The sequence below is a fragment of the Notolabrus celidotus genome, chromosome 8 (genome assembly GCF_009762535.1).
Source record: "Notolabrus celidotus isolate fNotCel1 chromosome 8, fNotCel1.pri, whole genome shotgun sequence".
NCBI classification, from domain to species: domain Eukaryota; kingdom Metazoa; phylum Chordata; class Actinopteri; order Labriformes; family Labridae; genus Notolabrus; species Notolabrus celidotus.
In genome coordinates, this window is record NC_048279.1 from 32,279,833 (window position 1) to 32,351,921 (window position 72,089).

The following is a 72,089-nucleotide window of genomic DNA, read 5'->3' on the forward strand; positions in this document are numbered from 1 at the left end:
CTTATGTCTCCTGTTTCTCATTCTTGCCTTCAGAAAAAAAGTTGCAAAAAGTCTCAGCTTAGTCTCCCTTTCAGTTCAAAAGGAGATCTGGTCAAAATCTGAAATGATTCTCAGGTATTTCTCAAGTGTTGTGACTCCTTTTGAGCTCAGGTGGAGAAATCAGGGAGCTGTCTCAATCTAACCTCATCCATTTGTTTTTGTCAGACTCAAGTCTCAAGTTGAGCTCAGATGGAGCAAAGAAAGAGCCTGAGCTCATCTTTTCATGAACATTTATAGTGCCCTGCAAAATTAAGATTTCAATGTAATTGTCCACAAACTTACAATTCTCATTAAAACATTTGAACCACTTGAAAGATCAGCTATTTAGATGTCAAATGATCTCTTCTTTGACCTCACAATCTGGTCATTCCTTTACAAGTCTGTTTGGAGCAAAACAACTTCACAAAGATTTAGTGGATTTGAGAGAAATTGCATAAGATGGAGATTTCATCCCAGGTATGACAGACCATTTATTTAAAATATGGGCCGCAAAAGGGTTGACCAGATTTAGCCAGATTATTACAATTAAAGGAGTGGATTCTTGTGGGCGCTGGTGGCCTAGCGGTCTAAGCGCCCCACATACAGAGGCTACAGTCCTCGTCACAGGGATCATCGGCTCGATTCCCGGCCGGTTGACCATTTCCTGCATGTCTTCCCCCGCTCACTACTCCCCATATTTCCTGTCTCTCTTCAGCTGTCCTGTCAAATAAAGGCAAAAAGGCTAAAAATATATTTAAAAAAAGAGAAGAAAATTAGCCATTAATGAGATCTCTCAGATAAGACTCATGTCATGGTCTCAACTATTTCTCCTAGTGAATTTTAGGAGAAACGAATGAGAACTATTTGAAACTTGAATGAGGCTGAAGTGAGAATCTCAATTTTGTCTCCGGAGACTTAGAAGAGAAAGCCTTGAGCAGTAAAATTTTCCTCTGGGAAGCTCTTTGTCATAGACATATTGTCTGTAGCTTTAGCAACATAATCTCCATCCTTCTCAATTGGATTAAGACAGGGTGTGTTTTCTTCCTCCTGTGCTCATCTTTTCCTTCCTCAGTGAATTTGAACTCTTCTTTCAAAAGTTACATCACCCCACTCTAAAAGCGGCTGCTGGGCACAAACCACGTCAATGTAAAGCAGGATTTTGAAGAGAGCAGGTGTGGTCAGGGAAAGACTTACGCATAGAAGAACTGACTGAAGGAGGGGAATACTCACAGAGCTGATTGACTCTTTACTTTCTAAATCCTGTAAAATGTAGATTTGAATTAATTCAAAGCTCCTCTCAAAGTCAGTACACCTCCAACTTCAACTTCATCCACTCCAAATAAAGTGCAGTCGTTTCCTCTTCTTCTCTGGTCAACATTGAACAATATGCTCCAAAACTAGCAGCTTCATTCGGTCTAATTTGAAACCCGGTATGATGAAAGGCTCCACATGGCTGCACTTGTGTCATTCTAAAGTGGATGGACAGATTTAAATATCACTCTGTATAATGTTTCCATGAGTCAGCAAGTTGGCTGCCTCCTCACAGAGTCACTGCTGGCACTGACCTGCAGATGTTGACTATGTATGCTCTTACAGATGTCAGATTTCCAGAACAGCAATTAACATTTGGAGCTTAAAGAGGAGGTATAATGCTTTCTCATATTTGCAAGTTAAAGTGTTAAATGCCAATGCTAAATGTGGGCACAGTTTCAAATTGTGAGGTATATGTGCGTTGGAGTAATCCAAGGATGAGACTGTGTGCCATTCTGAACATGTTCAACAAATCACATGAGAATTAAGTCAGAGCGAGATTTGCTCAATTTGTGACATCACCAAATAATAATAGTAATCTTTGTTTGTATAGCACTTTTTAAAACAGGGTTACAAAGTGCTTAACAAATAAGTAAGAAACTAAAAGACAGTGAAAGAGAAATGTCAGGAAGACAAATAAAAGGAAACAAAACAATGTTGGAAGGATAAAAACAAAAAAAAATACAGAATGAAACAATCAGAAATCAGAAATCTAAAAATATCTAATCAAATTATAACATCCTGCCAATGATACTGCTTAAAAAAGAGTAAAAACCTCTAGATTAAAACATGCTCAGGTGACATCTCCTGTAAAAGCACATCAATAAAAATGTGTCTTTAAAAGAGATTCAAAAGAGGATGAAGAAGTTGTCAATCTGATCTCCTCAGGGAGGTTGTTCCAGAGGCTGGGGGCTCTGAAAGAAAAGATCCGATCACATTTGGCCCTCAGTAATAGTGACATTTCTTAAAAGAGCATGACAGGCGCAACACTTACCAAACAGAAGCGTCATGCCATGTTCTTTGTTTCTATTGTTTCTCCCTTTCCTAATATCATACCTGGGGTTCAAAACACATGGTCATATTTCATTGAAAGAAAGAAAGGTACTTTATTAATCCCCAGGGGCGAAATTCAATTTTTCACTCTTGCTATTTTGGACATGCTATACATACAGTTTTTTTGGTATATACATCCAAATGCACACACATGCAGTGGTCATGCTTAGGGAGAGATGTCAGAGTGAGGATGCTGCCGTCGACCAGCGCACCCCGAGCAGTTGGGGGTTCGGTGCCTTGCTCAAGGCAAGTGAACCAGCACCTCTCCAGCCACCAGTCCACTTGCCAAACTTCATCCATACTGGGACTCGAACCGGCGACCCTTCGGTTCCCAAGCCAAGTCCCTATGGACTGAGCTACTGCCGCCCCAAACTGCAAATTGCATGTCAATTTAAATAGAGAAACACAACTTTGAAGCATGGCAACAGTGGAGGAGGCTTCCTGAGTGATGGTAGAGGGCCTTAAAGAGACAGTAGCTGAAATGAAGCAGAAATTATACCTTTCAAAGACAAGGATATTTTTTGAGCTGTAAATCATGGAAAGATAATATAGAGGTGTCAGAGGGACATTAAGAAGCCTGAAAATAAGCGTTACACCCCGTGTACCCTTACAGTAAGTATTTATTGTTGGCACGGTAGAATAGGTCACATTTGCAAAGGCATGAACCATTCTTAAATTTTCTGCAAGTTTCATGTAAGTTAGATGATTATAAAGAGTAATATCCAAGATAAAAGCAAAAGGTTAAGTTGTGATTTCAGTTTTGGGACCATGTAAAGGATACATTTTCCCTATTTCCTGAAGCGTGGCATGCTCTCTTAGTTTTTAAAGCTTTGTCAGTGACATTTCCCTTTATTTCAACATTTAGAGTTCTCTTTTCAGTCTTCATCTTCTCATATTCTGTCCCAATGCCTGGCCTTTAAATTCTCCTGTAATAACCTATAATCAGAGGTCAGTGAAAAAAAAATGCTGCTATTAATACAGTAATATCTCCATAGAAACAGGAATTGTGGTGCTCATTTGCTCATTTTGCAGCAACATTGTGCTTTATGCTCATTCATATCACAGCCTCATGGCTGCAGATACATTTGAAACAGCACCTATCATTTCTGGCCAAATATACTTGCATTTTCTGAATTCTCAAAGTCCCCCCTGCCAGAATCTCCATGTCTGAAACTAATTATAGTGCACACAGTCTAATATCTAACATCTGCCATAAGGAGCTATACTGAAACACATCATATTCTCTCAACAGAGAATTGGAACCAAGACATCATGCACAGCCCTGCCAAGCTGCAAAGATATCTTTTCTGTGTTTGCATTCTTAAGTTCCTTCTTGCAAAGGCAGGCTGGGAAAAACATTCCCCACAAGGACACAACAGCATTTTTTGATTTGATAATCACCTTCAGTCAGTTTTGGCCAATGTGTGTGCATAAACAAGCTTCGCAAGCTTGTGCAAAATGAGCTAATCAGAGAAATCTGCTGCCAAAGTGTTTTTCTGGAGTGAAAAGCTGCATGTAAAAGGCTCAGGGAGGTTCATAGACGAAGAGCTTTGAGGATAAAGTTGCGATTGGAACATCTCGGCCACAACTGTCGCCATGTTTTGTATATTGCGTGGGAGCTTGTTAGTGCTGTATCCAAAACAAGGGCATGGGTGGAGAAGAACCAGATGCGGCCACTGGCAGATGCTTCACAGGGAGATCCTCCAAGCTTGGACAGTACATACTACATTACATCAGAACCAGATGGTTTGCTCATTAACACCCACCCTCTCAAAACATGCAGAGAAGACTCAACTCAAAGTCCCCAAATCATACACCGCTTTAGCTGCTCTGGTGAAGTATTTCCATGAGATGTTGGATAATGGCCGGCAATTAAGCCTAATTAGTCTGTGAAACAACTCCGTCCATTCCTCTGTTCTTTGTGCCATAAGCCAAATGTGCCTGATTCAAATGCATTAAAGCATTTCTTTCTTTTTAATTTAAACAACATAACAGATTTGATTCATAATGACAGCTAAGGAACTCAGTTACATTCCTCAACATATTAAGAATGCAATTTTGCAAGTTATCATAAAACGTGTATCAAAAAGTGAACAGTTCCTCAAACCATTACCATCTGTGTATTTGATCTTCCCGGCAGCTCCTGTTTGACTGTGCTGAACTGAGTGAACTGAAGAGAGGGGGGGGGGGGGGGGGGGGGGGGGGTAGCACTTGGCACACTCCTGTGTTCCACTTCAGCTTGATCCATGTGTCGTGCTGCCTGCAGTGTCCTGGTTTGGCCCTCAACCATCAAATAACCAACCGTGAGGTAGGAATTAAATGTATGGCCTGTAGCTCTGCAGACCCAGTACACGGGGAAAGCAGCCCTGCTGTGGATGAAAGGGGGCCTTTGGATAAAAATAGGCATGTGGGGAAAAAATAATCAGTCATTGCAGATTTGTTGGAGGGTTCTGGAAGTTGCATTCACTCTCAATCATCCTATCTCTATCTCTCTCTTCAAAAAGTACCTGAAAGTCATTGGATCTTCAGTGTGAACACAAGCTTTTCTCCTCCAGACAAATCAATCAGTCTGCCTTGGATTCAGGAATATTGGCAGTTCAACTAAAGATGATGTGATAGACTACCTCATTTCATTATAATACCAAACAGACTCATTTTAGGTAGCACTTTAAATTGGTGCAACTTGTCTGCCCTTTTCAATGCATTGGGACAATATCCCTTGTTGTAGCTCAGTATACATCTTTATAGACTTCTTTATTATGCAGGGGCAGGGGCACAAAATAATGGATTAACTAATAATGAACACAGGCATCCTCTATGGACCCCCACCTGCAGAAACAGCCATTACTTTTATTTACATTTTTGTGCAGGCCCCTTTCATATTAAGACCCCTTTTGCAATTTCTTCCATTCTCCATTTGTATGTACTGTAAAATTATGTGTATAAGACTCTCTTGTAATACTGTTAAAATGCAGAGAAAGGTGTTCTATCATGTTACTGTATTAGTGAGGAGGATGGCGCTTGATTAGGAAGCAAACACGCTAATATTCAATGCATATACATAGCAAGGCTTACCATAGCTAGCTGCCCCATATTTTGATCACTTTTCTCCCTCATTAGGTTTTAATCTTGCATTTAAACTAAACAGTAGTATGCTATAAAGGAAGTAAACCTTGTTGAGTGCTGGTTTCATTAAAAAGACTCCTCATCTTAAGACACGTGACCAGCAAAGGGGGATAGCACGAGCCTCTGTGAATTGGTTGCAGGCAGTTGTTCTTTCCATACCTCACAACTATCAACACTAGGCTGAGCTGGACTACTGTACAGGTAGCTGGCAGGGTGGCGATAACAGATGGTACTACAGAGAACTACACATCTGCATAGAAACCACATGATGTTGAGTCCATTGGAAATCTTCATGCTGAACAGTCTAAGACTTTTCCTTCTGGGAGCCCCCCCAAAAAATCAGACTGTCTTGTAGAGCAGTCTTTGAGTATTTACTGAGTGTCTTTGGTTGCTTGTGCCTTTAAGTAGCACTTCTGCCAATGAAAATGTTCCTCTTGGTGACAATGATGTCCATCTTTTCTCACCTTGTATACCATGTCCCTCTGCTTCTTTAATGAGAAGGTCTCATACTAGCATGGGGCTGGTTTATTCCTTATGTCTGTGTTCCTTGTTGAGTGAAGTTTGCAAGAAAGAAAAATCATTTTCAGCAGTAAAGCAAATATGTTTATTAAGCACTTTAATATACATCAGAAAATTCCACTTCATATAATACAGGAATTATTTTTAAATGAAAGTTCAATGTACATGGTAAGCTATTTACAATCCAATCACTGACAGTCAAATCAAAGATGACAGACAAAACACAGTCAAGACAAACAAGAGAACTGTTTCATAAGACTATACAGTATGTTTTCCAACACTGTTTCTAGACCTGATCCTGCCTTGAATCCTTCCATTGACCCTTCATGGCGTATATTTGAGCTACTGTGGCACTGAAGAGCTGAGAGTTTTCACTTGGGCTTATAAGTGTTTGTGCATGCGATAGGTTTCTACTCCCTCTGATCCCAAAATATAGCTCACTGTTGACAATATGAAAAGCCTGCAAAAATATGACACAGCCTTTAAACGCTAACGCAGCGCCACACAGTTCATGAGAAACAGATGTTTCAGTTCCCTCAGCGTCACAGTCCAGCACCTCCTCCCCTCCATCTCCTGCAGGGTTAATCCTGTTGAGCTGATACTCAGCTCCTCACAGGGAGGAGGTGGGACAGAGTAATGTTGTTTCAACTTTGGCTTTACAACTCTGCATTGCCAATAAAAACCCCTCACAGCTTTGAGTTGTCTTAATGGCTGAACCCTTTTTGAGCTGTTTTGTGTCACCCCCTGAAAAATCCAGCAGGAATTACTAGAACCACATGACAAGAAGGAAACAGCTTGGATTTTGTTTCTTGCATTGCATTTGGCTATACAAGTAACTCTGCAGACATATGCAATTCTTCAAATCCCTGCTTTCACTTGAAATCGCTGCATATAGCACCAAACTTTTGCTGATGGTACACAATGAGTTATTTAAATATTTGTATGCACACACAAAATAATAAAACACAAGCAACAGAGAAGTCCCATAGGGACAAAATGAAGTTTTTTGTTTTTTTTTAACATTTTCAATGAACCTCCCTCTCTCCTAGATATCTGTAACAGTACACATACACTCAAAGCCAACAAAACTGGGAGTCCAAAATAACTGCAGGCAACTTCTGAACACAGCACCATGGTAGAGCATACTGCAACACAAAATGTGGCAAAAGTGGCTTTTTTCCAAAAATAAATATGCTTGTATATACTCATGAAGTAATTTGCCGTAGCTATTAACATATTACACACAACGTAAGCACACTGATCAAGGTTAACACAGATTATTTGGGGTCTCTAGAAAGGCAGACTATCAATGCGCTTGATTTCATACCATGGCAACCAGTTACTGTTATGTCTGTGGTTTGTGACAATGCACTCAGTGGCACATTGCTGTCAGGTTGGAAAATAGACAGAGCAAACATAATATAAAAATAATAAAAACAAAAACAAAAGCATTGGTATGTTTGTCTGAAAGTCTTGATAAAACATGGATGGGTTACAAAGTGAAAAGAACAAATGCATGTCTGTCATTTTAATCTTTTAAAAGTGCATACACTGTTTATTAAATAGCATTACATTAAATTAAAATGAAAGTTTGCATGGATACATGAAGAAAGCTGTAACAGATGTAGGCACATTGATGTTTCAGTTTACAGAAGCCTTGGGCAACAAAAGACAATCGTCCCCGGTATTGTTTTGAGGTCTCCCACTGATGAAAACAAATCTGATGTTTAATTTTTTTTTATGCAGATGAAAACGGTTGCTTTGGCACATTCCCTCCAATGTCTGCATGATGAATGGCATTTAAGACATCTGAAATGGCACAGGAAGGATTTGGGTTAATGTTTTGTTCTGCTCATCCAGATTGAAGCATTCTTCATGCAGTTAAATCCAACTAAGTATGTTATGTTGAGTGCAATCCAGTTTCAACTAAGTCAGCCAGTAGCCTCTATATTAGCCACTTTAAATAAACAAACAAGCCACATCTTGTCTCATTGCTGTCACCCTGACCTTAAATTCAACTCTACGCCAAATGCTTGATGTATTTCAACAAGAACAAACACTGAGGGACTATTTTGAAAAGTATCTCTTACCAGCTATAATGGAGTCTCCTTTTTGTAGTTAAATCCAGGGTCTGATCCTTCAATCTGCAGTTTCAGGGCTTGTTTAAGGCTTAGCTCAGTTTCCCCAATGGGATAGTTCTCTAAAACATCTTGGTGGCCTCTGCTCTGTACAGTCCGGGGAACTGATACCCTACTCAGGAAAACCTGATTACCCTGTAGGTGATAATTGGGGTTAGTCATGATACCATTCCGCTTCTTCTCAGCGCAGCTCTGCTGCTGGATAAAGTATGGGTCTTGGCTTTGCCCCCTCTCTGACCGAATTGAACCACCAATCACGATCTTGCAGTGGGGGTCCTTCACTGAAATGTTTGCCACTGATTTGTTGAGGGCAATCCTCTTGTCAAACTGTGTCATTTCGTACTCCAAAACCTGACCTTGGATTGATCCACTGTTTTTAACTTTCTTCTTGTCTCCCAGTGCTCCTTTGCTATTTGATGTATCAGTCTTTGTTCCCTTTGTTGACTTGAGACCTGATTTTAACATAGACCAGTCAAAGTCACTGGATGGAGATGATGGCTGCTGACCAATGGACTTTGTTGTAGAGGAGGGGGATACAATAGACTGTCTGCTCCGACTGCGGGGCAGTGAGTGCTGCTGGATTTGCTCTGTGAATGTCAGTCCATGAAAACTGTCTATGGGCACAGTCTGCGCTGTGGCTGTGGACGATGTGGTTCTCAAGGAGGAGTTCTTAGAACTCTTCAGAGAGTTATTTGAAAGGGAGGATTTCTGTCTATCTACTGTTGAATCAGGTGATTCTGATGGAGAGCTGAATGCATGGACAGGTCCATTGTTTAGACCGCGTCCAGACGACTGCAGATCTCCTGCCCCTGTGCTGCCAGAGCTACTTGATTTAATGGTGAGTGACTGCATTTTACCAGTCACAGCCAATGGTGTTTTTTCTTCCATGGTGTGAACTGGGGAGGGATTGCAGCCATTTAAAATTGAAGCTCCATACTTTTCCAGAAGTTTGATGATCATTGAATGGCCACCTTTTGCCGCAACTCTCATTGCTGTGCGTCCAAATTGATCGGCGTGGTTGGGGTCTGCACCATTTTCAAGAAGTATTTGCACAACATCAATGTGACCCTCCTGTGCAGCAATGCCCAGTGCTGTTGCTCCCTGGTTGCATGTATGATCCACATGGGTGCCGTTCTCTATCAAAAACTGCACAACTTTAGTGTGTCCTTGCCATGCAGCCGACTGGAGGGCAGATCGCTTCTCATTGTCACAGGCATTCACATCAGCATGATAGTTTATCAGCAGCCTCACCATTTCTACATGCCCTTGCCAGCAGGACACATGGAGGGCTGTTCTTCCCTCCGTGTCACAAGCTTCCACATTTGCCCCATTTTCAAGGAAATACTCTGTCATGGCCAGCTGGTTTTCAAGTGCCAAAATGTAGAGTGTAGGACGTCCATCTGCATCTTTGTGGTCTATGTCAGCACCATGGCTCAGCAGCAGTTCAACAATGTCCCTGTGACCTTCTAGTGCAGCTACCCTGAGAGCATTCCTCCCATCATATCCTCTGTCATCAATACACGACTTGTTTTCCAGAAGAATTTGCACACAGTCATAATGTCCCTCTTGTGCAGCCAGTATCAGCTGTATCCTACCGTCATTGTCAACCTCTGTGCAACGAGCACCTTGCTCAATGAGGGCATCGCACACTTGGCGGTGGCCCTCGAATGAGGCCATGTGTAGCGGGGTCCAGCCTGCATCGTCCCTGTGATTCTCGTCCAGACCTCTGTCCAGCAGAGTTCTCACCACCTCCACATTACCCTGAGCAGAAGCGATGCTCAGCACAGTCCTTCCTTCACTGTCAATGCTATCCACAGCGGCCCCCCAGAAAAGTAGTGTGTTGACAACAGAAGCGTGGCCCATTGATGCAGCAGCAAGAAGTGGAGTTCGACCATTGTTGTCGGTGTGATCGACATCAGCCCCACCTTCTAGAAGCAGATCTACTACATCAACATGTCCTTCATAGCCAGCCACAAGGAGGGGGGTCATGCAGTCTTTATCACAGTGGTCAACCTCTGCTCCCCTGTCAATCAGAAGGCTCACGACAGATGCATGGCCTTTACTCGCAGGAACACAGAGAGCAGCGACTGACAGGGCAGTCCTCCCATCTACGTCTTCGTGATTCACTTCTGCCCCGTGGTCCAAGAGGTGTTCGACAATCTCTCTGTGTCCCATGTATGCTGCAGCAATGAGAGCTGTTCTTCCTTCATTGTCTGCCTTGTTCACCTCAGCCCCATGCTGAAGAAGGTTCAGCACAATGTCTTCATGGCCTCCCCAAGCAGCTGCTCTCAAAGCAGTTCTACCATCAGCGTCTGCACAGTCCACTTTGGCACCAGCATAAAGCAGAGCCGACACAACCTCTGAATGTCCACCCCAAGCAGCTGAGCGCAAGGCAGTCCATCCATCATGATCTGTGTGGTTTATGTTGGCCTCACAACCAATTAGGCAGTTAACCACTTTGGTATGGCCCTGCCTTGCAGCGAGAGTAAGTGCTGTCTGCCCGTGGTTGTCTTCTAGCTCCATATTTGCCCCTCTAGATATGAGCAGGTTAACCACATCAAGGTTTCCACTGTATGCAGCGTTGGCCAGCAGAGTTCTCCCACTGGAGTCACACTGGTTCACAGATGCCCCGTTGTCCAGTAATGTTCGTATGGAATCCTCTCTTTCCAGGGCTTGTTGCACAATACACGAGGCATGGTCATCCTCATTGTTTACATGAGCCCCAGCTTTCACCAGAAGTTGCAGGACCTCCTGTTCTCTAGGTATCGAGGTGGTCAGAGAGTCTTTAGCAGGAGTTCCGTTCCAAACCATCCAAAGAGCCAGATTAAATGGCTCAATCTGCAGATTGGAATTAACAAGGTGCAGTGCAAATTCCTGCACTTCAAGTGGCTTGAGCTGCTTTGCCCGACAAGTGTAACTCATTGCCAACATCCTGTGTCCCTCTGCTGCATTGCATAGGTACTTCTGGGTGCAATGCTTAACATCCAGAAGCCATTCTGCAAAACTGTAGTGGAAAAGGATTTTCGTACTCCCAAGGCCATCAACCAACAACTTGGAGAGAATGTCCATCTTCTTTTGAAACTCTTCCATAGTCAATGTCATGTTTTTGGTCCAGACTGCATGGTACAGTTCCTTGACCGTGAGTGGCCTGCAAGTTGCCAGGATCACATTGAGGATGGGCTGGACTTTTGCAAACTGTTTTCTGACAAAGAGTCTCTGGCAGAGCCACAGGTAGAGGCCATTGAGAGTCCCAGGGATGTCGCGGATCTCCCGGAGCATGATGAAACTTTCCACGACACCGTCCAGCACACGTTCCAGGTATAAGAAGCAGCCACTGCTTTTGATGTGGAGTTGGTTGAGCATCTCGGCTGTCTCTTTGGTCAGGTGCTGCCTCAGGGCCTCTTCCTGGTCCAGTCGGTGGAGGATGTACTGCTGCACATCCTTGACGATATAGGCCTTTCGGAGATCATCCAGGCTGATTTTGCGGAATCCTGAAAGAAAAGAAAGGGACATTAGGCGATTGCATTAACACGTCAAACTTGTAGAGGATTAAATAAAGGCATTTTATGAGCACCATGGCGAGTATATGAGTACAATACTATCAGGGGCTATGAGTAATCACTATCACCTCTCTCTCTTACTCCCCTCTATCCGCCTTTCCAGACCCAACTTGGTCGAGGCATGATGGCTGTCTAACATGACTCTGGTTCTGCCTGAGGTTTCTGCCTGTTAAAGGAAGTTTGTCCTCACCACTGTAACTAGCTAAATACTGCGATGTGCAATGCTCATGATGGATTAAGGTGGGGTCAGACTGAGTATTATCCTGTCTTGGTGTTGGGTCTCTGTTCATAATTTGACATAGAGTGGTCTAGACCTCCTATGTTTGTAAAAGCGTCTTGAGATAACGTTTGTTGTGATTTGGCGCGATACAAATAAAGGTTGATTGATGATTGATCGATTGACAACACGTGAGGAATAAATGCACTGTAAGAGGCGGTGGTTGTACAAATCAGTTAATGTGCTAGTCTTCTCACAGAACCCCTTGGGTCATCATCTGACATATGACCTTGGGATAATACCCAGCATTTATCCCATGATCTTTCATCTTTAGAAAATTAGGTTAAGTCAACCTTTAAGAAAGCATATGATAATTAACAGTAAAGCCATGGTGTAAAAAACCTTTCAGAGGAATTGAGATCACAACCCCTCTGGCTGCTGGAAGCAGACATGATCAGCGGGGGTTCACTATCAGTTCAGTCCATGAAGAGGTAAGGAAAACAAAATCATGGTAATTAGAGCACTTTGTGTCTTATGTAGAAGCAATACCAGTTTTAATAATTCAGAGTGTGCCTGTGAGGCGAAACATCTTATGTAGATGCATTACAGGATTAAAAAAGGGGATCAAGTAAAATATTGCTTAAAAATGTACAGCAACAACAATATATGTAAAAGTCATCAAGAGGAAATGTAAAAATGTAGAATCTAAGCAGAACTAAAGTGATAGCACATGAAGTAAAAGCTGTCAAAACAGAGCCAATTTACATGTAATTTTTCTGACTAAACTCAGATTGATTGCTCCATCAGTCCAACCATTGACTGTAGAGGTTATTAGTACTTAAACAGCAGGAATAAATCTGTAGTAGGCCTCAGGATGTTAAAGAATTCAATAGATGGGGGCAGGGGAGACATCATTTTCATGCCTGTAGCACATCAACGCTCTGTAAAACGTCCCTCCAGTGCCTCACTTATTATCATGCTACATGCTCCCATGCCCTCAGCGCAGACCTTTACAAATCCTTCCGGGAAAAAAGGGAATTATCACAGTGGGTCTTAATGAAAGATCTTTAATGGGAATTCTCTCAGAGATGTGGAAAATGGCTCCATAATGGCCTCGGCTAATGGGCATTAAGTGAACTTTCCCTCCATGTTAAAACAATCTGTTCATGGTCTGTGTGGCCATCAGCCTCGGGGCAGGAAGAACATTTTTGCATACTTATACTTACAGTTCCCATGGTTCCCAGGGTTACTGGGACAGGGAAAATGTCACCAGAGGCTCTCTTGGGGTTATTGACATACTGTATTTCACTGTGACTATAACTATGGGAAAGTAGTTGCATTTTTCTTCCTTAACATTGCACTTGCATTCCAGGATGGATGAAGGATCGTGAACACAGACCTTTTTTTAAAGTAAGGTAATTAAATTTTCAGTTTCAGGACATTTCATGTACTGACACAAAACTACACTTTGAAGATTTTTTGAAAAATTGAGCACTGGTACTTTTGTCTCCAATCATTAACTCTGGCTGCTTTGATTATATAACACAACTTTTTCCGCTGCACATAGTATGAATCAGACTCTGTCACGGAGCCTGAGGCAGAGCTCTGTTCATCTGACTGCTATTGTGTGGGCAGACTGTGAAATCTTACTCCACACAGGGCTGTTGCTGACCACACCTGGATGTCAGATAACAAACCTGGCTTGTTTAATGAGAGTTCCCAAGCAGACACTGACAGTTTGGACGTCAGATCCTGGTAAACAGAAGGAGCGATGGGCTTTCTTTATCATCTGCTTCTGAGTTTGTTTAAGATAAGCTTCCTCATTCGAACAGTGCCTCACAATTATCTCGTTTTGTTTTGTCCTTGAGACCTTGGTTGTATTTCAGACTGTGATAAAAGCTAATCACACCTCAGATACTATGTTTGATTATATCCTTACATAATCAGCGGAGCACAGGTTTTCATTCTAATAAATCACTCTCTTGGGTTGGACTTGGTTGTTGGCACAAATTACCTACCATAAAGGTTTTTATGAGAACTTTTTAAGCTCCAGACAAGTAGGGGGTACGTTTGGGGGGTGTGGAACTTCATTGTTAAAGTGATCATAAAGACAAACGGTTCAGAATTAACTGGATAAATGTAAAAACAAAACTTTCATTCCCTCCAAAAAACAAAACAAGAGCCAGAGATAAATGGAAGTTCTGGACTTGATACTTATCCCAGTGGTAGATGGGAAAATCACCAGTTGCAGGTATTGTTAGTCCATCAATATGATATATCTATTCAAAGATTACTTAGTCAAATGCATCTTTAAAAATACATATATGATTAGAGTCACCGTATTGGGCTCTTCAAACTGGAATAATAGAAAACAGTGAGCTATTGTTGGGTTTTGGCCGTTCCTTTACATGGAGACAACATGTTGGGTGTTTGACACCATTCATTCTGTTGACAGATAAACTGGCAATATGCAAAATGTGATGAAATCAGCAATGTCCCACTGTTGAAGAAGGCCAACAAAGCTGAACCACCAACTGATCTTGCATGGCCATTTCAGCATTTTCAGTCATTTCTGCAGATTTCTTTGTACGGGCATCGTTTTCATAAGTAATTAAGTAAGTAAACTTTATTTGGTATAGCGCCTTTCACAGAGCATAGTCACAAAGTGCTTTACAGAGAATCATTGTCTTGACAAGACAATACAATGAGCAATAAATAAGATAATTAAGAAAGCAGACAAAATCACATAAAATTACGATAGGGTCGAAAGCCATAACAAACAAATGTGCCTTAAGCTGCTTTTTAAAAGTCTCAGTCCAATCAGCACAGTGCACTTGGGGCTAAAGACTGTTCCAGAGAGATGGAGCCACATGCTTAAAGGCACGGTCACCCTTAGTTTTAAGCCTGATACGAGGCACAGCAAGCAGACCCTGATCTGAGGATCTGAGGGGTCTACTGGGGATGTAAGGGTGGAGCAGGTCGGAGATATAAGAGGGTGCTTGATGATGGGTTGCCTTGTATGTTCATATGAGGATCTTAAACTGTACTTTGAATTTGATTGGCAGCCAGTGTAAGAAGAATAGGATTGGAGTGATGTGGGATTCTTTACAGGACCTGGTGAAGAGTCTTGTGTTATCATATAACGTTGTCAAATGAACACAGATTCTATTTTTAGGGAAAGGAAAGACTTTCTTGTTTCAAATGGGACAGTTCTCGTCTAAACAAGACCTTAAACTCACAAACAATGACATGACACCATCCATTTATCTCCCCAATCATTATCTACTGCCTTTTTAATCCTGTGGAGTTCAAGTTTGTACTTCCACACATAGAAACAAGGCTCAGGTTTAAAAATAAACATACATATTTTACCAATTCTTAGTATTCATGTCAGTATGTCACTTAAAGAATCACCCTCCAGTCTTAAACTGTGTAAGTGCACAGTCATTGCAAAAACTCAGTGACCCTAACCCACTTTCGGTCTCTCATTGTATTCACTGACTGACTGCATTTTCCACCCTCCCTTCAACCTCCTTTCTCTGACCCCCTTTACCAGCTCCCCTTCCAGCTCTGGAAAAGTCACCGACATTCCAACAGAGGCAGATCCACAGTGAGCATGTATGGTAGCAACAGGAAAGTCAACCACTCTTACATTAAAGTGCCAAAAACAACAACAACAGACGTATTGAAGTGTGCATCCAAAAACCTTTGTTTCCTTTACATATTTCTCTGCAGCATGGAAAAAGAATAAGAGTGGGTCATTTTAAGTCTGGCAATGGGCTTCTTGTAGGAATAAATCAAAGAAAGAGAGACGCTTGGAGGTACCCAATGATCCCGTTGTGCATTTCTGTTCTCAGTGCGCTCAAAAGTCCTCTGGCTACAACGTAAGCATTTAAGCTTGAACTTCAGCCTCATCATCATAACATTTCTAACTCCTCTTCTTATTTCCTCTAGTCTTTTGTTTCCTCTAAGTTTTTTTCTTTAGCTTCAAGGCCAAACCCATGCCCATGCCTTCATTCCCTCTTATTATCTTTTTTATCTCTCCCTTTTCAGTCTAACTCACGATGCAGGATGGCCCGCAGCATCAAATTTGCTTAAAACAGTTTAAGCTGACAGAAAGATAACGGATGCCTGTCGTGATTTAGTCTACGAGTGCCACTCTCTGATTTTCTGACGTCTATAACTGGTCCTCCTACTCCTTCTGGACCCAGTCCTTCTTTGGCCATTCTGGGTTTGCTCCAGTAGAGACAGGAAACTCACTCGCTCCGAGGGGGGAAGAGGCCATTGAAGGGGGGGAAAACAAGGACAAAAAAAGGATTCAGAGAACCGAAAGAGAAAAAATGTATATTTCACTCCAACAGGGACCTGAGCAGAGTGTGACGTTTCATTCTTTTCCTCGTCTTTGATTTGTTTTATTCACATTGTGACTGAGAAAACACTGAGTGTGCATTACAGCCCAGTTCTGGGGATGTTACTCTATCATGAGTATTTTCTCTGGGGAACAAAAAAAGAATAATGCTGCTGTGCTGTGCTTTGCTGTACTTTATGTTACACATTTTCTCCTACATTCCCAGACTGCTGACACCAATTATGAGGATTCGGTGACTTGTAAATCTGGAGGAGGGATTGACTGCAGACACCCTGAAGAGAAAGAATCTACTGTAACATGCAAGGAACAAAGAAAAGACCATAAATTAAACAACCAAAAATAAAAGATTCCTCAGTTTCTGGACTTGAGGGGAAAACGACCTACAATTTCCACTTCAGTCATCAGTGCACATCACTCCATGAGGCTTGGATATCAACTATGAAGTCATGGCACTATTACAGCTCGACTCCTGCAGATAAAGCACAAGAACAACCACAGGGGGGGACGTCATCCAACCTGTATTTGATGACTGTGGTGTAACAGGAACTGCTATTAAGTACTACATAAGAATTCGAGGACTTTCATTGGCAAAAAATCCTCAAATACTTTCCAAGAGCCATTTTCTGTCTTTCCACAACCAGAGCAGAGATGACGGCCTAGATTTTTACACCCATTAAAAAGTGGGCTACACAAACTGAGGCCGAGTCTTGTATAAGTTCTGGCTATTAATGTGTGAGAGATAGAGGATGGTCGGAGTCTGAACAAAAGCGACTGCTAAACAAGCAACAAATGACACATTCATCAGGGTAAGGGATGCGGCTCCCGAGTACAGGCCTCTGAGCCAGCTGCTGCTCGTTACAGAACTGGATACCAGCCACAGGAGACAGAGCCCCTCGTACAAAAGAGGGACTGTTTGCCTTCTAGATTAATTTTTTCAGATGACAAACGAGGCAGCGTGCGTGCATGTGAGAACTAAGAGGTCCTAGCTGAGAATTTTTCTGAGCGACAGCCTCTCTGATTCGGCACGTTCTTTTCTTTTGTGAGACACCATCTTCGGTCATCTGATCCATAAAGAAAACAGAAACCCAAGCCCTGCTGCCCTGTCCTCAGGCCCTCCAGTAAAACCCAGTTCGACAAACGTCTGTTCGACAGCTGCAGCGTTCCCGGCTCCAAAATACACGAGAGCGCCAACCTCCTAAAGACAAGTATGTGGATGAGAGTCGGCTCCAGCAGCCTGCAAACAACAGGCCTTTGAAAGAGTGCTGCTATATAATCTTTGAAAAACACTGTTACGTTCCTTGTTTGATTATACACACTGTCTAATTTCTACTCCAACAGACACGAGGACAGCACTCTCTATTTCATCACGTGGCTTATTCACAAGTGTGAGAAAACAAAGCCAGGCACAGAGAGAGAGCTCTGACTCTAATGGGGCTCTAACTCAACTGTGCAAAGATAACTGCTGCAGGAGAAAATCATTTGAAACGCAGAGCTTACCCTTTGGTGCTCTGTATACATTTCCTGCCATGCTAAACGACCACCAGGCGAGACACTGAAATGATTACACTTTTAACAATTAATTTATGTAACGCCAGAGGCAGAGCACATGAAAACACTCCTGTCCAAACATGCCTTGCACGGCGAATTTCAAACGTGAGGTGAGAGGGGTTTCCAGTCAAACCTGTTGTGGTGCAACTGAACCGAGCTGTGGAGGTGAGGGGCGGAGCTAACAGGAACACATTTAACTCAGTGAAACACTTCACAGAGGAGAGAGGAGAGACAGACGGGGCGAGGGAGAGAGAGAGAGAGAGAGAGAGAGAGGGAGGGCAGTGAGTTAAACAGTTATCAAGGTGAGGGTGTTTTCCCTCTCTCACAATCTGAACCAACAACAGAGTTTAAACTTATTCTCCACTGAGACCAACATTATTTCTAAATAATTCTAAAGCTTAAAGTTAGAGCTGGATCAGGCTTGGACGAGCTCTTAGTTATGCTGCTATAGGCCTAGACTGCTGGGGGAACTGGTGCACTGACACACTGGGATCCTATCTCACCCCCTTCCACCCTAACCTCTTCATCACTTACTTTAACTCTGCCTGTCTCATTAAAGTTACTAACCATAGACCTTTCTGGAGTCCCTGAGCTCCATTGTCTCGTAGGTTCCTCTGAGCTGCCCTAGACATCCTCCTGATATGGACATGCTGGACTCCAGCGGCAACAGCTTCTACTACTCGTCTCATCACTATCACCTCTCTCTCATACTCCCCTCTATCTGTCTTTCCAGACCCAACTGGGTCTCAGCAGATGTGTGTCTAACATGAGTCTGGTTCTGCCTGAGGTTTCTGCCTGTTAAAAGGAAGTTTTTCCTCGCCTCTGCAACTGGCTAAATACTGCAATGTGCAATGCTCATGGTGGATTAAGGTGGGGTCAGACTGAGTCTTACTGTGTCTTGGTGTTGGGTCTCTGTTCATAATTTGACATAGAGTGGTCTAGACCTCCTATGTTTGTAAAAGCGTGTTGAGATAACGTTTGTCGTGATTTGGTACTACACAAATGAAGATCGATTGATTGATTGATTTCTACTATGGGCATGAGGGACACTTTCCATTGCTTCTAACACGAGACTTCCACACGATCCGCTGCGGTCTGGCTGGAGTCGTGTGACCAAGGTTTTCCCGCGGTAATCACTGAATCAAGGATTCTCCTCCTCCTCTCCTCATCCATGTTGTCTTTCTGGTCCTCTGAAAACCTCTGACTTGTTGACTCCAGGCCTGGCTGCACTCAAAATGACATTTTGTTGTCATAGTTAAGTTAGAAACGATCCTACGATGACCCAGAGTGTTTTATTCTGAAAATTAACCGCATGTTTTCATTTTGTTTTGGTGCCTGACTTCCTGTGCTGCTCCATCTGCTGTGCAGATTGATGCGGCGTGCTCCGGCATCCGGCAAAAATTGACGTCTTGCAAATCTGATCCGGAGGGCTCCGGCATTCCAGATCAGAGATGCAGCTGGAAGGCAACGGAGCAGATCCAGTGGAAGTTAACACATTGACTAGAATAGCAACCTATTAGATCAGATCAAATCTAGTGCCGTGACGGATCAGAGACAGACCTGACAGGGATATGGTGGAATTTGGCCTCAAGGTGGCATTGACAGTTGTGAGGTAAAGACTCACTGCAGAAACTTGTGCCACACCCCCTCTGCTGGTCACTTGTTGTCTTAAATTGAAGTGTTTTCAATCAAACCAGCACTCCACAAGGTTTGATTACTCAATAGTATACCACCATTTTCTTTAAATGTATGATTATGATCTGATGAGGGAGGTAGTTTTATTCTGAAATGAACCGGATGTTTTCATTTTGTTTTGGTGCTTGACTTCCTGTGCCGCTCCATCTGCCCTGTTGAGATTGATGCGTCATGTTCAAGCGACAAACCTCCGGTCTTAAAATATGAAGCCTATGTGGAAGTGTTAAAAACTGCAGTTCATGGTGAGTCCACATGAGGCCTGCTGCAGAAACACCAGAAACCACATACACACCCATTCCGCAGCAGCAGTAATAAACATGTTTACAGCAAGTTCAAAAAACAGCTTGGCTCTACGTAGCTACTTTTTCTACCGGCACACACTGTAGGGTTGGTGAATTTTTTTCTAACGCAACGGTTCAGAAGATATTAAGATTATGAGTTTTTGCCCAAATAAGGACATGACTGACTTGATTGACAGGTGAGAACACATAGCTGTTGGCTAGGAGGCTCAAACCCCGCCTCTTTACCTCACACCAAGTTTGGTTCAGCATTTCCAATATGGCTCCCGCCGACGATTGGCTTCAAAGCAGCTCTCAGGAACAGATGTGTGATGTCACGGATACTACGTCCATTATTTATACAGTCTATATTTCTACCATGAGCATGAGGGACACTTTCCATTGCTTCTAACAGTAACAAAGACTGAAATGATGCAATGATGCTGAAAGTGAAATCTGCTCCTTTTTAACCGTTGGACAGTGCTCATGAAATAAACGACAGGGCAATGATTTTGGACTCTCATATAATTTATGATTCATACAGCAACATTGAAAACACTTGGAGTAGAGTGAGTTATTGTCAGAGAGTTTTTGAAACCCCAGTTGCAACACTAATGCAGGCACTAGCGGACCATTCCAGCTGCAGAGCTCAAAGGGTTGCTCGGATTTGTTCACAAGGGATGATAAATTTATCGCAGTGATCTGGCAGACAGTACGAGACACGCATTTAATCTCTCTGTCCCTCTGCACGGTTTTCCCTTCTCCTTGTATGTTTTTCCTCGAGCTGCTGCTGCTGCTGCTGCTGGAGCGTTTGCATTAATCTAACAGCATTCAATGCACACTTGTCAGGTGTTGAAAGTGATGAAGAAATGTTACTGTGTCCTAACTCTCATGTGATTAGAGTGCTTATTCTGAAACAAGACAAACATTAAGTGCACTCAGATTCATTTAAAGAGCTCCATGGTAAAACCTGTTAAAACTTTAAACAACGTGCACAAAGAGAGAGACATCAGTCATCAATCAAGACTCACAAAACAAGCTGATGTTTTCCAAAGAAACAAAATCACTGTATCTATGGTTTGAATGACAGGAGCTCATTACGGTGGTGACAAGAGACTGATTCATACCGCTGTGCACCTGGCCACATGTGTATGGAATCACTCACTGCAGCCCATAATGGATCGCTCCTCTAAGAGACTTGTCACTGTATATCCTTGAGCCTCTCGCAGCTGCACAGATGACTGGAAATTTCACCCACGGGAGAGAAATTTCAAAAGAGGACGTGGAATAATTGATTGTTAAGCTCTGGACACGAAGATCAAACTACAACAGCAGCACACAAATAGCAGAAACATTCAAACTGCCTATTTACCAATTCATGTAATTCTGAAATAAAGAAGGGTTTGTGCTGCCAATGGCTCTTATGGTCCTTTCTTGCTTTGACCCTAATTTAAAAGTAATGCATTTTTATGTGCTAACTAGGCTCCGTGAAACCCCAAAATATGCTGCCTTGTCCCGTTATAACTCATTTCTCTCTGAAGATCTATGTTTTTCAGTCTTCATGGTGGCAGTAAGCTCTTGTGGTGCTGGGAGCTCCCTGCCCCACACAGGATCAAATTTCCCAAAGTCCCTGCCCGTGTTTTGGTTCATCATTACACCGACTGACCTCCTGCTGACCTCATTTAGCCCCACTAGCATATGTTTCCATTCACCTGCGCAAGAAACTACTCAGCCTAGCATGTCAGTCTGGGTTTTATTAGCCATCAAGTCAAATAAGGCATTATCTGCTATCAACGCGCCGTGCCAGGAGACGCCTGGAACCATTTTATGAGAGATTTCACAGGGAAACGTCTTGACAACAGTTCCCGCATGAGGTTGAATCTGTGATAGCTTGCTGTGGAATCAGGTACTTGCAAAGTCATCCTTGGCATGCAGGTCAAGAGGCGGTGAGGTATGAAAAAGCCCACCTTTACTTAAAAGGCCTTCAAACCCTGCAGCAAAACCAGCCCCAAAAAACATGCCAAGAATTCCACTGCGTTCATTCCAACGAACTTACATTAAACTTCAATCAAATACCCTTCAATTAGAGCAAAAGCTAACAAGTCGAGTTGTGCTTATAAGCTTTTAAAAGATTGAGAAAAGTCACTTTTTATGGAGACTTGGCAGGGGCATGCCACATACCAAAGGGCATCACCTCAGGAGGAGGGAGGCCAGCCAGCCAGCCAGCCAGCCAGCAAGCCAGCCAGCTCGTTGGCCATGTTCAGAATCATGTTTCTGCAGTGTAGCTCCAAAGGTGTTACAGATTCAGACACGGTAGACCTGTAATTTGCCCGGCTGTCAGACTGCACGGTGGTAAATTACTGTATTCAGCGAGGATTATGGTCTTCAGTGCATCCAAAGTGAGGCTCGACATGCAGCCTCACAGACGACGACTCGAACATGAATACGGACATAAATCAGCTTGTCTGTGTAAGCCAATTTCAAGAAAGCGGGGGGGAGTGGGGGGGGTGGTGAGCTAATTAAATACGTCGTCCTTGCTCTTGTGACCTGGGCGTCGAGGCACGGAGGTACAATCAATACTGGAAACTCTAAGTAGAGAGGGCTTTTATTGTGTTCTGGTAGCAAAAAGTATTTGTCGATTGTGCTCTTTGGTTAAGTGCTGTGCTATTAAGTCTCTCTGATGAAGGCAGCAGCATGGCCAAAATATGTTGGATTTGGTTTTAGACTTCTTTTAAGTATTAAATAAAGACTTAATTTTAAGGCCTTGGCACTCCTTCCCTCCCATGCAGGACTGAAAATCGTTCTTGGCATCTGATCTCTCATAAAACGTACATTTCATGTCATAGTTAAGTCTCAGATTAATCTTTTGTTTTCATAAAGCTGCACATCCAATCGTCTAAATGATGCCACAGACTGTCATTTACAGGGGAGCCGGCAAGCAGGGCACATCTTTGTCTGTCTTCGGGGTGCATTCCTCCGGCCCTGATGAAATAAACCATCCTCGCTGCTTTACGACTGTGTTTGTGTTGTCAGTCGGCCAGAGGATCTTGAGGTCCCTCCAGTGAGGTCTCGTTTGACCGAATAGAAAGTATAGACAAAAGAAGAAACACATCCAGGGAGATGTTAAGAGTTTTGTTGACCTTTCAGTCGAGGAACGATCATGCCTTGTGTCGGATTCACCCGCCGGCCTTGGGGGACAAAGGGGCCTGCTCAGAGAGGTGGAGGAGGGCGGGTACTTTGAACAGGGCTGCTCTTTTCAGTCATGATCATTGGTGGTAAATCAGTTCTGTCTGCGAAGAAAGCTCCTTTCACAGCAGGCCGGCGGAGTGGAGGTGGGAGATGTGGTTCAAGTCCTTGCCAGGGTGGGCTACCACTCTTGCAAATACAGGAAACAAAAACACAGGCCCACCCTGGAGCCGCATAATTTCCCGAGAGTGCGGCTCCTTCTCTACAATAGCGAAGGAATTTTGTAATGACTTATGTGCGCACTGCAGGGTTTGGAAGACGACCTGCTGGGTGAAAAACTCAAAGCATGCTCGAATGTGTCATCTCTTGAAGGAAATGAGTAAACCCCTCTATCGAAATTCCTCACAGGATGAGTGTCTTCTTAGAAGTGGCCACACGCTCCTGTAACATTCCTCAGACTGAGCCAGGAATATATCCCTCTTAATTACAGCTGTGATTCATAACTAAGAGGGGCTTTATGTGAGGTTTTCGTGGCCCCTTTCCAAGTTTCTTCCTGGTCCATCTCCCAAGAACTGCCAAGTGCCCCCTCTGACCAGCTGGAAGTCAAATTTAGAGAAGACTGGAAATAATAACGCATTTTATGATGGTGGGAATCAATCTAATTAGAGCTGCTGTAACACTACAGAGCAGGAATATGGTTGTTTAAGGGGAGCTATTATCTTTCAGCAGTGCAGCAGCACACTCTTAGTATATTATTAGAACTCCTGGCACTGCATATGACAAATCTTTCCTTATTCTCCATTCTTACACGTCCCTCGCTCTTGTTGGCTTTGCTCTCAGAATCCTAACTACAGCCTGCACGAGGTGTTGTTTTGTGTTCACATGGACTGGGCTTTATCGTTGTCATCTACCTCCTTCTATAGTCACAGATTAGTCACAACATGCTACCACACGTGAGGAGAGATTGGAGCGGCGATTCGCTTCTCATTCTGGTTATCGCAGATCTTAAAACAAGCCTTTTTACCTCCACAGGGCTGAGCTCTGATAGCTTGGGATGCAGCCAGGTTTGATAAGAGCTACAGAATCAGACAGAGTCATTTATAAAATCCTTCTTTTAACCTACAAAGCCCTTAAAAATCAGGCACCCTTGTATCTTAAAGAGCTCATAGTCCCCTGTTACCCCTCTAGAACTCTACGCTCCCAACATGCAGGCTTGCTAGTTGTACCTAAAATCTCTAAAAGTAGTATGGGAGGTAGAACCTTCAGTTATCAGGCCCCTCTCCTTTGGAATCATCTACCAGTCAGGGTCAAGGAGGCAGACACCCTCTCCACTTTTAAGAGTAGGCTTCAAACTTTCCTTTTTGACAAAGCTTATAGTTAGAGCTGGATCAGGCTTGGACCAGCTTTTGTTATGCTGCTATAGGCCTAGACTGTCGGGGGAACTGGCACACTGACACACTGGGATCCTAGCTCACCCCCTTCCCCCCGACCCCCTCATCACTTACTTTAACTCTGCCTGTCCCATTAAAGTTACTAACCATAGACCTTTCTGGAGTCCCTGAGCTCCATTGTCTCGTAGATTCCTCTGAGCTGCCGTAGACGTCCTCCTGCTGCGGACGATCTGGACTCCAGCTGATCCGGACATGCTGGACTCCAGCGGCAACAGCTTCTACGACTTGTCTCATCACTATCACTTCTCTCTCTTACTCCCCTCTATCTGTCTTTCCTGACCCAACTCGGTCGAGGCAGATGGCTGTCTAACATGAGTCTGGTTCTGCTCGAGGTTTCTGCCTGTTAAAAGGAAGTTTTTCCTCACCACTGTAACTAGCTAAATACTGCGATGTGCAATGCTCATGATGGATTAAGGTGGGGTCAGACTGAGTCTTACCCTGTCTTGGTGCTGGGTCTCTGTTCATAATTTGACATAGAGTGGTCTAGACCTCCTATGTTTGTAAAAGCGTCTTGAGATAACGTTTGTTGTGATTTGGCGCTATACAAATAAAGATTGATGATGATGATGATTTATTTTAAGTTAGCTATTAACATTATGTAGTTTGGATAGAAATGACTTTTCCTGCCAGGTTCTTTGTTTTGGATCTCGAAGTATATCTATCTTTGAGTTTTAGTTCTGATATCAATGTTTATTCTTCATAGGGATGTAACTGTAACAGAATAATGATGCAACCTACAACCAAAAAAAGGTCTCCTATAATAAAAGATTCTAAAATAAATCATGCAAACTATATATTATTTACAGAACTGAACTTTTCTTTCAAAGCGCTGCAATAGGCACTGAAAACTTTGAGTTTATTAAGCTAACACCTTTTCTTGAATGCCATAAAAACACATCAATACCTCTTAAAGTCCATCCATCAGTCGTGAGTTCAAGTCTTGCACTGCAGCCACTTTGCTTCTTTATAAAAGGCTGGTATGACTGTATTTCTGAAAAGAGGTTTTATATCTCAGCTGAATCACCCTTAAGATGTCTTTAAATCCAATGTTCTGTACAAATGTCGTAGATCTGCTGCTTTAAAAATGACAATGACATTTGTTACTACTCTAACCCACTCAGAGTTTATCTGTAAAAGGCTGTTTTAATGTCAAAGTGAGCTGCGTTTGCTCTGCAGTGTTATTCACGTTTGTGTGATGCCGTTTCAAATCTGTTAACAAGTTTGTCGTGTTACCAGAAATGTATCCAATAGCGTCTGGACAATGTTGACGCATCACGCCTGTCTTGTTCCACTTTTTTTGTCCGCTGTTGTCTTTCACCAGGAAATCAATAACAGGAGACCTCAGTGAGGGAGGGGGGATCTTCTTCTGTGGTGTGCTCCTGTCTTTCAATCCTATGGAAACTCAGATTAAAAGTACTTTTTGTTATGCGTGGATTCAGATTGCCTCACATCTGCACCGTACCAGAAGTCCTGTACTGAAAAGATCTGGTGCGAATATGTGTGCGTCTAAAGTGAGTGATTGTTTGAGGTTCAGTTTAAAGATAATTTTGTTTGTTAACCTCATTTGTTTGATTACTGTCTCCTATGTTTATGATGATAAAGAATATTAAGTTGACTAATTCTGTCATGCTTTTGTGCTTTGTATTAATTAAACCTTAAAGCTGGGGTTGGTAATCAGATTTAGATACACTTTTTGTTATACTGCTTAAAATGATTTTTATGTCCTGATGGCAATCATTACATGATGTGTTCTTAAAAAAGAACCAAAAAAGGCTGCTATCTACAGCCGGAGTAAACCTGGGAAAACACCAGCCAATTACCATTTTTTGGGTGACAAAATTTTAAACCATTCAAATCCCGTCCTGCTCGTACATTTCCCCGGCGTGCACTCTGAGTCTCCGTCTCCTGCCTCTGCTTCCCCTGACTCTACTGACTGCCCCTCTCGCTTGACCTCGGGCCTGTCCACTCTGACCTGATGAGGTGCTTTGCTCAGGACTGTAGTCCGGATCAGAGTCTAAAAAGCTCTCACCACGGGGGCTCTGACAAGCAGAAGAATGAATGACATTCAGTAAGTCCTACAGAAAATTAGACGGAGTCCTGAGGAAATGCCACATTCAAATTCATGCTGGTTTTCCGAGACTACCAACCCCAGCTTTAAGAAACACCACTTGATGAACAAAGGAATAGCAAGCTGTAAATTAAAAGTCTTCAAACTGGAGTCTGCCATCTCGCTGCCACTCATTCCACTCCTTACTGAATGCCTCTGAGCTCCAGCGGTTCGCATTGGTCGAACAGAGGTATCAGTCTGGTTAAAGCCACTGGAAATTTGTGGAGTACACCTTGGACAGGTCATCTGTCTACAACAGGGCTAACATGTAGAGACAAACAACCATCCATGCACACAGCAACACCTACGTGAAATTTAGAGTCACCAAGTAACCTAACAAGTGTGTTTTTTGACTGTGGGATGAAGCTGGAGAACCTACGCATGCACGAGGAGAACATGCAAACTCCTCACAGAAAGGCTCCTGCTTGTAATAGAGGATATAAGATTTCAAAGCAGAGTCTCTGAAAGCACCCACAAAAATCTAAATGACAATAAATCCTCAGAGCTATTACTGCACCTTGTTTAGAAACGTCGCTTAGTTTGCTGTTCAGACTGTTTCTAAGACTGAGTGGGCGCAGCCAATCATGTCCTGATTTACATCTCCCGCTCACATCAATGTGGATGTGCAGTCCTAAACAGTTTCAGGAGTGGATGCACAAGCCCCACTATCTGCAAACTTTTAATTCCACTTAGTTTGTGAATGGTCATTTTCAAAATGACACACTAGATGAGATGCCCCACTTTTTCCCAAAGCTATGAATGCAAGACTAAATGATGGTTCTGTCACATCAACAAGAGGCATTTCTGTCATAGTTAATGCATTGTGTCTGTATGTCTTCATAGCTTCATTTCACAGCAGCACAGAGAGAAGGCAGGATATGTCTGCTGCTGAAATGCTGCACTAGAAACAAGCTTCAGTAAAAAAAAGAAGGCTGGAATATGAAGTGGAAGCATAAAGATATATGTTAATGCAGCTTTTGAAGCACATGGGTTATCATGAATAATAAATACCATTAATTTCAGGGTGGAGGATGGTCAGTGTGGACATCGTCAGCAGTTTTGTGTGGATCCTCGATGAACTGCAGTTTTATAGCACTTCCACATCGGGCTCATATTTTTAGACTGGAGGTTGCCGCTTTGCTTCAACCAGCTTCCACCACTCCTCTCCGAGAGAATTAATAAACATAAGCTAAAGCTCTTATCGCTTCATACCAAGACCCTCAAGTGCTCCACGCTCTACTCCGTGATACCCCCTAGGACGGTGACTTCCCATTCTTACTCCTTGAGAAACAGTGACTTTGACAGGCATGCAGCACAAACAATATCGGGCAGATGGTAGCCATTACAGTTCAGTGATGCCTCCACACGATAAAAAGATCACACACTAGGCTGGATCAAACGCTATGAGGGGATTATGTTTCAAATGAGTCTGTAATTATTTTAATGAGACCATAAGTGAGGAGATATTTTTGAGACGCGATGCTATGGATGCAAAGAGTGTCCTCGAATACCCCCTCTCTCTAAATAAAGTCCCTAATTTAAATATTGAATAAGGCTTGTTTGGAATTTGTAGAGGCACTTCTGCAACATTCTGAGACATGGTAAGAAAGTAATGAGAGGTTGAGGAATAAGCTGTTGGAGAAATACATGTCTGAGAGGCTGTTTCTATTTAAAAGCCCAACCCCCTGTCTCCCACCTCCACCCCGCCCTGTCTTTCCCCTTTCCCTTGCTCTCCCTTCTGCCGGAGGCCTTGTTAAATTGGCACAGATTCTACCCCGCTCCCAACCAAAATCGCTGCCTAAGTGTTTCCACTCCGCTACCCCTATCATGGCCTTACAGTAGCACAGCAGACAGAGGGGGTATGAAGCTCGCCTCTCTCCATAGGTTTGCTGCCACCGGGGACAAAAAAGAAGCAGCACAGCTACAGGCTGACTCAGATTTCCAGGATAACCTCTACTTGTGTTTACTTTCCATCTCAAGGCTCAATTTTCAGAGATTATACACAAAGAATGAGTCTTAATCAAAGCCGAGTGATCGTGTAATGTGGGTCAGCCAGAGGGATACGCTGCAAACATTTTTGTACTCCTCCTCACACACAGAACGGTCTTTGTTTGTGAGGCTGTTAGCCGAGCGGATGCGAGCGAGTCATTCTGCAGCAGAAGTCAGAATGCCTCCTTCTTCCTGCTCGGTCTCAGAGGTGTTGAAAACTTCCCAAAGCACATTCCACTACAAGACAGACACGAGGAAAAACAGTTAGAGCAAGGAAAGAGGAATTCAGACATTTAGCTCCTGGGGGAAAACCGGGTCTGTGATACCAACGGTATGTGTCAGGAGTGAGGGAATTAAATCCAACTCAAAGACGAAGGAGAGAAACGGATCCTAAATGCAGACAAATTGAAAGAACCTAAAAATACTTGCAGCAGTCTTTGGTCCAGCAGCTTCTGACCTTCTGGTTGAAGGTCACTCTTCAAATTTTATCGACACTATATTCACACGACCACAATGTTCCCATCGCCGCAGACCAGAGTATACAGGGAAACCCACACAACCTCCACCCCAGACAAAATAGGCCGCTCGTATAAAACAGGAGTTGGCTCTGCACTGAGCATGAAAGTGGAGTCTTTTGGCAGGTCACCGTCATCTCTGACTTTGTAAACAATATGGAGGGTATTTTTAGGGGACACTTGGCCTCAATTTCATACTCTGAAGTCCTTTTGGTCTGTTTACAGTGCAGTGCTGCAAAAATAAAGGCTATTAACATTCCTTTATCCATAATACGGGCTAATAGAGGTCGAGGTAAGAGGGTGGATGTATTTGAGTGCTTGTCTACATCTGTTTATATGTGAAGGGGTAAAAAAAAAAAAAGGTCAGTGTGGCAGAAGAGTTTCCAGTGTGGAGCTAAAAGCGGAAGATTGAATGTAGACAAAACAAAGCCGCTTCTAAAAGCATCCACAAAGGAGAGAGGCTGAGGCGTGCTGTGGGTCTGGGAGAGCATCTCAATGCACAAGCTCAATAAGATCCAGATAATAAAAGCAAGAGCATGGAAAAAAAACAAATCACATATGTCCTTCACTGCGTTCAAATGAGGGGCATCACATCTGATGTGCGAGTTTGCCTCTGTTCCTCAGTTCAAAAAGAGGAATCGTTTACTAAAAGCCGTCGCTGGCCAATCGGAATAAAAGCTCCACAAAAGCTTGGCCGTCGTCAAAGGCGCAGTAAAAAAAAAGGGAAAGAGATGAGAGCCGGTTTCAGAAAAAATGAAAGACTGACAGAAAAGAAAGAAGATAACTGCCGTTTATTAGATTGGTTCAAGATGCAATTCTCTTCAAACTGTATCAAAAACAAAGAGAACAGACAGCTCAACATGAGAGGAGGAAAGGAAAACATGCAATCAGAGGACTCTCCGAAATACTCTGAAGCAAGTTACAGATAAAAAAATCCCCCATTACCATTTCCATCCATGGCAAACACAGCGATATATTCCCCCGGTGACTCTGCTGTCAACTTTATGTGCAACTGCAAATAAAATCTGACAATTTAAATCTACAGTTCGGGCCAGACACAGCAGACAGCTCACTCACACACGCAGGAGAAAGCAGAAAATACGATTTAATGCAAATTGCTGCTGAAAGGAAATCAAATCTAAAACTTTTTCTCCGTCTGTGTTGTCTGTGGGCTCAAAAGTTTGGAGAATGCTGTGAGGAGGCTTTATACTAAACTGGGATACCAATCCAGAATCTAATCTACCATGGGCACCTACGTGCAAGCTTTGATGTTAGAGGAAAGTGTGGGTGGGCATGTCTTTGTGATTACAAAGTGGGCAGCTTGCAACACAGTTGGTTTGTTTGAATTAAATGCATGACGCCCACAAAAGACTCAAAGTGAGTTCTGGTATCCTGAAACCCAGCAAACCCCCCACCCCCCCCCCCCCCCCCCCCCCCCCCCCCCCCTCCCCTTACTGCCACTGTCAACACTGATCAGATCTGCACACATCTAAAGCCTCTGTGAGACGCCTACACCTACAGTCTCACCTAATCCCAAACACTGCACCCAGTCATGTTCAAACTTTAGACGACACTGAGATGAGACTTAAACACATTAGTCACTCGAATGAGAGGAAATGACACTGAACTACATCATGAAATCCCGCCCAATCAAAACACAGCAAGTGCATACTTTGTAAATTACCCTAAATACTTGAACCCCTTCCAACTGTATGAACCTTTATACTTCATTTGACACTTTTCTGTACTTAACTTGGATGGAACAAGAAACTATAAAACTACCTAATACTTCTTGGTGAGACTTTTTTTTGAGATGTTAGCAAGGATGGAGAATATTGCTGAGGGATTCAAGTGCTGTGGGATAAAAACCCCAAAACACTGTAACATGGGTAGCACCAAACACCTGCTGCTAACCTACCATCCAACAGTGCATTCCTTAGTGCTGGATTCACTTTAAAATGCAAACGAAGAGCCCTACAGACAAGTCTGAAGGGTCACCTGGAAACTGGGTCTAAAGTAAATTGCACAAGCGTTTTAGTTCATTTAAAGTGGGCTCATTATCGATGCATTACTGGTATAGATGAATCCAAGGAACTGTCTTTGACATCAGTCAGATCGGCAAGCTCCGGTCTTAAAATATGAAGCCTATGCAGAAGTGTTAAAACTGCAGTTCATGTTGCATCCACTTGAGGCTTGCTGCAGAAACACCAGAAACCCCATACACACCCATTCAAAGAAGACGTACTTTACAGCAGAAATAAACATGTTTACAGCCTGGTTCAATAAAAGGCTTCGGTCTGCATAGCTAATATCTTTATCGGCACACACTGTACGGGGGTGATTTTATAACGCCACAGTTCTGTAGATATTAAGTTTACAAGTTTTGCCCAAATAAGGACATGACTGACTTGACTGACACACATAGCTGTTAGCGAGGAGGCTCAAACCCCGCCTCTTTACGTCACACTAAGTTTTGTTGAGTGCAGTATTTCCAATATGGCATCCGCCGACTATTGGCTTCAAAACAACACTCAGGAACACATGGGTGACGTCATTGATACTACATCCATTAATTATACAGTCTATGGTCAGATCTAAGGCGTTAGATGGCCGCTGATGAAGGTACCATGATAAGGCTATCATGACATTACTTAGATTTACATATTTGTGATAAAGGACTGTGTAATATAACTTTTCTTCAACAATTCTTGTTACATTTATCAATCAACAGTTACCTTTAATCATCACAGACTAGTTTCGCCCATATTTCCTGTTGTTTGCAAACAGAACTCGGCTGCAACAATTACATGCAGCTCTCACTTGATTAGCTTGCTAGCTAGGGGAATGTTAAACAAAAGATTAATTGGTTTATTGCTTGGAGATGAAGAACAAACACCATCTACAAGTCACTAGTGGCTCGTTTCCACCAAGCGGTCTGGTATGGATCAGTACAGTTTGGTAAGGGTCGGATAAGTAACGCCTGACCCTGTTTTCGTTTCCACAGCCAACCGTGCCTTACTTGGTGGGCGGCGTTTAAGCCAGATGCCTATAGCCGCGTCAGCTATGTAATAGCGTGACGTCATGGCAGCTCGACACAGAGTACCCCGCTAATAAATGCAACAAAGAAGAAAAACCAGAGGAAAGTCTGCACCTCCACGGTCGATCATGGAACGCTGTCTCTTCACGCCATTTTCCACTGGAGATTTAAACATGGCGGGTTTATGTGTTGTTCTTTATTACCGCTGTCGCACGGGAAGTGACGATTCTTCCAACCAATCAACGGACTGCAGTGTTTCTAGCTCCACCTTCTGGGGTCGGATCGGTATGTCTGGCACCCCAACAGAAGGGTACCAAAAAGTGGGACGGTACGGCTCGGTAATTTGGGGACCTGTCCCGGTTTTAGTCAATGGAAACGCCACAAAATGCTCGCCGTACCGAGATGAACCGAACTGAACCACTTGGTGGAAACAGGGCTTAGGAGAGGGACAAATTATAAGTAGGTGATCTATACAAAGCGTCCTCTCCACTGGCTCATCCCTAATCTCCTTTACACCTTTATCAGGAGTACAGTTACATCATAAGTGTGTAAAAGAAGAAAATCTTACACCTTCTTTGACAACATGCATTATAGTGTAGAAGGGAGACGCCACCGCAGTAAGGGCGGCTCGTTAATCTCCAGTAATCCGTTGGATTCGTCTATTGTTTCCCTTCACACCTGCACTAACTGCTCCACAATGTGCCTGAACACCTTACATCTCACTTCCTATACCTTCAAAACATCATGGTGTCTTTGTGAACAAATGCCAGAGACTAGAAGTAGAATCCACAAGATGCTGAATGATGTCAGATGTTCTGTTGGTACTGAATATGTGCAGGTTTCCTCCACTTCAACACCAAACTGATGTATCTTTGATGTCTTTTTCCATGAATCAGCTGCTCTCAGTTCTCTCCCTCATAGGGATAAATAAAAGACACAATAATACAGTTGCTCTATTTACTGCGAATGTATACAACAAAGCTGCTTCTTTACTTTTAGACATTTTGGATCCTTTTTACTCGATGACACAGCATGAAATATGCAACCACGCAGCCAAGTCTCTCTTTCTCATGTAATACATAAAATATCACAGTAAATGTGCAAAGTGACAGATTACCTTCCAGAATTCGAACGTTATAATTTATGCAGTGAAAGACGTAAAATATGTAGCACATTGATTCATCTCTCGAGTGGGGAGTAGCACAAAAACCATCGCTGAGGCTGCTGGGAGATTGCGTAATGTTTTAAGAGGTGAGCCGGGGCTCGAGAAGCTCCCACGTTTAGTGGTTTTGGAAAGGTAGAAGAGGGTACACACAGTGGGTACACACAGCAGTGTGAGTCTGCGGAGGAGACTTCCTCCCACACAGGCAGGTTCTTGATTAATGTTATGCCAGCTCATCACCACAGAGTAGGCTGCTGGCCTGACAAGGAGATAATAGCAGCTGGTGTGGTACAGTGTCACAGTGACATCAAGGGAGAGCTGCAACCCTTCCAGAGGTCTGCCACAGGGACCCTAATCTCTTTAGGCGTGTTGTGATGTTAGAGCAGGCTTCTGCATCCTTACTGTTGGAGCCGCCATGACAGAAAAGAAAACCGCCACAGGCCGTTCTTGTAACCACATTATCAGGTGAAATGTATCATCTTAACACAGAGGAATCGCTTCCATTGAGCAGAAACAAGCATGGAGCGGTACTGACAAGTGCAAATACAGTCTCATCAATCAAACTGTCTCTCCACATCAGTTCAGCTCAGCTGTTATGAAGGTATCACAATTACTTTGACAATGATGCACTGATTTTAAAAATGCCACTCATGACACAGTGAAAAGAAGTACATATTTTTAAACTTGGGCCCTGTTTTCCTTTTTTTTTTTTACATATTCGAGGTCTATGACTGAGGTAATTTCATTTCTTTTGGTTCGCTCCAGTAGATTGCTTCAGATGGCGGCCACGGAAAGTGATTTAATGGCTGAATTGTAATCCTAGGTAGCAGGTTTCCCCCTATTATGGTGCATCAAACAAAAAGTGCTTGTTTTGGCTGCAAACACACTCATGCTGATATTCTCAGTGTCTAAAAACACTACGGAGGAGATCTCTACAAAAACAGACCTCTTCCTTAAGACAGGATGTTTTCTCTTAACCAGAAACAGCAGCTTCACTCCTCTCTTCAGTGTCCCCAGAATACAGATCTAAGTACCAGGTTAAGAAATGACTTAAATTGGCCAACAGAAAAGCAGATCAGTTTACCTGTGAAGAGTTTAGTGATGGCCTTGTTCTGTCGCCGTGCAGAGCAGATGAGTAGAAGCCAAGGAGGCAGGAACTCATGGTGACTGGCCAGGAGCTCTGCGATGGTCCTGGGAGAGCCAGGAGAGGACCTCTGCTCCCCCTCCCCCAGCTGACAGCCTTCATCGATGGAGTCCACCAGCAGAAAGAGAGACTGCTGAGGAGGTTTCACACTGAGGAGAGGCAGGAGGACACACCTGAGGACAGAGAGATGAGGGAAAGAGAGAAGTGTTAAAGGCCTGAATGATTCCTGCAATAACTCAAGTAGCTCGATGATTAAAAAGGTTTGAGGCGGCTTCTTTAAATCCTGAATACAGGTTCTGAAGCGCTGTTTTGAAGCCATCGTCGGTGGGTGCTATATTGGAAATGCTGCTGAACTCAACCTAACGTCTGTCAAGCTAGTGTGAGGCAAAGAGGCAGGCTTTGAGCCTCCTAGCCAACAGCTACAGTGTTCCCGTCTGTCAACCAAGTCAGCGGTGCCTCTCTTAATGGAAAACTCTTAATCGTAATATCTTTGAAATTGCAGTGTTATGAAAAAATGTCACCCCCGTACAGTGTGTGCTGATTGAGACATTAGCTATTCAGACTTAATTAATTTTTTGTACCAGGCTGTCAACATGTTTATTCCTGCTGTAAAGATTGTCTTCTTTGAATTGGTGTGTATGTGGTTTCCTGTACTTCTGGAGCCAGCCTCAAGCGGACACTCATTGAACTGCAGTTTTTAACACTTCTGCATTGACTTCAATTCTCCAGCCTGAGGTTGCCGTTTGGTGTTTTCCATGTGTGGTTGTTTCTGTGGCATAATGTGCTTTCTTCCTCTGTTACTGTAACATAGATGCGAGGCGTGGACTCCATAATCATGGCGAAAAGAAAGAAGAAAATACTGAGAGGCAACAAGAACTTCACAACCCAGAGGAATCAACAGAAAATGTCCAAAATGTGGGATCACTAAAAGTTGGAACCAAAAAAAGAAAACACCAAAATGTCAATTGGTCAATGCTGCAACACCTCAACCTGAAGAATCCAGCCCACAAAACGGACTGAACACAACATGTGTTTTCAAGTTGAGATTGAGGTCTTTAAAGCTGGGGTTGGTAATCAGATTTAGATACACTTTTTGTCATACTGGTTAAAATGATCTTTATGTCCTGATGGCAATCAATACATAATGTGTTCTTAAAAAAGAGTGAAAAAGAGCTGCTATTTACAGCCGGAGTAAACCTGGGAAAACACCAACCAATCACCGTTTTTTGGGTGACAAAATTTTAAACCATTCAAATCCCATCCTGCCGTTCTGCCCGCCTCCTGCGCGTACATTTCCCCCACGTGCACTCTGAGTCCCGTCTCCCGCCTCTGCTTCCCCTGACTCTACTGACTGCCCCTCTCGCTCGACCTCGGGCTTGTCCCCTCTGACCCGATGAGGTGCTTTGCTCAGGACTGTAGTCCGGATCAGAGTCTAAAAAGCTCTCACCACGGGGGCTCTGACAAGCAGAAGAATTAATGACATTCAGTAAGTCCTACAGAAAATGTAGATGTACTGTAGCGTCCGTCCGGATGCTGTAGGGATGACGAGCCGATTCGTGAACACGTTGAGTTTTAATAACCGGTCACTGTCGGTCATGATCACGCCAACCAACAAAGCAACAATCAATGTTTGAATGAATGAAGAACTTCTCCTCTTGTCTCTCCTCTCTCCCGCTCCCACACTCTACACCTCTCCTGATGCCTTCACTGACCGTCAACACTGTAGGAATTAAGAAAATCTACACTGAACACGTTTAACAAACAGTAGAGCTGTTACAGTGTTATATATGTGTTGTAACTTTTCTCCTGATATCGTGTCACTGGTACAACTGGATAATGCTAGCATGACAGTTGTGAGTACTAACAGCAGCCATGTTTGTTTGTGTTTTTAACTTTCACTATGATAATGTTTTGGTGAGGACCGGTTTTGAATCAGTCACCATCATATGGTCGCAAGTCAGCGGCGCTCGTGCATGTGAGCGGGGGGGCGTCGTTTTGGAGGAGCTCTGAGGGAGGAGGGGAGGGGTTAGACGGAGTCATGAGGACATGCTACATTCAAATTCATGCTAGTTTTCCGAGACTACCAACCCCAGCTTTAAAGGGTGAGAGTTACTTATGGTAAGATCTAATAGCTGGTCAAGAATAGGGCCTTCACAGGAAAACCAGAATTTACAATAACCATCTTTTTGCATCTTTGTTTGCTTCTACATACTGTCTGCATATATGTTCCATGTTGTTGAGTTGTGCCATTTATTCTGACGTGTGCTGCTGACCTCTTGGCCAGGTCGCCCTTGAAAATGAGGTCTTGATTTAAATGGGACTTATCTGGTTAAATAAAGGTTAAATAAAATAAAATAAAAAAATCTTTTAAAAACAAGTTCATACTGATATAGTGTGATAAAAATAAACACACAGTAATACCAGGGAACTAACTGGTTCATAGCTAGGGGTTAGGGTGAGGCAGTTGTGGTACTTAAAGTTGCCAGCTGCCATAAAATGGAGAGCAGAAGAAGACTCAGGATTAACTTGAAAATGTGATGAGAGAGCTGCGTTTAAAGGAAGGTATGACTTCTCAGCAAAACTTGGTAGCAGCACTTTTCTGTCAATAATTTGACTCAAAGCTTTTCATTCAGTTCATCAAGTTTTTTTATGCTTTCAAGGAAATGACTTCCTCTCAGAAAAACATCCAACACAAATAGTCTTTTTATTCAACTACAAGAATGTACCTGAGAGCTAAATGTTCAACTTTGAGAGCGGAGATAAAAAAGGAGGATCATCCCATGTGAACATGCAAGTCAAACCGGGTCAAATAAATGAAACTCCAAGCAACATAAATATAGATGTTTGAATATAAATACTAATTAAAAGTATCCCTTTGGCATCTTGTTTCACAGCTAACGTGATGTAAAGCATTCTGCGTGAAGCACCACATCGATACTCAGCTGAGCGAGGATTAAATGCTGCATTATCCCTCCATCAGCTGCAGACTTGCTCCATTACATTTGTGTTTACTAAAGCAAGGCGGCCAACAAATGCCTTTTCTGTTCTGCAGAATTCTGTTTGTCCTGGCAGACCTCCGCTCCACTGCGACTGCCACCAACACTGTGAAGCCAGCCGTAAGAAGTCCGTTTGGGAGAATGTCACTTCCCAAGACTCGTAAAATTACTTCCAGTTGAACCAGGTTGTGATAACGGATCTGAGGATTTCACATCAGTGACTTTTTAATCTGGGTGTAGGTTAATTAAACATCTCAGAAAGGGTGAAACAAATCAATCCATTGACATGAAAACCTGATTCAAGAGTGTACACGCCTTCAGGGTATCAGAGGCTCTTTCATGAAGAAGCTGTTGTGCAGATTAAATTGGTCACCTTCCTCATGATGGGACTCTTCAGCTTCCACTCTTTCTTAATGGATGTGACATCGGTTGTAAGCTTCGTCATAAAACACTAAAATACTGTTTTAATGAGACTTCCTCTGGATTGCTCGACAGCCTGTCACAAAGCCTGTGGCTCCGAAGCTATTCCCTTTTAAGCATCTACCATTTTAGCCCAGGTTCATTATCCTTAAGCACATGGGGGCACAAATGACTGCGGTGAAGGTCTGTGTGCCGTCAGTGCAGAGTACTAGGACATTCAGAAGAGGCCATTTTCACCATGACTTCTCCTTGGTTACTGCAGTGCAAGTGTTGACACAGTTCTACTGTCTGACCCAATTCCCCAAAGTGAAGGCATGTGATGTCAGAGTCTGACAATATCCCACATTTCAAGCAGCTGAAGTCAGGCTGGAAAACTTTTCTGGTTTGTAAAAGTTTACTCTGACATTTTTTACTCAGAAACAGTGCCTGTCATGCATATTTAAATTCTAATTTTCAGCTGACCCTTAGGACTCCTGAGGTCTTTACCAGCAGCTAATATCAAACCAACAGGCAGCACTGAAAATTCGTTCACTTAAAGCAGGGGTTCCCAAACTTTTCAGCCCACAACCCCTAAAATATAGGTGCGAAAGACTTGCGACCCCCACTGTCACTCAGAGTGATTTAATGTGGCTTCATTTAGCTGGCCTGCAGAAAATGTGCCTACCTATGTGAGCATGTGTCTGTTTCCTGTGCCGTTATGAATTAACCTACTGCTACTGATGCTTTTGATAATTAACTGTTCACTAACACTAAACTTAGGAGTCATCAGGCAACAAAGAAAGGCAGAAAACTCATTACATTTTCTATTTTCAAGGTTTTATTTTTGTCAATATTTTTTACTATAATGGTTAAAATGTACTATTTTTAGATAACTTAAAAAAAAAAAAAAAATACTGGAAGACATCTCATGACCCCCAGTTTGGGAACCCCTGACCTAAAGAAATGACTGAAACCCCTTTTCCAAAATGAGTAACAATCTGAGACAAAATCAGACACACTACCAGTCAAAAGTTTAGAAACACCTTCTCATTCAAGGGTTTGTATTTATTTTAATTATTTGAAACACTGTAGATTAATACTGAAGACATCAAAACTAGGGATGCACCGATCCCATCCTGGTATCGGATATCGGCCAGATCGGACTCAAAAAGCTAGATCGGATATCGGTGGTACAGGTCATTCTGTGGGAAACACTATGGAAACACTGCGTTGATATACGTTTTATGTCTCATTTGAAGCAGTTTTTCTATACAGAATATTTAATTTCTCTTATCCACTGCTGAGGTTTCACAGTTGAATTGTAATATCTGTTGGTTATGAAGATTAACTCACCAAACTGCTGGTACACATTTATAATCTCTTGAATAATGACACTGTCAGTTTAAAAATGTTTATTTTATTTTGGTTTTCAAAGTCAGAAAAGCCTGAAGTTGCCAAAACATGATTCTATCCTCACATTAAGGAATGGAGATTGTTGAATCAATACCGGGATCGGATCGGTCCAGTATCGGTATCAGCAGATACCAAAGCCCAGGTATCGGCATCGGTATCGGGACCTAAAAAGTATGATCGGTGCATCCCTAATCAAAACTATGAAAGAGCTTATATGGAATTATTTAATTCACAAAAAAGTGTTAAACAAAGCAGAATATGTTTTATATTTTAGATTCTGTAAAGTAGCCCCCTTTTTCCTTCATGACAGCTTTGCACACTCTTGGTATTCTCTCAGTCTGCTTCATGAAGTTGTCTCCTGGAATGGTTTCTAATTAACATGAGCCTTGTCAAGAGTTCATTTGTAGAATGACTTGCCTTCTTAATGTGTTTGAGACCATCAGTTGTGTTGTTCAGAGGTAGGGTTAGCACACAATGGATAACTATTTGACTACTGTTGTAATCCAGATTATGGCAAAACCAGATTATTTCATAGTTTTGATGTCTTCAGTATTAATCTACAATGTTGAAAATAATTGAAATAGATAAAAATGAATGAGAAGGTGTGTCCAAACTTTTGACTGGTAGTCATCAAACAAAGTTTTGTTAGGGATGATAACTCTCTAGATACATTTGACATCACAATGTTAGCCTGTTGATTCTTAATACTGATTGATTCAGCATGACAGCAGTCCTTCAAAAAGTATCCCTCAATCAGCAGAAACCCAACAGTAAGACCGGTTCTGTAGCTCCTCACAAACTTCATCCAGCTAAGTTTTTCCAAGTGTGTGACACTCAGCAGGAGAGAAAGCAGTGCAAATGATCTCCAACCTTTCCGCTCCGTCAGGGTGTTGCTCGGCCTTTCACAAACACTTAATCACTCCATCAGATGACTGCAGCACGCAGAGGACCTGCAGCGCCATCTGGGAGCCTTGCCAAAAGGAATGTCCATCCACAGGGGTGACTGTGTGAGTGCGTGTGAATGGCTGTGTCCGAGGCCATGTTGCCTACTGAGACAATCAAATCCACAGTGACAGCAAGTGGCACAAACAAAGAGTCATTCTTCTCTCTCAATCCAGCTACTTTTCGGGGCTGTCAAAGAGTCAAAAGACAAGGACGGCAGACAAAGAGGACTCCACTGGATACCGGAGCTGGAGAGAAAACAGGCCCGGGAAAAAAGCTGATTGAGTTTGCCAGACCAACCTGCAGCATACCTGAGCCAAAAACTGACGAGTAACTCAGCCACACGCAGTGGTCTTGGACATTAGTACCAACTATTTTGTTTCTCGCTCAGGCTCTCAACAGATGCCCGGGTTCATGCCAATTTCTATTTGAGACACGAAGAAAGAGAAAGAAGGGGGATGTGAAATGCATCTAATGCACTCACCATCTGTCGTGTTTGGGGCAGCAGCGGCCTCCACTCCCACAGCAATGTGCAAAGTGAAGCTTTCAGTGTGACGTTTAGTGAAGATGTCGGGGCTGACGGGGCAGCACCGGGCACAGGGCCAGCACCTTACAAATTTACACAGCCCATTTTATAGAGCCGGAGTGGAGCCTGAAATCCATGCCACATACCCAAACACAGAACACACTCACACACTCATAAACACCGACCAGGACGCAGCAGAAGATGCAGCAAACACACAGGGTGAAATATGCCATCCATGTGTGGCCTTGATGCTGCTCTATTAATGGAAGAAAGGCCGACTGGTGAGGAGAGCTCTTAGCTCTAGACAGATTGCCACAAAGAGCAACCCTGACAACACTTTCCACTAGGATCAGGAGAAAATCAGAGAGGCCATTTCTTTGGAAGAACCAGCATCTCTTCATTCAGTATCGACTCAATTTGGAGGAAGCCTGTTCAGCGTCTTTGCAAAGTCAGGAGAGCTAAGTGCCACGGAGCTGAACAGCAACAGCTGACTCATGCACCAGCTCACCCAAAGTGAAAGAGACAACTATCTTGCAGATGCTTCCGTCGCACTTTCTTGTTCGATTCTTACATTATGCATGGAGTTACTGCAATCATCTTGTTCAAAGTAATCACACTGATGAGGACAATAAGAGCGACTGGTTGTGAGAGCAAATGTTCGGGCTCAGACAGTTAAGCTTTCTGTTACATCGGCCATATGCTCTCACTTCCCCCCTCAGTCTGTTAGTGTGTTATCATCTGACTCTAGTTTTATCTGATTGAACATGAACTCCACATTCAAGGCTTTGCAACACTTCCTGTAAATAGATGGTCATTGAATAACACTTGTTTTTATAGCTCTTAACAAATCAAGAAGTGGTTACACTGAAGCACCAACACAGGTATATTTGCTGCGGACAGACACAGTCACATTAATTTGTGAGGAGAGCCTTTTATTAGATGAATAACCCTCTGAGAAAGTCAACCTTGCAGAATTAAATTAGGCATATTTCACATGGACAGAAATGGCTTTTATATTCATTTGTTTGAAAGGACTGAGTGGAGAATTGGGTGACATGGAAAATCCCCAATAAGCTCAAAAAACTGTATCCTGTCTAGACACAAATGGGCTTCAAACCACACTGACGTCTTTTCAGCATGAAATATAAATATGTGCTCTGATATGAAGCTGACCTGCTGAGTTTGTATCTCACTGAGGAGGGTTTGCTACATCTTTGGTGTTTGACTATGGAGTCTGATGTAGCTTCAAAAAGGCATTTTAGTCAGCCATCTTCAGCTTAATTTGCAGCATCAGTCTGCTGGTATGTCTAATGCCTCAAAAACTATCACATGGGTGTCTTTGTGATTGTTTTACAGACATTGATGGAACCCAGCATATTAACCCCACTTACTCTGATCATCCCCTGACTTTTATTTAGAGCTTACTAACAAAAGTTGTCATGCTAAGATGATGAACTGCAAAGGTGGATATCATAGACTGTATGAAAAATGGACGTAGTCTGTGACGACACCCATCTGTTCCTGAGCGCTGTTTTGAAGCCAATTGTCAGCGGTGTCATATTGGAAATGCTGAACACAACCTAACTTCGTCCAAGCTAATGTGAGGTAAAGAGGCGGGTCTTTAGCCTTTTCGCTAACAGTTACTGGGTGCCCGCCTGTCAATCAAGTCTAATATCTTCGAAAATAACAGCATCTGCAAAGAGAGAAATGAGCTATTCAGATCTAAACCGTTTTTTGAACCAGGCTGTAAACATGTTTATTTCATGATGCAAACATCGTCTTCTTTGAATGGGTGTGTATGTGGTTTCTGCTGTTTCTGCAGCCTGCCTCAAGTGGACGCTCCATGAACTGCAGTTTTTAACACTTCAGCATAGGCTTCATATTTTAAGACCGGAGATTGCTGCTTGGATCTGACTGATGTCAAAGACAGTTCCTCGTATTCATCTATACCAGTAATGCATCGATAATGAGCCCACTTTGAATGAAATAGAACGCTTGTGCAATTTACTTTAGACCCAGTTACCAGGTGACTCTTCAGACGTGTCTGTAGAGCTCTTGGTTTGCATTTTAAAGTGAATCCAGCACTAAGGTATGCACTGTTTGATGGTAGGTTAGCAGCAGGTGTTTGGTGCTACCCATGTTACACAGTGTTTTGGGGTTTTTATCCCACAGCACTTGAATCCTTCAGCAATTTTCTCCATCCTCGCTAACATCTCAAAACATGTCTCATCACGAAGTATATGGTAGTTTTATGTGTCTGTAGGGCTCTTGATTTGTATTTTGAAATTAATCCAGAACCAGTTTTTAGCACTTCCACTTGGGCTTCAGATATTAAGAACAGAGGTTGCCGCTTGTACCTCTTTTCGACCAACGTGAACCGGGTTGTATTTCCGGGCTGGTGCTCACGTTGGTTCGGAGCTGGAGCCAACACGGCACCCGTTTGTTTTCCCACCCACTCGAGCCCGTGGAAGAGGAACGTCATGATGTCAGATTTAAGTGACCGCTTTTCCCAGCAGTGCTAGCATGAACTCTCCCTCACAAAAACAACGAGGGTGGACAAAGACAGCTTGTCTCCTCGGCCGAACCGGCCCTGAAACTGCCTCGGTCGAAAAGGGGTATTGGTGGACATACAAAAAAAGAAGTAATGTCAGCCTTTTCAGTGTCATCATGCTCCAGAAGTATTGTGCTCAGAGAATTTATGCAGCTTGATTGGCTACAGACTTTAAATGTGTTGCAGTAATTGTAAGCACATCATGCACAACAGTCAGATATGGGAGGCTGAACATCAGGGACTTAGTTTTAACAGAGATTCACTGCTCGATGAAAAGAAAAGACCACGTCAAAATCTCATGGACGGTTTAATAATTCTAAAAGTAATCAGATTAGATAAGATAAAGAGTTCTCTGTTGGAGCAGGGTTTAAAATATCAATACTTTATGAGTTAAGAGTCTTCAAGTACTTAATCACAAAGTTTGTTCAGCCTTGTTCATTAATCTTTAAAAATATATTGCCACATTTAAGAAAGGATTTATTCATCTTAGAGTTTATCTATTCTTTTATTTAGTTCTCAGTCAGCTGTTTGTGTCAGGGAAACATTAAGAACGCTGATTCATGGGAGGGTCAAACTTATTTTGTTACACAAGAGGAAAGAAAAAAACATGAATTTCAAGAGAAACACATTTTAAAAACTCTCACGCTTGTTCCACTCGAGGCCACACCTCCACAGTGATGTCAAAACAGGTGTTTTCCACAAGCTGTCAACAGAAGAGCTCCTCATAAATCTGCAGCAAACTCAAAGCACCTCTGAACTCCAAATGACTCTCCCGAACGCTCCTGCAAGTATTTAAAAAAAGTGGTTCTTTCTGCTGATCTTTAAAACATGCTGGACAATGCAAGAATCTGATCTCAGCTTAATGGGTTTGCACAATCGATTGTGTGCTGGATCCCGGGCAGACAATTGCCTCCCGCTGTCTGAGAAACAAAGTCCTGAAGACTGCTTGGTCAGGGGGGGGGAAGAGAGGAGCGTGTGAGGAACGAATCAGGGTGACTTGCATAAGCACAAAAAAACACAAAACAGTGTCTTTTAAAAAACGGACCCAAAATGGGTTCATGTAGCCTCCCAAGAGTCCTTAAGAAGTGATCTTAAGATGATATCAGATGGTCTTTCAGATGGAGTCTTATGATGTTTTTGAGTCTTAACACCAGGATCATGGGACTGGTCACACACAGTGATCACATTGTGAAACCTAGCCCCTTCTACACCCTAAGTTACATCATTTGATTTTTTCTGTTAAACACTTCTTTTATTACTTGTTATTCAACATCAACTCATCTAATAAGTTTTGTTGGAATGCAAAAACTACAACTTCTAATTAAAATACAGAAAGCAACTCTCTTAAATCAGCACTCCGGCTTCTTTCCCCCTAATAATGCAGCCTGATAATGATTTGCCAGAGTGTAAACACACTGCACACTTCTTTTCTTGGCCAGCACACAAACCCACTATTCCAAATCCCTGAGCTCTTCCCAACCCAGACGAGGTGTGCATTCCTGGCCAGCTATCCAATACCGTCAGAGGAATCTGAAATTTCATCCCCTTCAACCCCCCCGCCTCACTTTCCTCCCTCCACTGACACTCCTGCAACAGTTTGGCTGTGAAACCCTCTCTGCTCTCCTCACACAGGAAAAACCCAAAGCTCAGTCCACTTGGGTAAAAACCTTCCAACACATGAGCACACAGTAGGTAACACAGGCAGGTGAAACTGTAGTGCCAGCAAGGACATGATTTTTCTGGAGGGCTCTGCCTCTGTTTCACACATTTCTGGGACCTGGAGGCAGTGGTGTGAGCTAACGGATCAAATTAATACCCTGGTGCTGAAAAACAGTCCACCGCCAGAGAACGATCTTTAATATTTGATTAAAAGCCTTGAACACATATTTTCTCAACCAGCCTCTCGAGGCTCCTGTCTTTGTCCTCGCTTGTCTGGTTTGCAGTGGGTGGACTCAGTCAGGAAAAAAGGTGATGTCACACATGCACGTCGTCCAATCATAGTTAAGGCAGTATTTGAATCAAAATGTGATGACAGCTGCGGGGTTGTTTGCTTAAGATGCCAAACCACTGTCAGTCATACGTGAGCCAACCACACCCACACAGGCAGACTGGCTGAATGTTAAACCCTGCTCACATAATGCCTTCCATTAAGCTGTTAAAGTTGCTTATTTAGCAATAATAAGCAAGGATTCAGGCTCAGGAGTGAATCAAGTAATGATGCCAAACATGAACTCAGTCTGTAGAAAGTTTTAATTTGCTTCTTGCTTTTGGCTCATGTGGTTCTAAACTGCATGCTGTTCTGTTTGATTAGTCTTACCGGGTAGGTATTTTAAAGACTTGACTTTACAGTGCAATGAAACAATGGTCCACTAGTGCCATCACTGTGTTTTGCTTGATATGACACCAGTTCTTCAAGTATTCTCAAAAGCTTCACAATCATTTTAATATTTACAAACTAAGCTAAAGGTAATGTTGGTCAATAAACCAGAAGAATCAATGGAAGTGTTAACATTTTGTCCTCATGAAAGATCTGCAACAGAGATCCAGTTCCAGCCTCCAGGCTCAGTTAGTAGAGTCAGAGTGCCCCCCCATGTGCAGAGACTACAGTCCTTGTCCCACTTGTTGCAGGACTGAATCCTGGTCCCAACCAAGCAGCAACCTCCGGTCTCAAAATATGAAGCCCATGCAGAAGTGTTATAAACTGTAATTCATTGAGCGTCCACTTGAGGCTGGCTGCAGAAACACTAGAAACCACATACACACCAATTCAAAAAAGACGATGTTTGCAGCAGAAATAAACATGTTTACAGCCTGGTTCAAAAAAACAGCTTGGGCCTAAGGAGCTAATTTCTCTATCGACACACACTGTAGGGGGGTGAATTTTTTCTAATGCGATGGTCTCCATCCATCCATCCATCTCCATCTTCTTCCGCTTATCCGGGTCCGGGTCGCGGGGGCAGCAGTCTCAGCAGGGAAGCCCAGACACTCCTCTCCCCGGCCACTTCCAGCAGCTCTTCTGGGAGGATACCGAGGCGCTATTATGATTACAAGTTTCTGCCCAAATAAGGACATGAACACAAAGCTGTTGGGAAGGAGGCTCAAACCCCGCCTCTTTACCTCACACTAAGCTTGGTTGAGTTCACCCTTTCCAATATGGCTACCACCGGATACTACGTCCATTATTTATACAGTCTATGGTGCCAACATGATCTGGTGCATGTCATTCCCCACTCTCATCCCACATAGTGTGTCTCCCTCCCAAGTCGTCCTTTCCTAACTAAAAATATATTTGTAAAAGAAAGAAAAAGACATAAAATACCAAGTTTAAACTTTATAAGAAGTGGGCTTGTATTTGAGACAGGCCTCTATATCAAAGTCTCTCTGTCTTAGAGGTATAACTGCTCATATTCTAGTTCAAATTGAGGGCCTGATTCACTAAAGGATGGCACTGCTTTTGCACCCGCTTAACCTGTGCAAACAAGCCAAAAAGACTGGTTCATGAAGCATGCACAAAAGGTTAAATGCTCCACAAACTGCACTAGTGGGCAGTAAGCGTCACTAGATGATTGCATCCATTTAAATGAGCCATAATGCATTCATTTAGAACAAGATATGCCCCTTCCTATGCACAATTCTACCTATTAATAATATTTCTGTACATTGTCTTTTAATATCAATTTGACATCATAATTTGTATAATAATGAAGGGGTTAATAACAGGCTGGGGTTGGGTGGTTCAAACCTATACTGTGCCATTATGCACGATGGACCATTCGCTTTCCATCCATCTCATCATATGTGTGGATAGAACAGCACAGCCCCAGCCAATAATTAGAAGCCGGTTTTTATCCACTCGTAAAGGATGTGATCCCCGCCGTAATAAAGGGCCTGGCCGCAAATTAAACGGCGGTCTTTATTTGAGGGTTTACTCTAACTCAATACAACCTAAAGGTTATGGAAGTTTTGGAAGTTGTGCTCTAGCTTTTACGGTTTTCGTTAAAGTCAAACAGGAGTGGGCAAACCGCAGTCTCTGGCGACCAGATGGTGAAAACCTCCTTCACAATGCATAATCACCATGTTTTACAGGCACGTAACATTACATAATGATGTAATCAAACATCACCATGACGGGATAGACCCAGCCTGAGGTAATTATGCAGCTTTAACTGTTAGGTTGTTTTTTATTTTAGATCACATTAAGTAACATTATAGGTTACAACATTCACCATCAACCGCCAGTTAAAGCTGGGCGAGCTTTGTCGCCCTGTTTTACCCTGAACAGATCATGACACGATTATTGAACCATCGTGATGTGGAGCATGGAAGCCCGAGCTTCAGGTCACCAAAAGGATAACGGATCTTTCTATTAAGGTTTTATTTTGGATGAACAGGAGTGTGCAACAAATAATCACCAGCCAAGAGAGATGAATTTGTTAAAGGTAACATATTATGCTCTTTTTCATCTAAATATATTGGTCTAAGAGGTCCCCAACACATGTCTTTAAAGTTTATGCTCAAAAAAACACTTTGAAATCAGATTTTAGTCTGCCTGTAAAACCCTCTTTTTCAGCCCTGCTCAGAACAGGCTGTTTTCTGTGTCTGTGCCTTTAAATGAGAATGAGCTCTCTGAACACGCCCCCTCAGGAAGTGGGTGTGGCCTCTGCTCTCCAGCACATTGATCTAATGTTTACATGTTGGCTGAATATACATGACTGCTCACAGATAGCGTTACTTCAACCCTCTGAATCTGATCCAGAATCTGATCCTGATGGAGAGGCGCCTGCAGCAGGACCTTTCTGAACCATTGGTCACAGATTTAGTGTTTCTTGTTGTTTTATTTGTCAGTATGCTGAAGTGTGTCTTGGTACACAGCTACCGACATGTAGCTATGTGGCTATGCTAACTAGCGCTTGCACTTTTCCATGACAAATAAAAATCATCCACTAGATCTTCAAATCTGCAGACGTGGGGAGTAAAACCGACCTTTGTGTTTATTAGGACAGCCGTGCATATTCAACCAACATGTAAACATTAGATCAACGTGCTGGAGAGCCGAGGCCACATCCACTTCCTGAGGGGGCGTGGTCAGAGAGCTCATTCTCATTTAAAGGCACAGACACAGAAAACAGCCTGTTCTGAGCAGGGCTGAAAAAGAGGGGTTTACAGGCAGACCAAAATCTGATTTCAAAGTGTTTTTTTTAAGCATAAACTTTAAAGACATGTTTTGGGGACCTGTTAGACCAATATATTTTGATGATGCGTAATATGTCACCTTTCAAATAATTATGTACCATTTACAAAAAAAAAAAATATTCAAAGCAACAAGTATCCACTGACAAATATTCATCTTTCAGACAGCTCAGGATCTGAAAGAATGGCTTCACAGCCTTCACTAGACAGGGTTACAAAAATGAATGTGTCCTTAGTGTCCAAACAAATCCTTTTGTTTTGAGGATATAACTCTAGTCCTACGTGCTTTCCCAGTTAAGATGAGCTTGGAAGCATCTATAGACAAACCCATGAGCCAACATCCTCCAAATATCCTCTTAAAATAATCTGACCAACAGCCTCTCCCATGTGTTCAGTGGTCATGCTCAGACTCCCTGTGCTGCTAACACGCAGCTTCAAAGAGTTATCTTGGTTTATAGAAAATGTGTTTTGGTATTTTCCCGCTGCTTTCTCATCTTTCACAAAGTAAATGAATATTCTTAAGTTACAAAATCAAGTCATTACAAGTCACTCTTTCTCCTTTATGAAGGAGTCTAAACTTGCATGAACTCATTCTTTATGAGCTTCTATTATAGCCATTACACAAGCTTGAGCACTATCATGTATGAGATTTATTTATTGTGTGGGATAACAATAATATGAATGAGTTATGTTTGCCCACACAGGCATGTAGGCACAGTCACAGACACACACACACACACTATCCGTCGGTGGTGTGGAGACAGAGGCAAGCCTCAGATTGCTGAGTCATCATTGCCGCCGCACCAGTGCTGCTGTTTCTCCTCATCTGCTCAACTGGGGTTGATGCGTCACACTGGGAGCCTTCTCTTTTTTCGGTTTCTCAAACGTGGCCCTAATCTGAAGTGAGTTTTCCACGACCATGCACCACATGAAAGGCACGGGGGGACCACTTTCATTTAGCGTCCTTTAACCCCATTAAGCAGGGGCGCCCTATGTGCAACAGTCAGAAAGTCAACACAAAAGGAAGAAACCCACAAAGCTCCCCGAGCAACTTCATAAAAATGTCTCGGCTGGTTTAACTTGAAGCTGAAGTGTGTTCAAAATGAGACACAGACAGACAGCTTTATTGTTTTCCACTAATTGTGTATTATTCAAAGATTATTTTACTTTGGCAACTCTGACGTCTTTCTTTTTATTTGTATATCCCCGTCTTTGAATTTAACAACATTGTACATTTCTATTAACCAATAAGAAAACCCACGCTTCAAATTAAAGTGAAAACGTTTGTTTTAAGTCTGTTATGTCATGCATTTTAGCAACACTTTTTGAAAGCCACAAGAAGAGATCCAACAATACATCTGTTTGGTTAAATATCACTTCTGTTCTCTATTAACCACAGTTATTTGAAATAAAGCAACAGGCAACCTTTTAAAAAGAAATGCTCTATTAAGCTGCCAAAAAGAAATCAATGTCTCTTTAACTGGTCTCGCATAAAAAAAAAAAAAAATCTGAAACTGAAGCTTCAATTTCTCCGCGGACACGCCGAGGGAATAAAACCTCTGCCCAGAAACTTCATGTCTTGTTCACAAATTTTGAACCAGCTCATTCATCATTTCTGAAGTCTCTGCCCTTTAAAGAGAAGTCGAAACTTGTCCAGCTGCAATTGAAGCTGAACTCATGCTCTGTGGTGAACAGCCTGACAACAGAACCACATAAGGTCACACCTAAACTAAAGGGGGCGGCTTTGTCCCATCAGCCGAAAACAAAAACCTGCTGCCTTTAGTTTGACCCACATGCCTGGGTTAACTCAGCCTTTTTGAAAGCTGGGGGGAAAAGTGAGGCATGTTGGACGGCAGGATGCTGACTGGTCGCTCAAAACTCACAAATTCATTGGAACCAGGGGAACTCCAGTCACAACATGGCAGTGTCCTTTGATAAAGCAAAGAGACAGAGACTGATGATGAGGCAGAGGAATGTGCTTCGGCTCCGTCTGGAATTAAAACCCTTGATGATAAACTTTAACTCCCAGTGTCAAAGCCTTCAGACACAACGACAGGCGCTGGATTTATCCCAGCCGAGCAGACGATGTTCCACAAGTATCAAGTTTATTGTCTGGACAGCTTGTGCTGGTTGACTGGAGGCAGAAGAAAAGCAAACTGAAAGGTGAAACTGTCTTTTATCAGGAGGATGGTGGCTCTGACCTTTGCTGGCAGACAGCTGCCAACAGCTAATGCATCACGTTACTTCAGTGATACAGACAATTAAAATCCATTCCAGTATCAAACTCAATAAAACACTTTCATATTAAATGTTGATACACAGCTGCAGCTGACAATTATTTCAATATGCCATTTAACTATAGAACAGAATCTCTCAGAGCCTGATCGATTGAGTGGTCTATTAAGTCTCAACTAATTATGAAAGATGTTCAGAACGTTTCCATCGTCCATTATTGAGCTGTCATGTTCGAACCAACCAACAATCAAACATCGAACAATCTTCAATTAACGCCTGAAAAAAGAAAGTATCTTCATTCAGAGACTATTAAGACCTGTTCCTCACAGTAGAGCAAAGACAGACAAATCAAGAATTAATAATATAGACTGATCTGATGCTTAAAGTAAGTGTGCGTCACTTTTAATGTTTAAAACTGTTAGATTAATCACTTATACCAACATAAAGTCATTAAGCACTACTAATGACCTTTTTTTTTTAATTATTTAATACATTTTTGGGGTTTTATGCCTTATTAGATAGGGCAGTTGAGTAGAGACATGAAACGTGGGGAGTAGAGAGTGGAGAGTGGGGGAAGACATGCAGGAAATGGACTATAGCCTCTGTACATGGGGCGCTTAGACCGCAAGGCCACCAGCGCCCCACTAATGTCCATTCTAAGCTTTATTTCTTTAACATTCTACTGACATTTTGTAATGGTTGAGGGCAAAATCATAATCTGCTGTAACATTAGCAAAGAGTAGCATCATGCTAACAGAGCTAACACCGGATATGAACGCCACATTGGAAGGATTTCACCTGCTGTGTCCGGTCAGGATACAGGAGAGCAAGACTGAACACACTGGTGAAGAAGGCCAGCTCAGTCCTGGACCCTGTGGAAGTGGTGGCTGACAGGAGAATTATGGCCAAGCTGTCGTCTCTGATGGACATTTCTTTTCTATATATATTCTTGTTGAAATTCTTATTTTTGTTGGCTGCTGTAACTCCATGAATTTCCCCGTTGTAGGACGAATAAAGGAGTATCTTATCTTATCTTATAAAGCAAGCTTAAATACTTGGGTCAGTGACACTTGCTTCAAACACTGAACAACAACCAGCTGATTTTGCAAAACATGGCTTCTTCTTCAACTTCTGCTACTATTGAATTTCTGAGGGTGAAAATTAGCCATACAGTGATCAGAAACCTGTACTCAGGGTCTGAGCTAGCAATGATGATACTGACGCCTGGGATTGATGACATGAAGTGACACAAAGAAGTCATGTTAGGCTCTTTTTCAGGTCAATGATGATACTTCTTTGAGTAGTATACCCCCAACTAGAGTCATACACCTGTTAACCAGTGTTGACATATTCCAGAGATATGTGTTGGCAAAGTTTACATGAACGCACTACAATGGAGCATTAATATTTAACAATCAGCTTCTTAAAAAAAAGCTATGTCATGGGTTAAAGTGCACAGAAACATATACAGTAAAAGCAATTAGCTGTTGCTGAATGCACTACTCATATTTACCATGCACTATGTAATAAATGGACGCAGTATCTGTGAGTTCACCTATCTTGTTTTGAAGCCAATCGTTGGCAGGTGCCATATTGGAAATGCTGAACTCAACCTAACTTTGTCCAAACTAGTGTGAGGTAAAGAGGCGGGCCTTTAGCCTCTTTGCTAACAGCTACAGTGTGCCCACCTGTCAATCAAGTCAGTTATGTCCTTATTTGGGCAAAACTTGTAAGTTTGATATCTTAAAAAATACAGAGTTGCATACAGTGTGTGCTGATAGAGAAATTAGCTACTGAGAGCTAAACTGTTTTTTGAACCAGGCTGTAAACATGTTTACTTGAATGGGTGTGTATGGGGTTTCCGGTGTTTCTGCAGCCAGCCTCAAGTGGACCCTCAATGAACTGCAGTTTTTAACACTTCTGCCTAGGCTTCATATTTCAAGACAAAGGGTTACTGTTGGTATTTACAAGTAAGTTGTTGGTATTTACAAATAAGTTTTCATGATGCTTCCCTACATCATGAAATCAACACTCATACACAAGTACATTTCTGAAAGTCGAATCTGAACTTTTGCTTTTACACAATGGAATGAAGTGACCACTATTTGACTCATGTGGTTTGGCTGTTTTGTTCCCATACTTTCAGAAAGATACTTCTGCAATTCGAGAAAAGAAAATGTGCAAAGTGTTACAAAAACTAGAAGGGGTGTGGTTGTTTCAGAATTACAAAACTTAACTTTAAAGACACCCAAAGACTGACTGGCTGTGGTCGCAGATGTCTAGCTGGGAAAAGCGATGATGTCACTGCCCGGAGTGGACGTAAACCCGTGTCTGAACCAGTTTCAATGCTCTGACACAGGACTGGTGATTACTATCAACAAACAGACTTGTTTGTCTTTGACTAGCCCAAAGAATTTGACGGGCCTCTTACATTTACTCACAAGCCAACCTTTAAATTGGCAGCAGGAGAGGTATTTGTGAGGAACAGGACCCCTAAGTTTATGAAACTTGTACACCAATAAGAGGAACACAAGCCTGATTTTGTTCAATCACATTGAAGAGTGCACCTCACTGTGAGGTTTCATGCCTGAAACAGTGGTCATTTAGTCGGACTGATACACTTTACACGCTCTGTTTAGATTCTTCAGGCCGCAGTCGGATACAGTCGACAATTCTGTCTTCCTGAAGCCAGAGAGCATCTAAAACTGCAGGGGAGCCGTTCAGATTATTTGTGTACAACAGAGCCTGGAACGCTTTTACACCTGAGATGGTGATAAGGCATTCACCCAAGTGCTTATTTGGCTCACAAACAAAACAGCCAGAGATGACTCGCCTTGTGTCTTTGTTGTCCACAGATTTAGGGCCTGAGGTTTCATGTGCTGTGGAATATTTGCTCCATGAAGCGAGGAAGAGCAAATGTGAAACTCTACAGGGGGGGGGGGTAAAAAAAAAAAAAGGGTCCCGGTTTATCCAGCGAGACAGAGAGCAGAGCCAAAGTGACAAGTCCGTCCCTGCTGGGTTCAGCCTCTGTTTATGTCCCCACGATAACCTGCCTTTTATTTGAGAGGGTCAAACTGAAGTCAGAGACGTCTGCAGAGGCCGCATGATTACGAGCAGATGACGAGGCGTGTGCTCGCTCACTGAGGAGCGAGCGAGCGTGTTGAGAAAAAAGGAAAGCGTGGGTTGAGCTGTTGACTCTGGTGAGCATTTGAAAAATGATTTACCTTGCTGAACGTTTGACCTACTTTTCCGCCCTGTGTGTGATGTCGAGATGGTGCAATAAGCATCACCAGATGGCCAGACAAGAGGTTTGCATGTGTGTGAGTGTGAGTGTGTGTGTTCAACAGCACATTTCTGCCTGTTACATACACTGCGCTGTCCTATACTGTGTAGGCAAGTCGCGTGAGTAACCCACATGCACACATGCTCACGCGCAGCTCCCTTTAAAGCCTCAGCCTACAACAACAGTCCATCTTGATCGTGTTACATGCCCGGGCACGGCGCTGGAAGCCGACAAGCCTACTGTACTTCAGTTTCACGTGTGCACTTCATCTTTTTCTGCTGCACACTCACTCAGGCCAGTCAGTCAGTCAGTCGGTCGGTGAGTCAGGGAGTCAGTCTCAGTTCAAAGCTCCTTCCCTCCTGGAGTCTCCGGCCACCTGAGCACGGCTGCGACTTAAAAATATCTGACCTTTTCTTGAATCACAAGCCAAGCAGGGACAGTCCCACCCAGCATGCCACACCAGGGGGGAAAACCAACAAACCCATGACATCAAATAAGTGGAGAGGCTGCTGAGGCGGAGCTATGCGGTGAGTGTGAGCAGTCAAAAAAAAGAGGGAGGGAGGGGGAGGGGTGCAGCAGGGTCAGGAGGTGGAGAGGGGAGGGGGAGGGGTTTGCATTTTTCAATTTGCAGCACAGCCCATTCCTGGATTACAAGCATTACCTGGACCTGCAACAACAGAGCTGAAGTGAGCTACATCTGAGCTTTCATTTCAGGGGACACAAATACTATTCATTAAAAAGGTAAAAACAAAGGTAAAGAAAGAATAAGAGTGAGAATAAGCCATCAGTCCTATTCCTAATAAATATACTGTAGCTGATTTAGTGCAGGGATGAAACTATCTGTTCTTATTAGCAGTAACAAGACACGCTTTGTTTAAGCAAAGTATTCAAAATGAGAGTTTGCAGAAGAATAAAGTCCAGAATTCAAAAGCTGGATCGGAGCTTTGATTATGTTGGTGATTAATTAATGTGCAGGTTCTTTTTATAGTTTATCAACACTAATTCTATGATGACGATGCTCACTGCCATTTCCCAAGCTCAAAACAGTGGCTGTTTTCAAAACAGCCTGCTACAAACTACCTACAAATGTAGTGTGCCGTAGGTACTGCCTATTACATACTGAATTTGCATTTAGTAGTTAGTATGACTGTTCTGCTGGATCTGTTCTGCAGCATGCTGGGAAAGATCTCACTTGATTTACGGTTTCAGAAAGCGGAAGTAAACAACGGCCAAGCTGATAGAGAAACTGCTTCTTTATCACTTATGATTTAAAAAGTTAAGAAGTGGTTTATATGGAATGATTTTCACAGCACCAAAAAACCGAGTGCCTCCTTAAAAAAAAGAAGAAAAAAGAAAAAGCAGAATGAGCGCTGTGCATTGTTGGAAACAGTACACGAGGAAGACTGGTCTGATGCATACTGAGAAATTTTCCTGAATCGGTACGACATCCTGGAAGATTTGGCGTCCTGCAGATTTTGCTCTTGTTCACATACTACATAACCAAACTAGACAAACACAAATTGCAACAGACTATAAGGACTGCAGAAAAATCATCAGTGTCGACCTGCCCCCCATCCAGGACTTGTACCGGTCCCGGGCCAGGACACAGGCAGGTAGCATCACCGCTGACCCCTCACATCCTGGACACAAATTCTTCAAACTCCCCCCCTCCAGCAGGCGCTACAGATCACTGTGCGCCAAAACAACCCGCCATAAGAACAGCTTCTTCCCCCAGGCTGTCACTCTGATGAACACTAAACCATAACAGTGTCATACCTGTTGGATCAATACTCTGTGTACATACACATGTAGATATACAATGCAACAATTCTCCAAGCAGAATTCCATATTTCTATTTTTTGTATTATTTAACTACTTTTTTTTTTAATGTAAAAACTACCTCTGCTACTCACCACTGCACTATTATCATATTATTTTAGCCTGTACATATTAGTCATGCCTATTTGTTGTTCTTTTGTATTTATAGTTGATGTTATTGTTATTAGATTTGGGTTTTTTTGTATGTCTTATTCTTATGCCTTGTACAAAGAGAGCACAGTTTACCAAAGTCAAATTCCTTGTGTGTTCAAGCATACCTGGCCAATTAAGCTGATTCTGATTCTGATTCTGAATTTTGGCCAATCAAACCAAAACACCAACACCTAAAGACTTATCATCCACAAAACACAAACGTCAATAAATCCTGCCTTTAAGAAGCTTTTAAAAGTCAGCAAAATGATTCACTTACTATCAAAACACAAGTGATTAACTTCCTGACCATCATTACATCACTCCAGCTCTGAATGCTGAGTGATATAAAGCTCAGTAAAGCAGCTTCTCTGTAATACTTCCCCAAACCTTTGATTGATAAAACTGTGCTCAGTTATCCGTCCTTTCATCACCCTCTCATCAGAAACAACCTCATTGATCCGTTCATGTCTGTCAGATATTTTTAACATCACTGACCTCATCAGGCTCCAGTTGTGACTAAGGAAGAGAGAGGGGGTGTGTTTGTGTGCATGCATGCTTGTTCATGCGTACCTCTTAAAAGCCTCCGTGGGGTTCCTCTCACACTCTCCTGGCTGCAAAGTGCTCTGCACAGCTGGGTCGCGCACCTTCTCCTCGTACCCCGGTACCATCCCGCTCCGGCAGATCTGAGCCACCAGACCCCGGATGAACCCGCCGACACACAGCGTGTCCGAGTCGTCCGCCCTGCAGAAGTGATACGCCAGACTCTGCTGCTGAAGACCCCGCTGTGTTCCCTGCACTGATGTGGGCCATAACAGCTCCGTGCACAGTGCTGTTTTACCGCTTCCTGGACCCCCTACCAACAAAACCCCCCAAGAGCTACCTGACTTTGAGGATCCTGTTGTCAAGGTGCCAGGGTTGGACGCACCCCCACCGGGCGCCAGTGGGGGCTGCTTACAGGGAGTGCTGGCCACTCCATTGAGGTTGTTGGTTTTCTCCTGGAGGCAATGCTGGATCTTATGGAAAACCCACTCCCGACAGTAAAAGCGCTTCCCCTGCAGCAAACTGGTTTGGGCCATTTTGATATAGTGCTGCTGTTCCACCTATTCCTCCTCTTCATAGGGGTCCCTTCATCCCCACCCTCACATTTTCAACTCCAACAAAGGCCGGCAGTAAATTTGAACATCCATTTTGTCTCAGAAAGCAGGTTGCAGTCTCTCTTTCCGCCCTTGGTGTTGACGTTTGGAAGAAGAATGCAACTTGAGTGCGAGCAGAGAAGAGAAGCAGATGGCAGGAAAAGCAGCAGAGCTGTAGTGCGTTTCAGAATATCTAGGTCAAAATAAAAAAAGGGAAATCAAAATTCAGACTTAGATTTTCCACCAACTTTTTCCACAGCTTTCCCACTGGCTGAACTGAGTGCTCCTTGTTATGATGAGTGTGTTGCTTCAGCATGGCGCTGGGCATGGCAGGGCACCCGGCTCTTGAGTGCATCCACTGGCAAACTCAAGCCACCGCCGCTTGATGCAATTAGCCATGGGAGCTGCTGATATATTTCCGCTGATGCATTTCAGATGCTACCGGGGGTGACCAAAGCGCGTTTCCATTACATTAACACCGAGGAAGCTGCCAGTGCAGAGTCAGTTTCTCCAATAACATGCAGACCCTGGCTCCAGCCCTGGAAAAAGGACAGAAACAGAGGCTGAATTAGGACAAACTTCAAACACAATTTCATGCTGCAACACAATTAACAATGAGAAGGTTGCTGACAGAGAATTCACTGCAACAGTTTGCAACAACTTGTTATAGTGCATTGACTGTTGGAGATATTCTCCAACCTGCAGAGAAGGGTTAACTCTATTCCTGCAGTGTACAAAAGGTGGGTATGTTGATTTTTCTGTGCTTTTATCCTCCACAACCCACATCACCGCCTGCCTGCCTGCCTGCCCTGCAACTAAATTCTTGGCAGGGGTTCGTCCAGTTTCTCTAGTCTATCCACTGATCCCCCCTTCCTTCCTATGTGGCTTTAAATCCCAAACAGTCCACATCCGTCCTGAACTGTGGGGGTGGGAAAGTCCAAATGGGAGAGAGAACCCCCCCTCTCTTCCTTTCCTGCACTTACAGGGGTCATTTACAGGGGTGGAATCTGTAACCGAAAAAATGTGGTTAACAGCTTTGCAAGGTGAGTGAAATCTCACAGAGTTTGATGTGCAGGAAAGTCTGCGATAGGAAATAAAGGTCTCTGATCTTTAAAAACGAGGGGAAAGCATTAAATGTTAGTCTCCATGGGTGATTTCTGATGCTTTTTGGGGTAACATGCAGCATTCATTCTGTCCTTTATTAGTCTCTAATGCGAGTGCTTTCTGAAATGGAGCAAATGCAAATAACACCCGGGCTCTCCAGCCAAGAAAACACACCGGCACACTTGCACAGAAACGCACATACTCTCTCTTTCTCTCACACTCGGAGTCTTGCTGCTTACTTTGTACCGCTGCCAAATAACAACACGAGCAGCGATACATTTCATCCTCTGTGTTTTCCTGAGGCGCTCCCAGCCTCCTCCAACACAAAGCTCTACCAAATAAACGTGAAGTCTATCAATGGTTCTGTGTTCGACGGAAGAGGATTAGGGCAACTGAAAAAATAATAATAATTAAGGTCAAAAAAATGTTTTTAATTATTATTCTGAGATTAAAGTCAGAATTCTGAGAAAAGTCAGAATTCTGACTTTAATCTCAGAATTCTGACTTTTTTCTCAGAAATCAGAATTCTGAGATTAAAGTCAGAATTCTGATTTTAATCTCAGAATTCTGAGACTAAATTCTGACTTTAATCTCAGAATTCTGTATTTAAAGTCAGAATTCTGATTTTAATCTCAGAATTCTGAGACTAAATTCTGACTTTAATATCAGAATTCCGACTTTACTGAGATTAAAGTCAGACTTCTAAGAATAAAGTCAGAATTCTGAGATTAAATTCTGACTTTCATCTCAGAATTCCAACTTTATTCTCAAAATTCTGACTTTATTCTCAGAATTCTGACTTTTTTTCTCAGAATAATAATTTTAAATAAAAATTGACCTTAATTTTTTTTTTTTTTTCAGTGGCCCTGATCCCCTTCCGTAGTGTTCTGAGGCAGAAGACGACAAAGAATCTATCAGGAGCAAAAAAAACGACACCGATTGACTCCAAAGGCTGCACAAGTCTTTTGTGTGGCCAGACAAACCTCACCCATTTCACATACAGTTTGCACCTATGGGGGGGTGCTTTAAAAACCCAGTCCAGAAAAGCGATCAGTTGCATGCATTGATGATGAAAACTACAAACACTAAATGTAGCAGTTTCTCTTCCTGCAGGGATCCCAAAGTGTCCGAAAACTTCAATTTAGCCAATTGTGGAGCGTTTCCCTGTCCTCGCTACAAATGTCTCACATCCACAAACGGTTTTTCCCCCTCACCTCTTTCTGGTCCCCTTTGGTGGGTTTTTTGTTAAGGGGGTCTGGTTGCTGTGTCCGTGGTCAGCTCCTCTTGCAGCCCCACGTTAAAGCAGTCAGATAAACCGATCAACCGTTTCCTCCGGTTCAATTCGAAGTCCGTGTTTGTGGATTTGAGAGACGGTCATGTCTTTCTTTGAATCGGTGTGTTCAGTCGGTGTCGGCTCCTCCTGCTGCCCGACACAGCTCCACAGTCAGCCAGCCGACTGACTCTCCGCCTCCAAACACTCTACATTTCTCCCCACTGCATGCAGAGCACACATACACACAGAGAGGAGCCGCGCAAGGTCTTCTGGGACGTGGAGTTTATTCCTCTTTACGCCATTAGTAGAGTAAAATGAGGGGATAAAACTGTCTATATTATTGATTTAGTATATGAAAATATAACCACCAGTTATTTTTAGTGTTCCTCCATAGAATACAAAAAAAATAAATAATGAAAAATGAAATGAAAAAACTGTTTTAGAATGTGTTTAGTTAGATATAGGCCTACTCTATTGATGAGATAAGATATGATATTACTTTATTGATCCCCCGGGGGGGAATTCAGTTGTTACAGCAACCCAGACATAAGTACAATCAAGAGAGAAGTTTCAATAAGTAAAATAAGTAAAAATTAAATGAAATTAAATTAAATTAAATATAAATAAATAAATAAATAAAATAAATAAAATAAATAAAATAAATAAAATAAATAAAATAAATAAAATAAATAAAAATAAAAATAGATTAAAAAATAGATAAAATAGATAAATAAAGCTAGAATACAATTTAGATAAATACAATGTTACAATCCCCATTGGGGGAAATTATTTTTGTTCCAGAAGCTTACAACACGAGACAGGAGACAACAACAATTTACTTACATCGTTAAAAATTAATTAAAAATAATAATAATACAAAAAATATATAATAATAATAATAATAATAATAGGACTGCGCTGTTGCCTCACAGCTAGAAGGTTCCTGGTTCCAACCCCCGGCCGGGCAGGTGCCTTTGCATGTTCTCCCCGTGCATGCGTGGGTTCTCTCCGGGTACTCTGGCTTCCTCCCACAGTCCAAAAACATGCTCAATATGCTCATGCTTGATTGATCACTCTAAATTGCCCGTAGGTGTCAGTGTGTGCGTGAATGGTTGTCTGTCTCTCTGTGTTTGCCCTGTGATAGGTTGGCGACCTGTCCAGGGTGTACCCTGCCTTCCGCCCGTAGACAGCTGGGATAGGCTCCAGCCCCCCGTGACCCCTAACGGGATAAGCGGTCAAGATGATGGTTGAATGGATGGATGGATAACAACAACATATTATCTTATTACAATATTGTTTTGCTATTTTAGTGCTTTTATTTATCTTAGACTTTTATCTTTTTATTGTCTTAACTAGTCATGTTTTATCTTTTTTTTTTAAAGTCACATTTCTTGGCCTTTCTGCCTTTATTCCATAGGACAGCTGAAGAGAGACAGGAAGTGTGGGGAGTGGATGCATGCAGGAGATGGTCGACCGGCCAGGAATCGAACCTGCGACCCCTGCGACCAGGACTGTAGCCTCTGTACGTATGGCGCTTAGACCGCTAGGCCACCAGCGCCCCGTCATATTTTATCTTTCTTTATTTTTTCCTAACTATTTTTCCCTTTGTTTTTTATTTATATACATTTTATTGCAATTGGTGTGCCTTAGTGCATTTAATTCTATATCCATTTCTGCTTTACGTTTAGTCATGATATACTTTTTGAGATTCTTTATTTTATTATTATCATTTTTTAATCGCTGTACAACAATTTGAATTGCATTTGATTTGTATGAAAGGTGCTACATGAATAAAGCTTGATTGATTGAATAATATAATCAGCTAAAGATCAGACAAGTCTTACCATGGACTTCCTTTTGTTTTGACTTGCATTCAAGTCTCAGATAAGCCATGTTAAAGCAACATAACATCCAACTCCAGCTTTTTACATGCATGTTTGTGCAACTGACGACAAAACAGGAACCTGGTTTTGATTTTAATCTCCTATTCCTGGTACTTCCTATAATTGTATTTCACTGTTGCTCCATTTTTTTGTCTCTGTTTGCCTTTTCTTCTGAACTCATTAGGATGCTCTGCATTCAAAATGCAATATATCTAAGAAGGAAGAGTAGTCCTTTAAACTAGTTGACTTTACCAAAACAAGCCTGTGATTTCAGTGAGACAACTATGATTGATTTTATTGGATTTAATTGTTTTTTTCTGTCCCTGCCCATCAAAGAGGAAGAACTGAGAGCAGCAAACTGACTTCATTAATGTTTGCACTTTGACCACTGAATCTGTGAGTACATGGTGAGATTAGGGAGAGTGTGTGTTTATATTGTGGTGGCTCAAATCCTTGTTTGTGTTTCACACACAGACACAGAAGCATATTTTAAGTGAAATACACCACCCACAAACACACACACACACATGTCGTCGCTGCCAGCATTAAAGAAGTAGATGCAAATTATGACATTTTATTTCATACTCCTTCATCTGTTGGAATAAATAAACACTCTGGAATCAAATGTTGGCTGTGTTGCTTTGATGCTTACTCTGGGATACGTCCTTTGGTGATGCCATGAGTTGCAACAGTTTCATCTTTAAAACATTCTTGTTGGCTCCCTTTTTTTTTTGCATCCTGCATGCATGGGTCTTTTTCATTTTTCGGACGTCCTGTGTATTTCAAAAAAGCTGCCCAAGGTTGTTTATAAATGGGATCAGACAGCACTGCAGATTGATAATATGACATCAGACAGCTGAGCGATCTTGCACTCAACAGAATTGCTTTATGGAAACTTATCATCTCAACTCTGCCACAGGTTTGACACATCTCATATTTTTATGAAAAGGTGCAGCATTTTTGGAGTTTTCTGTTTGTAAATCTTTTGTGAAAGAAAGAATAAAGCATCAGAGAGAAATAAAAAAAACAGGGCAAGGCTGTTTCTGCTTTGTGTTTCAAAGCTCACAGCTGGAATGTTAGATTCTGTCCTTGTTAGTAAGCAGCACACAGGTGTAGTTTTTGTGATAAGTCTCGGAAAACCAGCATGAATTTGAATGTAGCTTTTCCTCATGACTCCATCCATTCCTACAGTGTTGACGGTCAGTGAAGGCATCAGGAGAGGTGTAGAGAGTGCGAGTGGGAGAGAGGAGAGACAAGAGGAGAAGTTCTTCATTCATTCAAACATTGATTGTTGTTTTGTAGGTTGGCGTGATCACGGCCGACAGTGACCGGTTATTAAAACTCAACGTGTTCACCAATCGGCTCGTCATCCCTACAGCGTTCGGACGGACGCTACAATAAATATATATTTTCTGTAGGACTTACTGAACGTCATTAATTCTTCTGCTTGTTGGTGAGAGCTTTTTAGACTCTGATCCGGACTACAGTCCTGAGCAAAGCACCTCATCAGGTCAGAGGGGACAGGCCCGAGGACGAGCGAGATGGGCAGTCAGTAGAGTCAGAGGAAGTAGAGGCAGGAGACGGGGACTCGGAGGAGTGCACGCCGGGGAAATGTATGCGCAGGTGGAGGGCAGAACGGCTGGACGGGATATGATTGGTTTAAAATTTGGGGAGCCAAAAAACGGTGATTGGTTGGTGTTTTCCCAGGTTTACTCCGGCTGTAGATAGCAGCTTTTTTCACTCTTTTTTAGGAACACATCATGTAATGATTGCCATCAGGACATAAAGATCATTTTAACCAGTATAACAAAAAGTGTATCTAAATCTGATTACCAACCCCAGCTTTAAACCTTTGACAATAATCTAAGGACATTTTCTGCTTGTTTTGCAGCCTGACTATAACATCTGTGTTTTTATTCTGCAATCTATTGTCCATAGATTAATAAATGTTTGATTTGAAAATGAGAGATAAAGAAAATAAAGACATTTGGCGGTTTGAGATGCTCTGCCATGACATAAATGTAATTTTTCTTCTCGGTTGTGTTGCATCAAGAAGTGAAACTAAACTCTGAGTTGCAGTTTTTAAAATTCAAGTAACATTTTGTGAAATCCTGAACACTGACTGTTGCACAACCCACTTAAGCTACTTAGCAGTGCGAGTGAGCAGGTTGTAACTGGAGCGTGGAGATCTTTTTTTCTTCCTTCCAGGAGTGATTGCACGTGGGAGTTTGCAGGTTGATGTGTTTGAATCCAACTTGAAGCTGCTCATCTTACAACTTATTTATCGCTGTCTGAAGAATTACTTCAGAGACCTTTTCTTTTGAGGTGAAGCTGCAGCAGGTTGTGTTAACTGACAGAGTTACCAGCCAATGCTGTCAGCGCTCACATGAAGATAATACAGTCTGGGCTCGGAGTCAGTTTCGACTTCAGACTGTAAGGTAAGGTTTGCGGTCAGGAAAGGATGTACATAAATCAACAAATGAAATACAACAACTGACACAGTCCATCATCTCATCCCATACTGACTCTCTGGCTGATGATGACATTATAATGCATATCACATTATATTATATGATTATCTTTGTTATATTACATTATTATTGTTTACTACAACTTCCATTCATATTATATACCTATATGTGTTCATTATATTGCTTAATCTGTCATAACCAAACCATAATCACACCATGTCAACCTGTCACTACTGAATCATTTTTAATACTACCTGTAATTACTACTATCTAAATCATTTGTAACATTTGTATTCTATCTATTTATCTATTTTTATTCTTACTTATTTTATTTTACTTATTGAATCTAATTCTTAATTGGACTTATGTCTGGGTTGCTGCAATAACCGAATTTCCCCCCAGGGATCAATAAAGTAATATCTTATCTAATCTTATGCACAGATCTATGGATCAGGGAGATAACAAGAAAAATCTTGCAGCTGATTTATAAGGACAGGTTACGAGCTGATGTATTCTGCATGTTGCAAAACTGTTACCAATGCTTGAACCACTATTTTCATTTCACTCCAAAACATGCTATCATTAAAGGCAAGCTTTTTTCTGTCTTTTTAGGAGCGTTTTTGCCATTTGTTGATGGGACAGCTAAAAGAAAAAGGAAACATGGGGTGTAGAGAGAGGGGGATTGCATGCAGCAGAGAGTCCAGGGCAAGAGTTGAACCAGCAACCACTGCGATGAGGATTGAAGCCTCTGTATATGGGCGTATGTGCTTGTTACACCTTTTGTGCTTGTGTCCTGGTGCTTAGAATGCTTTCCTAAAGTTGGGGAAGATTGTGTTCCTAGTTTGATAAAGAGTGTCCTGGCAATTAAATCCAAAGTCACAACATGTAACTTACCACCGACAAGTGACTGGAGCCAGAGTTGGGTTACTAACATGCACCTAATTCAATTCGCTTCAACTCAGGCACTGGTCATTAATCCAAAATTCATTAAAAGTGCAGCCTCTGAATAAAATTCATGCAGGAGTTTTTAATGCTGCAGCAGCAGTATTTGATATCATAGATCTCACTTTTTTTTTTATTTGAGCACGGCTGTACAGACCTGAAGACTCTACCAAAACATGAGAAGTGGGCTAAACCCTCCACTACAACCCCCCACAGAGTGAGCAAAGTGTCTGACCTGAGGAGTGAGTTGATGTTGTTTGATGGAGCAGAATGACTGTAGATTGACTCAGTGAGAAGTATGACTGTGACTTATACACACTCACACACACAGGCAGGGTTTGCAGAGAGGAAAGATATGAAGGGTTGTTGTAATTTCACAGTCTTAGTATAGCATGATAAGAATGCAAAAGTTTTGACAGTTTCTTACAGAACATCTCTCCAAAGGTATGGTCATTCGGGTTGTTTGTACAACAGCTACTCAGGATTTATGTTTACTACTATTGTTGGGCAGTGACCATTTTTGTGCTGATGGGAGGAGCAAAGAAGGACGTCAGGAGGTGTAGTATAAAATGTGAGAAAGCTGGCTTAAGGGGACTGTCATGTTGGTTGAATGAGTCAAACAGTTTCAACCCATAGGCTGGGTTCATATCTCAAACTGAACCAAACGACATGATTGGATGAATTACCTGCTTGCCCATCTCACCTGTCTTCCTGCACACTTTCTGCTCACTGCTACTACTACTATCCGTCTCATCACTATCATCGCTCTCTCTCTCTTATTCTCCTCTATCTCTCTTTCCAACCCCAACACGGTCTCAGCAGATGTGTGTCTAACATGAGTCTGGTCCTGCTGGAGGTTTCTGCCTGTTAAAGGAAGTTTGTCCTTGCCACTGTAACTTGCTAAATGCTGCAAAGTGCTCTGCTCATGGTGGATTTAGATGAGATCAGACTGAGTCCTGTCTGTAAGATGGGACTGGATCTGATCCTGTCTTGATGTTGGGTCTTTGTCAATAATATAACATACGGTCTAGACCTGCTCTGTTTGTAAAAGCGTCTTGAGATCACATTTGTTGTGATTTCATGCTTTATAAATGAAGATTGATTGAATGATCGATTGAAGCTGTTGTCTCCCAATTTGATATGACCCGTCTAAAGGTGGCCAAGGTCCAGCTTTAACAGGGACACATTTTCCCCCAAGACCCAAACAGCCACAAAGATGAACAGTTGAAAGCACAACAACAACAACAACAACAACAAAATGACATATTTACAGAAGTTAAATTCATTTACAACAAGTGAATGAATTAGAATTAACTTCATGGTGAACCAAGGCCAATGTGGAACTAACCTCTGGAATCAAAGACACTAAACACATTTACTTACCTCCCAATTAAAAAAAAGCTGAAGAAAACAAGATTTAAAAAAAAACCCAACAACTGGTGATTCACAACCTAGTAGAAAAGTATATAAATGGGCTTGCATGGCCGGTTGGGAGAGGGGAAAGATGAGACTCATTATGTCGCTGCCGTGACGTCGTCTACGTACGAGGGAAAAGACCTCCCAGAAGAGCTGAAGACTTACTGCACAATCACCACCCAAGACCCAATGGTAGATGGTAAATGGACTGTATTCATAAAGTGCCATCTCCAGTTTTCTGTCCACTCAAAGCACATGATACATTCACACCACATTCAAACACTGACGGCAGAGGCTGCTATGTACAGGTTCTACTCAGAAAATTAGAATATTGTGTAAAAGTTGTTTTATTCAGTCAATTCAACATATAAGGTGAAACCAATACATTTTATAGACTCATTACATGCAAAGTGAGATATCTCAAGCATTTCTTTGTTGTAATTTTGCTGATTATGATTTACAGCTTATTAAAACCTCAAACCCCAAAACTCAGAAAATTAGAATACTGTGAAAAGCTTCAGTAAGTGTCACACACTAATCAGGTAAGTAATCCAAAACACCTGCAAAAGGGTCCTGAGCCTTTAAAAAGTCTGTGTCTTGTTTGGTTTAGAAGAATTCACAATCATGGGGAAGACTGCTGATCTAACAGTTGTGCAGAAAACCATCATTGACTCCCTGAACAAGGTGGGTAAGACACAAAAAGTGACATGGGCTTCAAATGTCGAATTCCTCTTGTCAAGCCGCTCCTCACGAGCAAGCGACGCCAGAGGCGCCTTAGCTGGGCTAGAGAAAAGAAAGACTTGACTGTTCCCCAGTGGTCCAAAGTCCTCTTTTCTGATGAGAGCAAGTTTTGCATCTCATTTGGCAACAAAGGTCCCAGAGTCTGGAGGAAGACCGGAGAGGCTCACAATAGAAGATGCATGAAGTCCAGTGTTAAGTTTCCCCAGTCTGTGATGACTTGGGGATCCATGTCAGCTGCTGGTGTTGGTCCTCTGTGCTTTATCAAGTCCAGCATAAACGCAGCGGTCTACCAGGACATTAGAGCACTTCATGCTTCAGCGGACCAGCTTTATGGGGATGCGGACTTCATCTTCCAGCAGGACTTGGCACCTGCCCACACTGCCAAAAGTACAAAATCCTGGTTCAACAACCATGGGATTACTGTGCTTGATTGGCCTGCAAACTCACCTGACCTGAACCCCATAAATCTGTGGGGCATTGCCAAGAGAAAGCTGAACGGGAAGAGACCAAACAATAAAGAAGAGCTCAAAGCCGCGATTGAAGCATGTTGGTCTTCCATAACACCTGAGATATGCCACAAGCTGGTAGCATCAATGCCACGCCGGATGAAGGCAGTCATTCGTGCCAAAGGGGCCCCAACCAAGTACTAAGTACAGATGCAAGATTTTACTTTCAGAGGCCAGACATTTTTGTATTTAAAATCCTTTTTTTTTATTGATTTCAAGCAATATAGTTTTTGAATTTGAGGTTTTCTGAAGCTGCAAGTCCTAATCAGCAAAATCAAAACAAATAAAAGCTTGAAATATATTGATTCGCATACTGTTTGTCTATATAATATGTACATTTCACCTTTAAAGTTGAGTTACAGAAATGCATGCACTTTTTCAGGATATTCTAATTTTCCGAGTAGTACCTGTAAAGCACCAATCTGTAATAACCAATCCCATTCATGCCATTTCAGGGGGCAGTTTGGGGTTAAGTGTCTTGGCCAAGGACACTTCAGCCTGTGGACAGCGGGGCCTTGGATAAAAACCCCCATGGTTGCGATTGAGAGATCACTGACTCTAATCACAGCTGCCCACAAATGCACGTATACGAGGGAGAGGGACAGAGAAGTCCAAATTAACAAAAACCTCACATTACAACCACAGTCGTAACAAAAATGATATCTGAACTATACAGTACAAATATTTCCTGAACCATGATCTCTTCCCAAACCTAACCTAGACCTGACAACCCCCTCAAAGTCAAAGTGAACCATGATCCGTCCAGCATGCCTTTCTGACACTCAGGTATCTCCAGCATGTTGTTTGGAAGTCTTTGGAAATCAATGCATTCCATCTCTATGAGGACCTGTAGGTTAATTAATATGACCTACACACTCAGCATGACTACAGGGGGATCTCGGAGCCCCAAAGGGCACCAGGTTCACCACTTGTCAATTAGTTGCACATAAATTAATTAACTGCAGAGTAATTAAGAATGTGCCCAAAGCGATATTATGACCTAATAGTGTCTTGTTGAAGGGTCTTATTTAAATATCTGGTAAAAATGAAGATGCTTTTTGTGCTCACATGACCTAACATCCTCAACATGGGGGTGACTTTTGCTCTGCTCCCTATAAGGACATTGTTCTTACCATGACACACAGTACAAGTTTGCATAATGTTCAAAAACCAGTGGAAGTAGTTATTTCCCCATTGCCGTGTTTAAAAGTTTTGGTCATTGTATTAAAATTTGACACTAAATCTGTAGGCTAAATATTTAATGTCTGAAAGCCCAGCAGTAATACGCCTCATAGCATCCAAATAAGCACTCATTACTGAGTCCCACAAACATATTAGAAACTCCTATAGGAACACTGTAAGGAAATTATGGTGATCTTTTTGTTATTAGAGCAAAACAGCACTGCATCAGGCAAATAACAGGGTGAGGAAAACACTTTTACAGCAGCAGGAAGCCTGCTGATTAGGAAAAACAAAACCCCCTTCTTATATTTACACAAATTCAGCTCTTAACTCTGTGACAACTCAAGCTTGATTTCCCACAGAGCTTTTTTTTTTTTAAAAAAGTAAATATTACTTCAAGGACTCTCGTTATAGAGCATCATCCGGTGAACTTTCCTAGAGGTTACGGTTCATTCAGTCTCCTCTCTGTCGGATATGTTGTGTTGGCATGCAGAGCGAGGAGCAGGGAGCGAGGAGGCGCCCCCCACGGATGGTGGGGAGGAGATAAACAAATCAATATATTGAACTGCCCTTCAGAGTTATCACAAACACTCATCGACCTTACACGATACTTCATCTGCTAATGCCTGCTTCTCAACAAATAAGCAACAGAGGCAGGAGGAAGATGAAGTGTCGGGCTGTGTTCTTCCTCTGGTCATTCAAAGGCTTTATTATAACAACATTATTTAGTAAAGGTCTCTAAACAGCAGTCCTACACAAAGATAAACAATTGTTCAATAATCTAAATGAATTTGGGACTGATTTCAATCAACAAAAAATGTATTCCTCTGATAAATTGATTGGCAGGGATGGAGTCAAACTCATGGCTTGAACCGTCATCTCAGTCCGCCCCTCTTTTGAGTCCTTATTAATACAGGGTATTATTTAGGCCTGACCTACTGTTGATTACAACTGCAGCTTATCATGTGGGACTGGAACTGAAAAAATCAAAAGCTGTTCCCACAGATGGACGAATCTTGAGAACATAATTTGTTCTGGATGGTTTGTATTTTTGATACAAACTTCCAAATATTTCAATCTGACTTACCCAAACTTTCTCTAGCCTGTTCCTTTTTAAAATTATATTATTATTATTATCATTATTATTATTATTATTATTAACCATGTAAGTAAAATTTTTGTAGTCCCTTGTTGTCAGCTGCTCAAACACATTTTTTCCCCAATTGGGGATCAATAAAGTATATCTTATCTTATTTTATCTTTACCTATCTTATCTAATTGTTAGCAGTTTCCTCATAATACTTTTAAATGAAAACATGATGTTTATATACTGTAAGGCACATACCTGAATCTGAATCTTTGATTTGGGAAAGAAGGAAACAGGGATTTTTGTATTTAAGGTTGCTTTTAATTAAAAGGCAGGTTAATATACAGTGTAGCTCATTTCAGCAGCAAGAAAATTCAAAGTGCCTCACAGAAAACACCAAAAGCATCATGATGAAGGGGGAACCACTTTGTTATCATGTCCACAACTTTGTGCCAAGTGTAAGACAGGTTGGTAAGAGTCTCAGAGCATCACAGTTAGCTGTCAGTCTTTAAAAATCCTATAAAGCCTGAACCACCAAATAATCGATCTTCTGGTGGGTGGAAAAAAATAAGCAATTTTCATATATGAGTTTTAATTTGTAGCATATTTGATATATCAGGATCACGATTAAACTTTGAGACTTTTTAAAAATGTTCCCAAAGGTAATTTCAAACAGAAATTATTTTTTCCATATTGCATGACAACGTCAAACATATTCTGTATCTGCTACAATTAAGCAATCAAAAAACACACAATGAAAAAAAACCAACACACTCATTGTAAATTTCTTCTCTGAATTGTTCAAATTTCAGTGGAATTCAATGAGCAAAAGACAACTAATTACTAGGAAGCCATGGCAACATTCAGCTAGTCATCAATCATCATGATACAGCAGGTTACATATATAAAAATACAATATAGGGTATACATATCTCAATATCTACTCTAAATATACCAAATTATGTCATCATAAAAACCCACAATGATAAACAAAGCATGGGGGGGCATATAGAGCTAACAAGACAATTTAAGAGGAACAGCTGAATAAAAAAGTAAAATAGAACCTACTTAAAGCTAGGGTTGGTAGTCTCGGAAAACCAGCATGAATTTGAATGGAGCTTTTCCTAATGACTCCGTCTAACCCCTCCCCTCCTCCCTCGGAGCTCCTCCAAAACGACGCCCCCCCCGCTCACATTCACGAGCGCCGCTGATTCTCGACCATATGATCGTGACTGGTGCAGTAATAGCATACGCAATAGAGCTGCTTTATAACCTTTCTGCTCAGAATCAGAACCAGAAATTCTTTATTTATCCCAGAGGATGAAATTCAGTCATTAAAGGTTGCTCTTATACACAATAAGTAAGATTATTAGAATATAAATAGAAGAAGGAATAAAATAAAATATAAATACAAACAAACAAAATGAAATGGAAATAACAATAATAACAAAAGTATGTACAGAAGGACAGAATATTTAGTAACATTGATATAAAAGCGAAAACTTAGTTTTCTTAAGTTATATTTTTGCCTTTATTTGATAGGACAACTGAAGAGAGACAGGAAATGTGGGGAGTAGAGAGTGGGGGAGGACATGCAGGAAATGGTCGACCGACTGGGAATCGAACCTGCGACCCCTGCAACAAGGACTGTAGCCTCTGTATGTGGGGCGCTTAGACCGCTAGGCCACCAGCGCCCCAAATGTGAAAACTTTAATCACAGGGATTGACTCTATTACTCCCTTGCCACCTTGGATATCCTGCAGACACTGTACTGTGACTCTGGGAGTGTCCTGTTTACATCATGTCCTGCCACAGATATGTGTGATTAAAGTGCATTTGTGAAGGGGCACTGTTGTCCTAGCGGTTTAAGTGTGTGCCCCATATAAAGAGGCAATAGTCCTTGTTGCAGCAGTCGCAGGTTTGTCTCCACCATTTGCTGCATGTCTCCCCCCGCTCTCTGCTCCCCACACTTCCTGTCTCTCTTCAGCTGTTCCACCCAATAAATGCAAAAATGCCCCGAAACATATCTTTAGAAAAAAGTGCATATGTGAAAACTTTGAAAGAAGAATCTAAAAGCATGGCTTCTGCCAAATTGTTAAGCTCATAGCTTCAAGGAGAGTTTTTAAACTGATGCAGGATGTCAGAGTGGCTATCTGCACTTCTTTAGTCAGTGGTTAAAATAGGATGTGATTTGGTTTTAGTGCTCTCACCCAACATTTCAAACCACTATTGGTTTTAGTGAAATGTGGGAGATTTTTTGTATATAAGAATAAACACTTGAGTCATAGGCCATCAGTAGTATCAGCATATTTTTACCACAATACACTGAGACACACTACGTGGACAGTTCTCAGGGAGCTCAGCATAACATGAGCAATCTCTAATCTGCCTACTACTCCCAGCATCAACGGGAGCCAAGTTA

The 72,089-nt window shown here is 42.3% G+C and overlaps 1 protein-coding gene across 1 annotated transcript; it reads right to left on the reverse strand.

Moving 5' to 3' along the window:
• Positions 1-6,098: 6,098 nt before the first annotated feature.
• On the reverse strand, positions 6,099-59,655 carry ankrd50 (ankyrin repeat domain 50). Its single transcript, XM_034690191.1, has 5 exons — positions 59,381-59,655; positions 56,500-57,601; positions 34,364-34,596; positions 8,118-11,656; positions 6,099-7,836 (listed from the first exon to the last, which is right to left on the reverse strand). Exons 2-4 carry the CDS (start codon positions 57,003-57,005, stop codon positions 8,121-8,123), a joined length of 4,275 nt encoding a protein of 1,424 aa, XP_034546082.1. The 5' UTR covers positions 57,006-57,601; positions 59,381-59,655; the 3' UTR covers positions 6,099-7,836; positions 8,118-8,120.
• Between the last annotated feature and the right edge of the window lie 12,434 nt (positions 59,656-72,089).

Coding starts and splice junctions, on each gene's coding strand:
- ankrd50 (XM_034690191.1), bottom strand. CDS start 57,005: ATGGCCCAAACCAGTTTGCTGCAGGGGAAGCGCTTTTACTGTCGGGAG. Junction 34,597..56,499: donor CCCACGGAGGCTTTTAAGAG/GTACGCATGAAC, acceptor CTCTGTCCTCAG/GTGTGTCCTCCTGCCTCTCC. Junction 11,657..34,363: donor CATCACTAAACTCTTCACAG/GTAAACTGATCT, acceptor CTTTTCTTTCAG/GATTCCGCAAAATCAGCCTG.